At 34.1% G+C, this 72089-nt stretch overlaps 3 protein-coding genes and 1 pseudogene across 5 annotated transcripts; all 4 read right to left on the reverse strand.

The window, feature by feature from the left end:
* Positions 1-1324: 1324 nt before the first annotated feature.
* LOC109790287 (mitochondrial inner membrane protease ATP23) lies at positions 1325-5287 on the reverse strand. Of its 3 annotated transcripts, none has more exons than XM_020349404.3 (5): positions 5128-5287; positions 4771-4892; positions 3455-3592; positions 3287-3370; positions 1325-1577 (listed from the first exon to the last, which is right to left on the reverse strand). In XM_020349404.3, the coding sequence occupies exons 1-5, from the start codon at positions 5177-5179 to the stop codon at positions 1443-1445; spliced, it is 531 nt and encodes a 176-aa protein (XP_020204993.1). In that variant the 5' UTR covers positions 5180-5287; the 3' UTR covers positions 1325-1442. The 3 variants fall into 3 exon arrangements, with proteins under 3 accessions (XP_020204993.1, XP_020204995.1, XP_020204994.1); XM_020349406.3 differs by lacking the exon at positions 1325-1577 and adding an exon at positions 1606-1982; XM_020349405.3 differs by lacking the exon at positions 1325-1577 and adding an exon at positions 1606-1988.
* A 33989-nt stretch (positions 5288-39276) lies between these two features.
* Positions 39277-40644, reverse strand: LOC109790291 (uncharacterized). The gene has a single exon (XM_020349411.3). The coding sequence runs from the start codon at positions 40466-40468 to the stop codon at positions 39611-39613; it is 858 nt and encodes a 285-aa protein (XP_020205000.3). The 5' UTR covers positions 40469-40644; the 3' UTR covers positions 39277-39610.
* A 20376-nt stretch (positions 40645-61020) lies between these two features.
* LOC145953135 (uncharacterized) lies at positions 61021-65485 on the reverse strand (annotated as a pseudogene).
* Positions 65486-66015: 530 nt separating this feature from the next.
* Positions 66016-67578, reverse strand: LOC109790290 (putative clathrin assembly protein At1g25240). The gene has a single exon (XM_020349410.3). It carries the CDS (start codon positions 67229-67231, stop codon positions 66050-66052), a length of 1182 nt encoding a protein of 393 aa, XP_020204999.1. The 5' UTR covers positions 67232-67578; the 3' UTR covers positions 66016-66049.
* Between the last annotated feature and the right edge of the window lie 4511 nt (positions 67579-72089).

Genomic DNA, 72089 nt, shown 5'->3' on the forward strand with positions numbered 1-72089 from the left:
ACATTTTCTCTTCGATTTTCAAAGGGAAGGGACACAATTTCCGACAAAAGCTGCATGCATGGAGGAAAAAACGTGTGAAAATGCTGAAAGAAGCAAACGTTTCATGAAGGGCGTACCTTATTATGTTCGAGGCCTGGTTAGCTGCCAACAGTTTAAAATGAATGGTGACTATTTAACAATAGTACAAAATTAACTTAAATAAGGATTATTATTCACTTTTATATACTATTTTATTCAATTTGAAACTTTTAATACACCTTTATATATATGTTGAAAATAGAACATTTCAAACTTAAAGTTTATAAATATGAATATTTTTTAGGGATTTAATAACAACTTCAGGTGATACGATAGGTTTAATAGTAATTGTTAAAATATTCTTATAATTTATGATTTGTAGTATAATTTATAATAAGAACAATACGACTAGGATTTTAATCCTCTACAGTTTGAAAGAAACCACACTGTGCAGTTGTTAATCTAAATATAGTAAATTTAATTAATTGTATATTTTTTATTTTATGATGAAATAAAAAATATTTAACGGATGAAATTCATGCAATTAAACTTATAATGGTAGATGATAACAGTGCAGTACGACCAACACACTTTCTTATTAGAGCTAACAAGTTTTCACTAAATAGAATCCTGATCAAACTAAGCAGTCTGGTTTGGCTTTTAAAACTACCGTTAAACTCAATAAAGAACACAACCTACATAATTTTGTGATTCCGGACAAATTTCAATAATAGTAAAAAGAGTTTGCTTACATTTTCCTTCCAAAAAAAAAATCTCCATAACTAATGTTGCTGTTTGTGTTAAATGCAATTAGGGAAAGGCAAACATATATATTATCCTAATTTCTTTTTCGTGGATCGACCTTATGCTTTCATGTGATTTACGGAAACTGATGTAGGTTATTGGCCAACCTTTTTTCAACAATTGAATTCACCTTATGATTGAAGCCTCATCTCACTTGAAACTCCACCTAATTTGGCATCTATTAAATAGAGTTCTTCACAAGTATTCATAGAAAAAGAAAACAGGATGAAAAAATTAAATAACTTCTCCATGAGCTAAAATAATTTATTTTGAAAATTTTGTATGAGAAAACTTCTACAAATTATGTTATGATTAACTTATAGAAAACTTTATTTATTTTTCTTTCGTATTTTTTTCTTATAAGTATTTATGGAGAAGTTTATCCAAACAAATTTTTATTGACAAATTTCATAATATTCTTAGCACAGGAACTATATAAAGAATAAACCATCAACACACTTGGAAGAAGCCTGATAATGAAGGTTTCTAAAACAATAAATCATGAAAGAATAACTAATCCATTGAAATGTGGCTATGATTTGAGTGCATAATGTTACATGCAAAATAAGAAACCAACAATGGGTTATTATGATTCTAAGCAAGCACCAACCATGTAGATTTTAAGGAGCTCTATCAAAGGGTCGTGTATCGTTGTAACAGATATCCCATATGGCTTCCATAGAATCCTTGGCAGCATGACCAAAGCAAGTGGGATGTGAAGACAGAGATTGCAAAACTCTTCTTCTCACACATTCCTTCAAGTACCATTACATTTAATTCAGTATTGAACAAATTACAGAAAAAAAAAAAAAAGTCTAAAATCTCAAATATACTAAAGCAAAGAGAGAAATGCATGACAGAATAACAAAATACATAATTTTGAGGAAAGTGTGCTCCCTAAAAGAAAGAACAAGTTATATTGAGCACTAGGAAAAAGAAGTAGCAGTCATATGGTACTGCAAGTTATGCTTCCACATGTTTTTTAACCCCTTCAACTATATCATTTGTGTGAACCACCCTTGCTATAGACTGGGCTCAAGGTTCAATCCATCTAAAAAGGCATCTCATACAAAATGAAGGATTAGCCCATCTTTTAGTTGTTGACCAAAGTCAAGGTCATCACCTAGGAACAGGATTTCTATAATACACTTCACAGGATACTGTACCTTGGCCAAAGGTAAAGAGAGTGTCATGCTCCAAATAAGTTTATATTTCCATTTAGAGTACAATGCACATGAAGCAAATACTGAGGGGGGGGGGGGGGGGGGGCAAGTTATATCTCAAGCCTTTCTAATTTTTGTAGTCAATAATTTTACATCCCATAGGTCACTATGGTTTTGAACGACACAATCTTTAGAGATAGCAAGGTTGTTATAGTATAAAACAACGTAGAAAAAGTGATTTGATGTAATAATGATTATGAAAGAAAATATTAAAAAAAAAAAAAAGAAACGGAGAAGAGAAAAGATTAGGCCAATCTTCCATTCTACTTTATCACTGTGATCAAAGAAAAAACCATGCTTCAGTTTGTATTGACAAATGCAATAAAGAATGGTTGAAATATCATCTTCTAAGTGTATGCTATATACTATTAGATTTTAAATTCATCTGCTAGAGTGGCCATTTAGGAGGAGAGATTTAGAAACTCGTGCTTGCATCCAACAAAATTGGAAATACCACCATGTCATTATGTGGCAAGGAGAAAAACAAAAGGCATAAGTTTCCATGAACTCTACTCAATTATTCCTTCACCAATGTTTAATCAAAGGATAGGTGTTGTCTACTGTCTGTTCATATTTTATATTCCACCAACATGACAAGACATTTGCACTAATCTCCGGCAAGCAGATAAAATTCTACACCAAGTCTTCAAAAACTTGACATGGATGGCAACGACTTCCACTGGTCTGTGATTTTTCAATTTCTACCTTGATGCTATAACCTAACTCTAAGTATTGATCTAATCATATCTGATATACTTATCAGTCAAGCATGATAAAAGATCTAATTAGATTCTTAGCAGTGCTATAGAAAACCTTCCAACAAAATTGGTAGTCCTCGAGGTTCATATGATTAACAGGATTCAAATAATAAGAGGGGCGGTCATGTCCGGATTGTCTCTCAGTAATTTAGATATCAACAAAGATGAGGATTTAATTTTCCATGTCTTAATCCTTTAATAACTAATTGCTTACATGGGTGATATTAGTAATGTCAATAGACATAGCCTTCAATTAAAATTGTTATTTCAAATAAAATGATAATGATTGAATTCCTCAATTTTATAATTTTGTTATCCCTGTGGACCTTTTATTTGATGATCAATTTCAAAATATGCTAGTGCAAATGCAATAAGCAGTTGTTTAAATATTGTAGCCATGAAAAGATACCAAATTTAATCTATGAAATGATTCAACTAAAATAGTTGAGTTGTATTAATGAAGAAGGGGTCTAAAAAGTTTACCTGTTCATGCCCTCGTAGTTTCATGAAACCTCTCAGTAGTTCCCGCTTGTAATGGCAATCACCACTTAGATGACTAGCTCGTATCTTTTTTCACAATATCATAAATATTAATTAGGGGAGAGAAAGTCATCTTATTAAATGAATAGGAAGACAGTGTTAGATAGGAACCTCAGTACAAGCCAGGTGAGCACAATCAGACCAATCCAAATTGGCAGCATGACAATGGTCAAACGCATGAATTAGCTCATGAATTACCACCTGGTTGACTTCGTCTTGAATTCGCATATAATTGCTGCACACTTTTACCTGGGACAAACAGTATCGGAGGAAATGAACATTAGCCAATTAAAAACCTTATCATCCAACCAAAGTAAAAGCATTGATCAAAATACTAATTCCACCAGCAAAACAAGGAAGCATGATTAGAATTGAGAGCTTATTTTCTTCACCAAGCTAAACTTCAATCAACTTCTTAACTATGCGTGTAGAGGGATGACTCCAATAGTACAAGAGACTAACCACATAAAATCCCCATTAAAATCATAAGACTAAAATATGTTTTTAGTCTTCCAAATATAAGGTAAAATTGATTTTGATCTTTGTAATTTCAAAAAAATCTTATTACCCTCCCCTATTATTGAGTTAGTCGCACAAAATTCACTTACTAATATCGTTACTAATGGAAACATCTCATTCAACCTAATTGACTAAGTCTTGTCACTGTCTGTGATGTTACTAGTGATCTTGAGGGACTAATGGTGTGTTTGGAAAGAGGGAAGTGGAAAAGAAGGGAGAGGAAGTGAAGAAAAGTTGAAAAATGAAGTGTTTGATACGAGGGAAGAGGAGAGAAGTGTAGATATTTTAATGTGTATCCCATTGTGTAAAACTTTGCTCTAAAATGAGGCAAAGTGTGAAGAATTTCACCTTATATATATATATATATATAGGGAGCGTATCAAGTGAGAAGTTTTTATTGTGAGAAGGTGAGAAGGTGGAAATATAACCCTTAGATTAATCAAGTGAGAGAAAATTTGAGATTTAATCAAGTGAGAGAAAATTAATCTAAGGGTTATATTTCCACCTTCTCACCTTCTCACAATAAAAACTTCTCACTTGATACGCTCCCTATATATATATATATATAACAATTATAAAGATAACACTTCATCTTCAGTGTATACACATTTTCTTCAACATTTTATCCCTCAAGTATAATATATTTGTTAGTTAAAAGGGCAGAATTTGAAAACAAAATAATTGTTACATCAGTGACTACTACCTCTTTTCTTTCTTCTTTCTGTTTTATCTATTTTTACTTTTTGCAAACGAATTTTGCGGCAAACATAACACTCTTTTTTTACTCTTTCTTACTTTATTTTTCAACTACAGAAATGTCTCATTCTCTCTAAACAACATGAACTAAATTTTACTTGAAACAAAAGACCAAACAAGCTAAATAAAGTATAGAAAGAAAAAATAAGTACCCCTTGACCAGTAACATAATTACCGGCGACTTTCTCACTGCAAGTAACAGCTTTGAAAAAATTGGCTCCTACGGCACACCCAGCTTTCTCCAAGCGTTCCCTCAAAAACCTCACCATTGGAGCTGTCAAAGAACGTTAAAATTAACCCACCAAATAACCAAAAAAAAAAAAAAAATCCTTCAATCCAGATTCCTCAGAGAAAAATTGCATTTTTTTTAAGCAAATAGTAAAAAACCTAAAACCCCAATTCTAAAATTAACCTTTCAGAGCATAACCCACAAAAGCAAGACGAATCTGATGATAGCCCAATTTGAAGCGAGAAATAAAAAGCCTTATTGAGAATGAAAATTGACATACTTTGGAAACTCTTGTGAATCATGGCTTGGCATTCTTCCTCAGTTTTCACCATTTCTCGGCAACCTAGAATTAGCACAGAGCTTGCTGACTGAGGCGACAAATAACCTGAAGTTAAAATCTTTTCTTATGTAATTGCTCGTGTCCCTTCAATTACGCCCTTCTATGTTCAATGGCTTTATTAATTTTACAATAAATATTTTTAAAATATATAAACAATCTTTTGTCTTAATTAATAAATATAAATATTTATATTACACAATGAATTAAAATTAAATTATAATAAAAATTAGTATGTTATCTTGTACAATATATCTTATTTTATGTGGTTGTAATATATAATAAATAAATAATTTTAAATATATAAATTAGGTTATAATTAAAATTATTTGTGATTTCATATCGACTAGAGATAAGATTATAATAATATATATAAGTAGAGGACAATTATCATATTTTAAGTCAATTTTATAAAATTGACTTAAACTTATAAGTCATAATCCACATTCTTAAGATGATATCGTAGTGTATTCTGGTGATTGGACTTATTGGATCAACCGCTATTGAACCACTAGTGTATATCCTAGTCTTGCAAACTTTATGATCTAAATGTCTTGTCCTCAACGTAAGAGGTGTGTTAAAAATCTCATGTCGACTAAAAATAAAACAATAGTAACATTATACATTTATATAAGTGGGTAAAAATTTTCAGCTTATAAGTTAATTTTGTAAGTTGAGTTACATGGTGAACTTGATTGAGATTTCATAAGACTATTTTAGTACAAAAAATTCTTGTGATTTTTAAAAGAATTTATCATAATGTAATGGTTTTTTTGTTTTTTGTTTTTTTGTTTTTTTTGTTTTTTTAAATAACTTTGTAAAAATGTAATCACTTTTAAGATTTTTTTAAAAGACCTTTATAATCAAGATTTTGTAATATGAATTTTAACAGATTTATACCATAAAAGTTTATAAGATTTCAAAGGATAATATTGATTTAAAAAAATAATAAAATTAATAATAAAACCAATAAATGATAAGGTTTGAATAAAGAAAAAAATCAATACAATTTTTTTTCAAACTTTTATTAAAAGAAACTCCTTTTCTTTATGGCTCATCCCTCTGGGTGAGCTCTAGCTTATTGGGCAAGCGAGACTCATTGTAGTTTAGTCACTAAGCAACCATAACTCACTAGGAAAGCTTGTCCCTTTGCATAAAGCCACCAATAAAAGCTTATTCTCATTAAGCGATCATCTTGTCGCTATGCAAACACACATTATGGGTTAGGGTGAGCTCTAGCTTATTGGGCAAGCTAGACTTGTTGTGGTTTAGTCGCTAAGCAACCATAACTCACTGGGAAAGCTTGACCTCTTGCATAAAGCCACCAATAAGACCTTATTCTCGCTAAGAGACCATCTTGTCGCTAAGTGAGAACACAAATTATGGGCTAGTGTTCATCAACCATGAAAGTCTGTCGTGCATGATGCACCTCTCATTGGGCAAGAGGGTAGAGTTCTACCATGGAACTTGCCATCTCTTTTTAAATCCAGCCACCACATTTCACCAACAACACATGTTATTCAAACAAACAATTCCTCACCTCACAATCAACTCATAAATCACTAGAAGCCTCATATGCAACAAGATTACAACTCAATTCATCAAATTTTTCTTCAACTCCAAGAATACCTAAAAACCCCAACAACATAAAACTCAAATTCTTAATATTCATTTATCAATCCATTTTCAAGACAAGCACAACTATGCTTATAAGATCTATATAAGCTACAATTATACTTCTCTTACCTAAATCACTTCCAAAGCTTCTATGTCACATAATTAAATAGTTGAATTTACAAATGAGTAAGACACAATCTATCCTTCTGGCCGACCCATGATATTTTTTCTAGGTTCAAGTTTTAAATGTACTTTTAGAATAAGTTTGAGTTATGCTTAAGTCATTTTAACTTATAATATTTTATATTCTTTTAAAAAGTGAATTTTGAAAAACTAAAAAATTATAATAAAAAATTATTTAATAGATAACATTTTGTGTAATACTCTTTTTGGCCCTAATTATTTTTAATAGATAATAGGGAGAAAAAATTAAAATAAAACTAATGTTCTATTAAAATTGTAAATTACCTTAAAAAAGGATCACTATTTTTTCTTCTTCTAAATTGTGCATTATAATAAGAATCGAAGAGAGTATGATATTATATTTATAAGTATTTTGTTTATTTTGAAAAATATTATAAAATATACATTAATTTAACATTTATACTTACTTTGTCTTGTGATTTTACCACACACAACGATATGATTGATACTCTAATAGATCAAAAGAATAAATATATTTAAGTATTATGAAATGATAACTTTTCCAATTTCATTCCACACGAAATATTTTTTTCAATTTGTTATAACCACTCTTCGTAAGTGCTCTCACCCATAACACTAATAAACAAATTTAATAATTTTTCCTTTAATAATTTTACCAATACTTTTAAAATTGAAATGATCATTGAATCAGTCAGACATTGGTTTAAGATTTAATAGTTCAATTATAGTTGAATCGTGATCAACTGATGTTAATAAAATAATAATAATTATTAGTAGTATAAAAATATTAAATAGATATAATATTATAATTTTATAACACTAAATATTAAAATAAAAATTTATTTATAGATTCTTAACATTTAATAAACACGTAAAATTTTAAATTATATACAATATAATATTTAAATTTAAATTTTAATAATAATGTCCACCAATAACAAGATTACATCTAGAATAAAAATTATTAAATTAATATAATATAAATTATAAAATTAAAGATATTAAAAATTGTAAATTAACATAAATTATTAAATTATATTTATGAAAGAAATATTAAAAATAAGTTATTCTAATTTATAATTTTTATTAAATATTATTTTGATTAAAAATATTTTAAATTAAATTTTAAAAAATTTAAAAATTAATTTTTTTATTGGATTAATTTATCAATTTTTAACCGGTTCCACTACAAGAAATATTACACATAGTGACATATAAAAAGTGTTACTATAGGTACAATATATGTAGGTATATGTCTATTTGACATATAGTTACACACAATTTTAGTGTTGATTTTGAATGAGATTTAACAACATATTTTGTGTGTCATTATAGCCTATACCCCACACTTTTTAATAATATACTAACAAAGTTATGGAAAAGAACCATGTATCTCATTCTATTGATCAATAGGTAATTATATACAAGTATATGACAGCTACAGATCTTAAACTTCAGACTAAATTTTCTCCATCATATCCTTGATATGATTTGGCATTATTCTGCAATAAAGGAGAATTAAAACGAATAAAATGTACGCCAAATTAATTATTCCAATTGATGAAATAATCCCAAGAATTGTGCATGAGAGCATAACCCGTATAACATATCCCATATTACCATATTACTCGTCCTCAAGGTGGAGCATGAGGATTACGAATGCCCAGCTTGTTAAGCAGAGTGTGAAATTGATGTCGTCCTAAGGCTTTTGTAAGGATGTCGGCAAGTTGCTCATGTCGGAACATATGATGGTTGAATGGTGCCTTGGAGTATCTCATTACGAATGAAATGACAATCCACTTCAATATGCTTTGTCCGTTCATGGAAAACTGGATTTTTTGCTATATGTAAAGCAGCCTAACTATCACAGTGGAAGTGCATAGGTTCTTTATGAGAAATGCTTAAATCAGCCAGTAAGCTCCGAAGCCACTTAAGTTCACAACAAGTACTAGCCATAGAACGGTATTCTGCTTCAGCGGATGAACGAGAGACAGTATGTTGTTTATTGGTTTTCCAAGATATAGGAGAGTGACCCAAGAACACAAACCACCCAGTAGTTGAACGCCGAGTTAATGGACATCCGGCCCAGTCGGAATCACACCATCCATGTAGTTGGAAATCAGATGTGCTTTTGAGGAGAATTCCTTGCCCAGGACTTCCTTTGAGGTATCTCACAATTCGAAAGGCTGCATTCCAATGTTCTTAACGCGGTTGTTGCATGAATTGCGACAAGGTATGGACATAGTAGGACAATTCCGGTCTGGTAAAACACAAGTATATGAGGCGCCCAACAAGGCGTCGATACCTGTCAGGTTGATCAATGTAGCGTCCAGGGGCTAGTCCAAGTTGATGATTATGCTCAAGAGGTGTAGCCACGGGTTGTGCACCAAGTAGGCATGCTTCTTGAATGATGTCTAATGCATATTTACGCTGACACAAAAATATTCCACTTGAAATCCTTGCAACTTTTACTACCAAAAAATATTTTAAATGTCCCAAGTCTTTTATGTGAAAGCATAAGATATTCTTTAAAGGGTTGAATTGCAGCGGAATCATTCCCACATATGATCAAATCGTCTACATATACCAGAACCATCATTTGCACTCCATGGACAAGGAGAGTAAAGAGTGAGTGGTCACAACCCGATTGACGAAATCCAAAGTTTATCAAAGCAGATGATAATTTGGCAAACCAACAACGAGAGGCTTGCTTCAAACCGTATAAAGACTTTTTCAATTTACAAACATGGTTCGGTTGAGAAGTATGAAAGCCTGGAGGAAGCTTCATGTAGACATCTTCATGTAGATCACCATGAAGGAAAGCATTGTGGACGTCCATTTGATGTAATTCCCACTTCTTTGTCGTTGCAACAGTAAGAACAAGGCGAATCGTAACCATTTTGACAATAGGGGCAAATGTCTCAGTATAGTCAACCCCTTCTTTTTGATGATTCTCGAGAATAACCAGCCTTGCCTTGTATCGCTCTATCATGCCATCTGAATTATGCTTGATCTTATATACCCATTTACAACCAAGAGGTTTCTCCCCATCCGGTAGAGTTTCTAGAGACCATGTTCCATTGGTTTCTAGTGCATGAAGTTCTTGCTGCATTGCAAGCCTCCATTTGGCATCTTGCACTGCTTCAGCATAATGAGTGGGTTCTTGGGCTAGAGTAATAGCAGCAACAAACCTGCAATGCTTTTCAGAGAAATTTTCACAACTTATATAGTGAGATATAGGATAGGGAGTACCTGGAGAATACTGTGAAGTGGATTGACTTGGAGATGGACTTAACTTCTTTATGGTGTGAGTTACATACTCACGTAGCTTCACGGAAGGCAATTTGGTACGATGACCTCTTCCTAGTTCCTCCAAACTGCTTTGACGAACAAGCTCCAGTGAGTCAACATTTGGAGTAGGATTATTTCCTTTTTCTACGAGTTCATCACTTCTTTCACTGTCTAAGGTAACACCCCCCCTCACTTCAGAACCTGCAACTACCTCAATGAGTGTATTTTCTCCCATCCTCGTGTCATTATCCAAATCATTATCATCATCATTATCCAATGCATCGTTCATTAACGGTGAATCCAAAGATAAATCATATTTGACCTCAGTTGTATGTGTGAAAGGAAACTCTGTTTCAAAGAACTCAACATCACGAGACACAAAATAGCATTGAGTATCTAAATCAAATAATTTCCAACCCTTCTTCCCATAAGGATAACCCACAAAGATACACTTTCGACTTCGACTGGCAAACTTATCACCATGTCTATCCAAGTTGTGTGCGTAGCATAAACAACCAAAAACTTTTAAATGATCATACATGGGGGCTTGACCATACAACATCTCATATGGTGTTTTTCCAGACAACACTAGAGTGGGGGTATGATTAATCAAGTATCCAGCTGTTAAGATACACTCACCCCAAAAAGAAATAGGGAGATTACCTTGAAGTCGTAGAGCACGAGCAACATTAAGAATGTGTCTATGCTTTCTTTCTAATCTTCCGTTTTGTTGTGGGGTTCCTGGACAAGATGTTTGAAATACTATCCCGTGTTCATGAAAGTAGTTTCTCAAACATGTAAATTCAGTACCATTATCGCTACGTAGCACTTTAATCTGTTTACTAAATTGTCTTTCTATTAATGCAAATAAATTCAACAATGTACATGACACTTTCCTTTTATCAGAAATCAAATAAATCCAAATAGCACGAGAAAAATCATCCATTATTGTCAAAAAATATGAAGCACCACAAGAAGAGGGAGTTCTATAGGCCCCCACAAATCACAGTGTATTAATTCAAAACTACCACCAGCATTATTTGTACTTAATGGAAAGACACCTCTAGTTTGCTTAGCCCGTAAACATACATCACATGGTTTGTTCTTCAAAATATCGCTATCACATCTCATGTTGGAAGCTAATTTAGTGACCTTGAAAGAAGGGTGCCCCATGCGTTGATGCCACAGATTAAGTTCACAAGTTCCATTAGCTTTGTGTGCTTTCTCACTTCGGATTCCTTTAAAGAAGTAAAGTCCATCTCGTTGTTCACCCACTCCAATCAGCATCTTCGAAGTGCAATCCTGCATAACACATAAGTTGTTAGTGAAATAGACAACACAATTTGTTTCATTTGTCAATTGAGAAATAGACAACAGGTTGCAACTCAATGTTGGCACATAAAGCACATTTTCTACTTTCAATCCTCCATCAAGTGTCACTATCCCTTCTTTGTTTGCCATTAGTTGTTTTCCATCTGGAAGTCTCACTAGACACCCAACTACGTCTCTCAGCCCACATAATAAACTCAAGTTTCCTGTCATGTGGCTAGAGGCACCTGTGTCTATGATCCACTCACTATGTTTACTTGTCATTTTGTCACTTATGGTTCCTTTGTGATTGTTCAACAAATCCTTTAGAGTTTGCCATTGTTCAAAACTCAGTCCACTCAATGCATTTACATTAGTCCCGTTGGTTTCTCCATTCACTTGCATTGCATTTGCTCGAAAACCTCCATTTCTTCCTCTAATCAAATTTCCTGAATTATCGTTTGCATGCAAGTCATATGGTGAAGGTATCTTTTTCACCAATTCGGTCTTCTTCTCGATCTCAGCTTTATCCATGAGAAGAGTTTTGTCACACGTTCTCACCGAGACTTTGTAGGCTCTGATACCATAACAAAGTTATGAAAAAGAATTGTGTATCTCATTCTATTAATCAATAGGTAATTATATACAAGTATATGACAGCTACATATCTTAAACTTCAGGCTAAATTATCTCTATCATATCCTTGATATGATTTGGCATTATTCTGCAATAAAGGAGAATTAAAACGGATAAAATGTACGCCAAATTAATTATTCCAATTGATGAAATAATCCCAAGAATTGTGCATAAGAGCATAACCCTAAACATATCCCATATTACCATATTATATACCAACATATATTATAGTTATTGTATGGGTAAAAGTAATTTTTAATGACATGTATAGTATCACTATAGGGTATGTGTCACTATATGACAAATTTCTTTTAGTGTTCGTTATAGAACAGTTTTCTAATCGAACTGAACTAGATCCATTCCCGATTCGACTAGCCTGATTGATCGGTTTGGTTTTTCACAATTATAAATTTTAATTAATATTAAAAAAACTCATAAGTTTTAGATAACCTTTATAGTCAGGTTCACATGAGGATAAATATTTTAGTAGTTTTAAAAGTAAAATCCATATATTTATACTACAAAGAATTAATAAAAAAAGTACCATGAGTAGTTTTATGAGGATATTGTTGAAGGATACATACATTAAGATATTATCATAATAAATTATTAACTTATTATTATATTGAGGTGTCATTTTTAATACATATAGAAAGAAAAACGTAACGCTCACTAGTTCATTAATCAACATTCTTGTTATTTATTAGTTTTTTGAGGCGAGAGACTTAAATTTAAATAATTTGAAAATTGAGAGCATTAACATATAAAAAATGAAATAATCAAGAAAATGTTGGAATATAATTGTTTTGTGATAAGTTGATAACTATATTAAGTGTATAAAATTTAAAGTGTTTGGCAAAATCAAGAGCAACAACATATCTAAAAGTTGCGAAATGACACTCACACGTTTCTATCAAACATTACAAACACTCTTTACACGAAACATTTCTATCGGACGTTACAAACCATCTTTACAACTTCACTATCTAATGACACTCATACAAATTTCATCATGTGTCTTTCAACATCTTTAGTTTATGTTAGAAACACTCTCAAAGAAATTTTTAGACAACCTTCACATCTAGTTATAGACGGGCCAAAATATTTTGGTAATTTTGTTGAAAAAATAATTTTTCTATGTTTATAATACAAAATTCAAATAAAAAATAAATTAATACATTATTTGGTTCTTAAACTTTTTTACATATTTTTAATTGGATCCTTAAACTAAAAAAAATATAATTGGATCTTTTATCTTTTTATATTTTTCTTTAATTTAATCCTTGGAATTATAGGTCTATTTCCAATTTGTGAAATTTGACAGAATTTTTTTTATACTTATACCTTGATGACACTTATGACACCTTTTACTTGTTAATAAACATATATAATTAATTGTAAAACAATAAAAAAAACTTTTTGAATACAACTTTGATCGTAAGTATTATAAAGAGTTTGCAAGAACATCACCGAGAATAAAGAACGTACATTTTTTTCATAAACTTAAACAAGTTCTAGAAAAGTTAACTAATATAGAAACCAAAACAAGATAAAGTCAAGTTACCCAAAAGCCATAACAAAACTCCAAAAGATTAATCAGTACAAGGTATAAAAAAATTACAAAACATAACTCTTAATCCCCAATGTCACATCCTACTAAACCTTGACCCATATGCATATTACAAGACCTAAGTTTCACCACTAGCATCATCATCAAGATGATTCTCACGTGAAAAATATACATAGAACACAATAAATAATAAGGGAGTGAAAAATGACTCAATTTGGATATTAGTGTGAGATAGAGCTAGATAGCCACCCATGTAACATCCCACTTTTTTAAAAAAATATTAATAAAAGATTTTCTAATTAACTAATTGAGAGATAATATATTTTGAGGTATAGGATAAGGTAATAGTTGTTATTTATCTTTTTAAATTCAAAATTATGAGGTTAACTAAACTAAGATATGCTTTTGCTGATGGGTCATGTGTGTTGGTGAGCATCATAATGTTTGTTTAAATACATTAATTAGTAGTATTAGGTCTGTTTCACTTTTCAAAATTTGAGCATATTGTGATTAGTAGAGGAAGGAGAACCCAAGGCAACTGGAGAGAGGCTTAGAGATTAGAACCCCGATTTAAGTGTCCATCAAAGTAAAGGAGAGTGAGAACCTCACTCCTGGTGTGGGTTAATTGTTGAGTAGCGAGATTGACCCCTAATCCTTAGGTTGTATGTGTATGTATGTGTGTAAGGGATTAAAAATGAACCTAGTATGAATCTGCCATGTATAATTGTTGTGTTTTAAATGATATATGCATTTGACTATATGTTTGATCTATGAGTTGCTTTAGTTTATGAATTTATAAGTGCCTATCAGTTCTCGGGGAACCCTAAGGACAAACAAAAAGTAAATTATTGAAGAAACAATTAACTATAGTAACTATTTATGATAGAAAGAATTAATTAGACTTTAGATGCCATTTTACTTTATTAATTTGTGGGAAATTATATGCGAAAGAATCGCAAAGTATGCAAGTTTTTGAGTAAACTAGCTCAGAGTGAGAACTTATCGCTCTAAGCGAGCTTGTGAAACCAAGTCTAACATACCCTTTGAATTGGCTCACTCACAGCGAATTACGGTTGCTTTGAGTGAAATTTAATCGGTTAAGCTCAAAGCGAGAAGATGTGGAGATTTAGGGGTGTTCCTTGACTATGCTTACTTAAAGTGAATTTATAGGCACTTTGAGCGAATTTTCGTCGCTTAGAGAAAATCCTAGGGCACTTAAAGCACTAATTCTTATTTTAAACTTACTTGTTTGAAATTGGTTGTCTATATGTTGTGTAATGAAAAATCAGTGAAGTGTATTGTATGTTATTGATTGATGAATATGAATAGAGTAGATTGATCTATTATATTGTAAGACATGTGAAATATGAAAAGTGTTAATGATCTTGTGAAGCCTAACTACTTCTTAGTCATGTAGAAATTGTGATAAGTGTTGGAGGTATGAAATACTAACCTGAGTGAAGTTGCAAATTGAGATACAAATTGAACATGAAATTGTGAAAGTGACTTTGCACAATAGTCTATATGTCAGTCATCATTTGCATAACTATTTTTGTGATGGGTACAATACAAAATACACTACTAGGGAAGGCCCCATTGTATAAAAGTTTAGGGATCAGTCCTTGGGGACAATTTGGTTAAGGAATCCTTGGTCTCACCCATTGTATTCATGGGGCAGATCTTGCATGGCTTAGCTATCTTGACGAGACCCTATTTGTATGTATTTCTAGTGTAAAGTGTTGTGATGGACATGTACTCCTAGACTACTCAACCTTCGGGCAATGATAATGTGTTTTGTTGGCACCACATGCATATCAATAGAAGAGTCTTGTCCTTGCATGAACATGACATATTGTTTGCATTTGAATTATAAATTTGGTTTATGTTGTGATGTGATGAAGTATGAATTGAGAATTATTCCTTTAATTATTTTAAGCTCGTGTATGGATTAATTGATAGACTATGGCCAAGGCCAAGGAATCCAAGAGGTGATATCTTAAAAGAACCAAGAGGAATGGGATGACCTTAAAGACCTTTTTCATATGTTTGCATATATAGTAGTTCTTTGTACAGGCTTATTTTTGCCTTTGTATTTGTGAGACACTTTACTTGCTTTTATTAGTGTTTGTATATTGATTTTAAGGTAGGTTACTTGGAGAGTCTAACTCCATTTAACCTCCCTAGTTGATACATTCATTTTATATTTTTCAGTAGGGAAAAAGGGGTGGCATTTAGCAATGCTTGAGGGTGTGACTAGTAATTGGGCCAGAACTGGGCCTAGGCAAAATTTTACATATTAGATTCATTTTGCTCCTAATTTTTCATAGATTTGATTTAGCTAGGTCTCATCATCATATGATGATCCTAACTAAACCAAATCAAATAATTTCAAAATAAATCATGGAGCATTTTGGAGCCTTGGCCGCCTAGCCTTCACTTTTGTTCTTGGCCAAAATTTGCTAGCTTCTCCTTCAAGCTTTGAAGCTTGCCTTCCAAGTCTCTAAACCTTGGTAGGTTAGGCTGACCTTACCATGGTTCTTAAGTGAACCATGGTCAATTTTTGTGTGTGCGCCTAGGTTCTTCTCTACTTGTGCGTTTTTTGTATTTTGTTTGTGTCTCTCCATTCTATAACATGTGTCCGTGATTGGACAACATTCATTGAGCATAGATTTTATTTTTGAATCACTTGTTTTGTTATAGAAGTCATGTGTAGTCCTTTTGCATGTTGAAAATTCCTAGACTAGCTTGTTTGACCTAATTTTTTTTTTGTGTTGTTTGTGAAGCATTTTGTGGTGCATTTTTGCTTATTAAATCTGAACCTTACTACATGTGCTTTTGCTTTACATGTTTGAGTTCTTAATTTGCTATTAGTCCTAGCAAATTTTCTAGAGTTAGGTTTCCTTTATGTCTTGTTAAAAAGTTTGTCAAGAAAATGCTTCAAACACTCTCATGTTAGGTTCTCTTCAATTCTTTGATGTGGCTGAAAATTTTATAATTCTTGTACTCATTAAAACAGAGGCAAAACAGAGGTTTAACTGTGTGAAAAGCATTAGAAAATCAAAAGAAAAAGTGCTTAAAAATTTGACATAAAAATAGCACAAAATTGTGAAGCACTAGTTTAATGATGCATGTGAAAACCTCTTGTTTTGTGTGAAAATTTTTTGCAGCAGTTTTAATTCATCAAAACCGAGTTTCATATATGTTAAAAAGGCATTAAAACTCCTGGTTGTTAAAATAAAAAGAAGTGAAAAATATATTGCAAAAAGAAAAGAAAGAAAATAGCAAAAGAAAATGCCAAAAGGAGTGAAAAACTAGTTTACTAGCTCTCGGTTTTTGGTGTGTTTGTGCTCAAATTTTCATTCCAGCCACATGTTTTGTGTCTTATTTTTGTTTCTAATCTTAGCTTCTATTTTGTAATCCATTCTAGTGCCTTTGTTAGGAATTCCTTTGTGTACTAGCTTTCAAATAGTGATTTATTTGTTGCTTGTCTTTTCTTGGAATTCCTTCTAGTCTTGTCACATTGCTTTCCACCACTTGGTGTAGCTGTTCCTAATTGGGCATTTTCAGTTTTTAGACTTGTCATTCCATCACTTAAGGTGTTTTGAGTGCTCCTTGAAGGTGTTGAAGGCCAAGCTCAAAGGAAGTCAATATTGGAGACTTTTTGGTGGCAACCTAGAAGAATTTCTTCTCCATTGGATTTTTGGCTTTGAGTTCTAAACACCTAGAAGTATCCATCATCAAGGCTACTTATAAAATTGGAGTGATACACTTGTGAGGGCAGCAATCTTGGTGGCTGGAATTGGAAGAAAAGGAACAACCAAATTTTAGTAAAATTTTTTGTGAAAACAAGAAATTAGTAACAAATTTAGTGACGGAAATTTTGATTTCAAAAATTTCTATTTCTAAATCCATCACTAAATTTGTCACTAATTAGTGGCTGAATTTTGTTTCTAAAAACTTTTGTTGCAGCCATTAATTTCATTTCAAGTGAATTTGCATTTCATTTGAATGTGAATTTACATTTCATTTAGTGTAAATTTGCATTTCATTTGGTGTAAATTTACATTTCATCTCTTGTAAATTTTTCAACTTCTCATTTTTTGTACAAGGCCTTTATTAAGGAGTGTCTTGGAGTGCCTTTGGTGTATCTCCATCTCTCCTTAAGTGTTCTAATAGTAAAACCGTGTAGTACTTGTGAGAGGGTCCTTGAAGGTCTTTGGTGCCTTTCAAGCTCTCACATAGGTTTAATTGCTTTCAACACCTAGTTATGTTTTCTTGTCTTTAAGATTTCATGCAATTTATGTTTTAAGCAATTTATGTTTTCAACAATTTAAGTTTTCAAGCAATCTATGTTTTCTTGCCATTTATGTTTTCAAGTATTTGATTAATTGTACACTTTAGGCACTTGCTTGTTATTTTTCTTTGAAAAAATACCTTTGTGAAAATTGTTTTGTGCAAGGCAAACGTACAAGGGGGTTTAGAGATTTTTACTTGAAGAGGCTTGGTTATTAAGTGGCTCTTTAGTAGCTCACCTCCCTCCAAAGTTCAATTTGTACTCTTAAACCTCCAAGTGCCAAGTCTAAGCACTACTCAAAAATACTATTTTCTTAAAATCTATTTTTGTGTGAAGAGAAAAATCTTGTTGTTTAAAATGTCTCAACAATCCAACTATAGTGGAAGTGATAGCTCTCCTAAAAGCATTTCTTACTTAACAAAAGAGATAAAATCACTTAAACTATGGAAGAAGCAAGAGGCCTCTCAAAAAGAGAAGGAGAAAATTGAAAGAGAGGCCAAACTTGCTATCCTAGATGAGAAGTTGAGAATTCTTAAACAAGAAGAAGAAAAATTGAAAGAAGACATGAGAAAACACTAAAGAAGAAGAAAAATGAAAATCAAAAGAAAAGAAGAAATAGAAAAAAAGAAAGAGCTTTGTGCAGGGAAGAGTAAAGAGGAAGAAATATCCTCTAAAGGATTTGTGACTAAAGAGAATTGTTTTAGTATTAAAAATCCTATGGAAAAAATTCTCTTTATTCATAAAGATCTTAACTCTTGCCCTCATTCTGCCACTAGTCTTGAGGAGGAGATTCATAAATCCATTATTTTTAAAGAAAAAGAGTTTCAACTTCAAGATTTGGTGAAGGAGAAATGGACTTCACTTAGTTCCACTTCTCATACTACTTCCTTGGTGGTGCCCAAGGTAGATAGCCTTCTTTTGTGTAGGACTTTTCCTACCTTAGTTGTGTCAATAATGCACCCAATTTATGGAATATATTATTTGTCGGATATAAAATATGAACCTTCAAGGTTCCTTGTGAAAAATTCTTTTCATAACTATCCAACAAATAATATAATCCAAAATTGTTTAGGAAATTTCTTAGTAGTATTTTCCTTATTTTCTAGGAAATGCCTAGGTTACCACATAGGGTACTTTAGGCAAGATGTTTTAGTTTTTAGCATTAAGTCTTTAGTGTGCTATAGTTTTAGTTTTAGCACATTTTTAGGATTTAGTAATATACCTAGTCTATGTTTAGGAGAGGATCCTATTCATTATATTAGAAGGTCTAGTATCATAGATTTCTTTAGGTTCCATGAAAGGATTCCTTCTAGGATATACCTTTAACATTTATTCGTTGAGAATATTACCTCTAATGAATTTTATTATATATTTGTAGGTATGGCCAATAATCATGAAGACCCTCGAGATTTCAGGTCAAATCCTTTTTAAGAGGGAGGGGATGATAGACTATGGCCAAGGCCAAGGAATCCAAGAGGTGATATCTTAAAAGAATCAAGAGGAATAGGATGACCTTAAAGACCTTTTTCATATGTTTGTATATATAGTAGTTTCTTTGTATAGACTTATTTTTGCCTTTGTATTTGTGAGACACTTTACTTGTTTTTATTAGTGTTTGTATATTGATTTTAAGGTAGGTTACTTGGAGAGTCTAACTGCATTTAACCTCCCTAGTTGATACATTCATTTTATATTTTTTCAGTAGGAAAAAAGGGGTGGCATTTAGCAATGCTTGAGGGTGTGATTAGTAATTGAGCCAGAACTGGGCCTAGGCAAAATTTTACATATTAGATTCATTTTGCTCCTAATTTTTCTTAGATTTGATTTAGCTAGGTCTCATCATCATATGATGAACCTAACTAAACCAAATCAAATAATTTCAAAATAAATCATGGAGCATTTTGGAGCCTTGGCCGCCTAGCCTTCACTTTTGTTCTTAGCCAAAATTTGCTAGCTTCTCCTTCAAGCTTTGAAGCTTGCCTTCCAAGTCTCTAAACCTTGGTAGGTTAGGCTGACCTTACCATGGTTCTTAAGTGAACCATGGTCAAGGTTAGCTTCTCCTACAAGTTTTAGAAACCATGGATGGTTAGCTACACCTTACCATGGTTCCTAGTTAACCATGGTTAAGGTTAGCTTACACTACAAGCTACCTTTCCCTATATATTTGTATATTCTACTCTTGTATTCACTTTTGAACATTTTGAGAAATAGAAATCAGATTTCTTTCTCACTCAAGAGTCTTAAAAACCGTGAAGAACTCTCTCTCTAAGGTTTCTATCAAAGTTTCTTCAAACTTTGCCTTAGTTCCTCAAGCTTCTACAACAAGCTAGGAGTAACCGAACCTATTCCATTGCTTCTCCACCATTGGAGAAACCTCTAAGGTGATTCCACCACCTCAAAGGAGTTCTACCTTAAGAGTTCTTCGGTCCTTTGCATGGAGACTTGGATGAACAACTTTCTTCTCCAAGTGCTTCCATCATTAATTATTAATGAGCTTATGTATATTCCATATATGTGTATTGTTTGTGTGTGATTACCTAACTTTCTCCTATATGAGTAGTCGAAGTAATATATGTTCTCACTGTCCTATTTCCTTGTGTTCGTTTTTCTATATGTATGCAAATAATTTTCACTTTGGAGGAGTTTAGTTGATGGATGTGGAGGCTCTGATTAGATGTATCATTGAGATTTACCTAGGAATATTTTCATGTTTTTTACATTAGGGATTATAGTTTATTTATTTTGAAAACATTTCCACATTTTCTTGTAATAGTTTGGTTTATCTTTAATTATTGAATTTTGAATTTAGAATATAGTACTTTTTACCTCTATTTTGAATTATTTGATGAAGTATTTTTTTATTGAAAATTGTTTTTATATTATTATGCATGAGGAGCTGAGGGTGTTACAACACACATACAATAACATAGCATAAGTATGCATATAACATTTTAATGTAATATTCATCACAATTATAACTTAAAGAAGTAATACAATAAACATCAATATATCTATATTAATCATGATCACACAATTGCAATGAACACAAGTTTCACTAAACTATATGCATGCGACACCAAATGATCTTATAATACTTGGCCCGTCATGGCCCAGAGGAAAATTTTCATAGTCCAAAGGTTAATACTCATGGTCTAAAGGAAAATATCATGGGTCGAAAGTGAAATATCATGGCTTAAGAGTGAAATCTCATGTACAATTGTAAAATATTTCATGCACATGATGCATGCCTCACATACAAACGCTATTCACAATTCTCATCATATCATCGTCACAAGTACACATCACATAGCTTTATGACAAGATCAAGTTACTCACATTCCATGTCACCATCATTTCATTCTTATATCACACATTATCATCATCTCACATCTTATCATTCACCAACGTCTCAAACGTTGAACACAATAATCTAAAGAAAAATATCAACATATCATATCACATCACTCATAATCATTACATATCACATATAAATTCCTATGCCACACATAAACATTTCATATAATGCACATCATGTAGAAACATCTTTTGTCCTATACACGCATAAAAACTAAAGCATAAGTACTTACAAACATAATTTCATACCTTCATCATAAACCATTTATAATTCATTCACAAATATCTCCTCTCATATTTTCTTTTTCTTAACTATTGATATAAGTATGTCAAACCATTCCCAAGATTAAGTGTGACACCCTTCTACACCCAAAACATAACAAATAAAGATCATTAATAAAATATATTAAAATAAAAAGATATTATAACACACCTAAATATGAATCCATAATGTAAAAGGGTTGATAGATTGTTAAATAAAAATATTTAACAAAAAAGTAAATAAACTTTGATATAAGTCCAAAAACCAAGGTACAAATCATCCTTTTATACAAAACTTCAAAATAACAAAACATCATAAAACAACTAAGATCCATCTAGACTAAAAAGCATAATAATTTCCTTTAACCCTAATGTCATACTATTAGAGTAAGATCCCAAACACCAACTGAAGCACTAAGCTACATCTCCTTCATGCTCAATCTCATATACTTGCTCTCTTGTAGTGGTGATCAACCCAAACAAAACCAACAAACTACACAACAAAAATGAGTGATAATTTATCTCATCTATGTATAGCACATAAGTGGTATATAGGCAGTACTTAACACAACATACATTCACAATTAAAATCAACACAATATATCTAGCATTCAAGGTGCATCCATCTCATAGTCACCAAATATATTTAATCTAGTTAATTATCAACACGTGTCATTTTTACCTGTCACTAATAATGTTAGACACACTAATGCGTAATAGAAATGTCTCATGTCACATATACTCCTAACTATACATGTATGTGATACCAATTTCTATCATTGTCAAAAGGTGCTCCAATATAAGGCAACTTAGAAGCAATGGACCGAATCACCACATACTGGGTGACCCTCTCAATCCACTTTCAACTAGGAGATATCTATCAGGATCTAGCTGAAGCATTATATTCAATTGTAGTAACCTTCCATTCTTGTTAAAGGTTCCCTACCATAATAACTCGATGGTCTAGGTAGATGAACTTAGAGACCTTCTTACATAAATTCACACCACTTCACCAAAGAAAGTATGTATGTTGTGTATGAACTCCACACAAATAACTTCATACAATAACAACAACAAAAAATTGCAATGTTAGCAACAACAACAACTTGTCTGTGGAATAAAATATGCACAAATGTTTTGATGATGCCAAAGTGATTATAAAGCATTGAAGAAGAATCAAGGTTGAGCTAAAGCAAGTTGATGCAAGAACAAGATCTCAAGTCTTACATGGATAACTCTTATCAACTTAGCTAAGAATGTAAAAGAATTCTTTAGAATTGCAAGTATGCTTGGCCTTGAGAATAAGTTTTCAAAAATCTCAAATTAATCTCTTTAAATTTAAACAAGTTTTAAATCTTTTGAAAGTAAGTAAAAATGTTTTCAAAAGACTTAACAAAAGCTTTAAAGAATAGTTCAAATCATTTCTTAAAAGAGATTTGTGAAAGACATTATTGATATGAAGTTTTCTACATAAAAGTTTTTGAAACAATAAAAAAATATAAAAATATGTTCTGATAATCCATTACCAGGCCTTGTAATCCATTACCAGAACAGGAAATTTCAACGTTCAAATTCTGAATACAAAATGTGTTCTAGTAATCGATTACCAGACCTTATAATCGATTATCAGAAGATAAAACTTCAAAATTTGAATTTAAATGAAACAACGTTTCAAACATTTTGAACTTAAACTGTTGTAATTGATTACCAATTCTTGTAATCGATTACTAGAGCCTATTTTCTAAAAAATTATAGAGTTACAACTCTTCATGAAAAGACATAACCTAAGAAATAATTGTCTATAAATACCTATAATTTTTCAGAGGAAGGTTACAAACTCTATTATGAAAAAGTCATATACAAAAACATCTTGGCCAAATTCATTTGTATCATTCTAAAAGAGTTCATTAAGATCATAAAAGTGTATATCTACTCTTATTGTGATTGAGTAGTTTGCATCATCATTCATTCTTTACATATAAATTTATCTAAGGAATTGAATTTGTAAGAAAGTAATTCGGAAAAGTTTTATAAGAGGAAAATTTGGAAAACTTAATTCACCCCCCTTAAGTTATACGAGGCTATTTGACTAACATTGTCAAACCTCTTTGTTTGGTTTTCTCCACGAGGTACCAAGCCCTACTTGGATTTCATCACTACCAACCCTCTCTACCTAGACTTCCTTATCTTATCAACATCATAACATCATCAAATATTTTATCCATTCATTCATTAGTCATCATTATCATTCATATACTTATATCATCACACACTTCTAATCTCTTTTCATCATACTCCCTATCTTTCTATCTTTACTCAAATATACTTATATAGTTCTTCCCTTATCCACACTTTCATATCCTTTATTCATTACTTGACTAACCACGATTAGTTACTCTTATATTCTCTTATTCTAATCCTAATGACATCACTAATCACATGTTCCTTTTCTACTGGTTATACTTTAAATTTTAGTTAATTTCAACATTGACGTAGTTCCCGATGAGGATATCTTCATGTTGTGAGGTTAGGGGCCACTTTGTCCCGTTTGCACCTCGTGTGGTTATGTCCCTACTTGACATGGATAGGTCACAAACCTCCATCTCTCAATCATGCCTAGTGTGGTTACTTTTACACCTAACACAAAGAAGTCAAAGAATCCTTTAAAACAAATACGTTAGTGTGATCCTAGCCAAGCCCTACATCATCTCTATTGAAAAATGACATAAGACAGTGTCGAACATGGCACCTCTCACCCAACACTAAGAAGTTAGAGACCTCTCTACATTACCACTCATATGTACCCATAGAAGAGACATTCTCACTCCCATTTACCTCTAATGACAACTTCCAAGGCACTTGCACACCTTTCACTACTCTTACCGCTACTTCACACATTCTCTGGTGCCTCCTTCTAAGGTTTCCTCTGCATGTTCTCTTAGAGTTCAAAAGAGATGCAACTAACCCCCTCTTTTTCTTAGTTTTTTAATGTCTTAAAGTTGGGCTTAGAAGTACAACCCAAGAATCCTTTATTAACCCACTGCTACTTCTTTTATTTTGTTTAATAAAAGCATTTTATTTATATTATAAACCTAATTAATTGAAATAGCTAAGTCTATAATATAATTTTTATTTAAATAAAATAATTTTTTTAATTTATGAAAAATAAAATGTTATATGAAGCACTTAAAGAATAAAACAACTTATAATTTCAAATCACAAATTGTCTCTTCTTATCTTAAGCTTATAAGACATAGTGGGGTCTAAATGCCATATTAGAAGTAATACTTATGATATCAAGTTGATCTCATATTTATTGGAAAAACAAGACAAATATTTACAACTTCGATGTTAATCTCAAGAGTTGACTTTATTATTATTTTTTAAAAAATTAAAAAACCACAACATTTAAGTCTAAATTTGACAACTTGACTTTCGTTCACTAATTTGATCATAACTCGTGTTCTAGATTTGATTTGTGGGTGATTCCAATGCCATTGGAAAGATAACATCCAAGGCTAATATGCATACATAAAAAAGATAATTCAATCATTTAAGTCTCCTATAAAGTCTTATAAGATACGAAGGTTGCATTTTCATGTGCAAAACATGACACTCGCCTTCTAACTATCATTTCTCAACAAGTTTATGTAATTCTCGAGTCTAAATCATACCCACAAATATCTACTTTCTGTTAGAAAATATGGCCTAATTAAGAGGGAGGGTGAATTGGTTACTTAAAAATTTCTTGTGCAATTTTCTTGGTTTTGAAAAACTTTTCTAAATCTTTCCATAGAAGTATATTGATCTATAGTTTTATATAAGATACTATGTTCAAATTCAATACATGTCTAAGTTTACTCAATTTTATATGCAATGTTTAAGCCTCATAATACATAACAATAAGTATAGAAATAGAATTAGAAGAATGTAAAGTCAAGTGTAGAGAGAGAAAAATGCACAACCAATTTATATTGGTTCTGTCACATACACTTGTGACCTACATCTAATCCTCAATCAATCCGATTGAGATTTTTCATCAATCTTTAATATCAGAAGTTTTATAATCACAATACCACATGTAATACACTTATACATTATTAAAGAAACCACTTATTGCACTCCAATAAGCACTTACTTGTAGCACCCCACTACAAGATTTTCCTTTCTTAAGAAAAATAGAATATAGAAATTAAGGAACAAATTCACCTAATGTACAAAACAAAACTAGAGTAGGTGAATCAACCAAAGTAGCTTATCCTTTCACTCCATGAATATGATGATCAATTCCAATCTTGAAATCTTTATTGAGGTTACCATAAAGCTTACTGAACCTTTTCTTGTAAAAAAAAATGCTTTTAAGAGAGTGTTTTCAAAAAAAGTTATTATAAAGATTCAAGTCTCTCTATTGTAAGTGTGAAAGTGATATATATATATATATATATATATAATTTTTCTAACAGAAATAATCAATTATTTACATAGATAATTGATTATTTTGTTCTTAGCAGACTTGGAAATCAACCAAAAATAGTTTAATTGATTATTTTGAGCAATAATTAATTATTACAAAAACCAGTTTCTCAACTAATAGATTATTTTACTGAATAATTGATTATTACAACAATTACTTCTTAGGTTACTAGTTCATTATGCATGAGTTTTCCATTAATTATCAAGACTAGGTGTACATTTTATTCCTCGAAACATAAGGCATATAATTCAATTATAATCATTCAATTTTACCCACGTTTACTTCACACCCATGAATGGGATAGTCTCACTTCCCCTTACCTGAAAAATGGTCTTTTAAAGAAAAATTGAGGTGATGAAATCTTCTCTTCTAACTCTAAGCTCCTCCACATGAGGTTTTAATGAGAAAAACCTTACCTAAAATATGCTCTTGTGATGTAAAAAGTGTAGTGATCCAATCTTCTCCTCTAAATCTGAACTCCTACACACGAGGTTTTAATGAGATAAAGAGCATTCCAAGAAGGCAAAAGAAGAAGAAGAATAAGAATAAGCAAAAATAAAATCTTAAACACCTTTTATTTTCTAAGGCCTGCCTAATTTATTTAAAAACCCAACAACTATTTTCAAAATCATTTTCATCTTATAAATAAAACCCAATTAACTTATTTTCAATTTTTTAAAATATTTAATTAATTTTAATTTCTATTCTATTTTATTTTCTCAAATTTAGGGTGTTACAACATGTAAATGCTATGTTGACATAAAAAGTATGGTTGGTTGTTGTTAGCATCGACCATAGTAGTGGTCACGGACAAGCCCATCTTAATTGTATTTGTCACTACTTAACTAGTGTTAAGATCTATTTTGATACAAGTTTAGAATCCTTTCAGAAAGTTTCTTTATTGAAAAATACTCTTTGTTTTAATAAAGAAACTACAAAAAACACTTCTAACTTATATCCAAATAAACTCTTAATACTTGAGAGGTCAGTTGCGTAAATGTGGCTAATTATCCATCTAGCATTGATTTTTCATAGTGTTGGTTTTGTAAACAATGCTAATTATCCATCCTAGATTGATTTTTTTTAATGAAATTGAGGCTAATTGACAATTTTCAAGTAGTGAAATCCTTGAGGGGTTGGTTATTATAAATTAGGAGTATGTTTTTTTCTTGGATTAAAAACTCATTCCCGAGAATATTACGTTGTGAATGTCATATTTTCATGTTTGTTTAGAGTTTTGAAAAAATATTTTTGAGAAAGTAGCTACAACATGATTTACTTCATCATGGTGGAAGATGGGAAAGTTGTATTCCTATGAAAATGTGGAAATTTATATTTTAATCCACTTTTTGTAATGATCGGATAGATTACTACACTTAGTACAATTCAACAATTAAACAATGAAAATACACGAAGAATCTATTAAACTAGGATTATCATGCAACAGTACATGAATATTTATGCAACAAATATATGTATAAGATGTAGAAAACATAAAAAATAGTCCTTGACAATTTTTGACTTTAAAACATATATAAAGCCCATTATAGGATTACAACAAAGCCATGTATATATATATATATCCCTATATATATATATCCCTATATATATATATATATATATATATATATATATATATATATATATATATATATACATCAAATACAAAAGGTATTGATACAAAAAAAATCCCAACATTAGTCAAGAGTCTCAAACAACTATTGTATCAAAACAACACAACAAAAATAATGTTATCTTTAGCATGGCAATCCACCAAGTGTGCCCTTTAACCTAATCCTACCCTACTCACATGCCAAGTATAATTATTGTAGTTCAACAAAATGAAAAAACAAGGATAAACTTATGAAAGAAAATAACATATATCAAGTAAGGAAGTAACAACATCATCAACACAAACAACTTCAAGTAATGGATTAGCTTTTCAACTTAAAATCATAACTTAACTTCAACAACATCTATAACTTAACAATTGAGAACAATTAAGGGTAATCAATTGAACAACTCAAACTCAACAAGGCAATTGAATAAACAACTTATATTCAACTGATAAATAATTGAACAACTCACAACTTTCTCAATGCAAACAACTCTATGCACAACTTAACAACTTTAAACAACTAGTTAGCTTCCAACTTGAAACATAACCTTAACTTACAACATAAATAACATCTTCCAATCATCAAATATAACTTACAACATGAACAACATTATCAACATAAACAACTTTAAACAACTAATGCATCGTAACATATATCAACTTATGAAGATCTTCTACAACAAAAATGAGTAGTCTAATATCGAACCACAACGTCTGACCTATCATAACCAGGTCAAGTATAAATAATGTTAGGCTTTTCAAATTGCTAGGTATACAACTTAAAAATTGATTTATCATATTTTTCCACTTAAACTAGGAAGGTTTAGTACTAATATTAGGATAGAACAATTTGGGTGTAAGGCTACTACAATCTTAGTATGCACAAACTAATCTTTTATGGGATTAACCTGCCGACTACCTATCAAGTACTATGCACCCTTCTAGTAATTAGTTAAGGATTTTAACCATCGACTTCATACTTTACTTAATTGACCACTTTATACATGTATGGCTAATCTGACCTACATACAAATTCTACATAAAATCTAGAGGAGGCAACTTAAATCAACTACCCATTTAGAAGCCAACTTACTTACTGAAGGGTTCTCAACTTGGGCTCTCAGAGCACCATAACTTAGATCTAAATAATGAGATATTTTAATTTTTAAAAACAACTTTATTCTCCTTTAATTTTTATGTATCTTAACTAAGACATATATCTTCACCACATTTCTAAATAACTTAATCAACTTCAATCAATTATCAACTCAAAACATCACCACACATCATCTTAAATCAATGTGTAATGAACCATAATCATACAACATCATAAGCAACTTACATTCACAAGTTAAGCACCATGAAATAAATAAACACATAGTATACAATACTTGGAATATTATCCAATTGAACTTAAAGAACTTAACATGCTTCATTTCAACATCCTACAACGTGAATTATCAATCATAAACAACATAATATAATATTGTTTCACCATTATTCAACTTGCAACAACAATATAGTAGGTAAAATCATAAATATCTTGAATGTCTTAATAATTGTCTTGCCAAATTAATTTGGTCCAACCAATTTGACAAATGACCTCTACCTTATTTTTGCCCAACCATAAAAATTTGGTCTAACCAATTTGACTTCAAAATTCTCTCGACCCTATTTTCACCAAGCCATAAAAATTTGGCCCAATCAATTTGACTTAAAATACCTTTCAAGTGAATCTGTCCAAATTTTTCCTGTTTAAGAAAATTTGGCCCAACCAAATTAATTTTAGAATGGATTGAGCTGCAAATTCATCTAGACCAACGAAATTGTGCTGAACTTATATGCAAAATCACCATTTTAAGACCTCTTACCTCATCAATTCATCTACATGTTTTTGAAATCTAAACCACAGAAATGATTCTGAACAACTTAGATAACACAAATTTAACCTTATATTTAACATGCAACATAATTACATCAAGAAATAATCAACTTTAGGTTTTGGTTCATCAACCCCAAAACCTCAACTTCACCATCTTCAACAACTACCTCAAAAACAACAAATTAAGCCACCGATGGGCAAATTAACAACAAATACAACATGCAACAACTTAAAAGAATCAAACAACGAACACTAGAAGAAAAATACAAATTTCTAACAGACATAATCTATCGTTAAAAAGGAATATTCGTCGAAAATAGATAATTTTCAATGAATTTTTGACTGATGCAAATCCGTAAAAAAAAGGGACATTGAAAAAAAAATTCATTGGAAACAAGTTAATCCGTCAATAATTGTTTGAAAATCTTTATGTGATTCCGACAGATTTATATCCGTTGGAAAATTTTTTGTTTAATTTTAATAAATTTATTAATGTAACACCCCTCGTATTTGGCCTCTCAAGAGTTTTATTCCACGACACTTCACTTTTGCAGCGTGATTTGTCCTTACTTGCACAATTTCTGGGAAACTTCCGAGAAGCTCACTCATCCCTATATTACTTCAAGTCAAGCACGCTTAACTATGAAGTTTTGATGTGATAAGCTATCAAAAAATAGATGTATGTTGTTAGTATAGGTAGTACAAATTAATTTATTTAAGTCATCCTCAATTATACAATCTCATACTTGTACTATCTTTGATCCCTTTCATTCCGAAATTCAGATCCTCTCCTGCAATATTCTCTCTCCAGCCCCTCTCCAGCAACATTAATAATCATTGCATATATCTGATAGTTCAAATTTAATCTTATAAAAATCTTTTAAGAAGTTACATTAATTATAAGATTAAATTTGAGCCATTAGATATATTCAATGGTTATTAATGTTGCTGGATATGGCTGGAGAGAAAATATTGCAGGAGAGGATCCAAATTCCTCATTTCGGAGTGTCCGAACTGTTTTAAAAATATAATAATATATATAATAATTATATTACCAATAATAATAATTATTATATTATATTTAATTAATCTTTATTTATAAACTTACTTTATAATTAACAATCTACTTTTAAAATTAATATTATGATACAATTTAAATTATTTATTATAAATTTAAAAGCTTAAATAATAATTTATATATTTTAAAATATTATTTTTATAATTATAATGATAATATAATTTATAAAATTATAAATATTTATTTATTACATACTTATAAATTAAATTTTAACATTTTAAATAAATTATTAATTTACTTAATATATTTATTTATCTTAAATCTAAGATATAAAATTTAAAAATTGTATTTATCCTTATTTTATTTTCTAATTATCAACCATTAATAAAATATTAATTTAAAATATTATCGAATTATATCATAATATTTTTATATCAAATTTAAAATAAGATATTAGGTATACAAAAATATCAAGATTATATAGTAAATTGTCAATAAAATTCTAGTTAAATAATTAAAAATAATTAATTTTTCAACTATATTGTTAGCAAATAATTTATTCTAAAGCTAATCAATTTTTTCTATATTAATTATTAGTAAAATTTAATAACTTTTGATTTAACAATTGGATCGATGAAATTTAATATACATCATGAGTTATTTAGCGAGTAACTTTACCAAGAGTTACTTTGTGAGTCATTTGATTCCTCCTCTCTCTTTCTCTCTCTCTCTCTCTCTCTCTCTCTATATATATATATATATATATATTTAAGATTTTATTGATTTTTTTTAATATATGATTGTCAATTTTCGTCAAAATTTTTTACATTTTTGACAAATATAAATTTGTCGAAAATATTCCATCAGAAATATCACTTTTCTTACGAATTTTTTTCATCAGAAATATAAATTTTTCTGACAGATTTATACCCGTCATAATTATTGATGGATAAATTCGTCGAAAAATTATTGGATATATCCGTCGAAAATATAAATTTTTTAACAAATTTGTATCCATCGAAAATATAAAATTTTCGATAGATTTGTATCTTTTTGTAAAATCCGTCACAAATATAAATTTTTCGATAGATTTGTATCCGTCGAAAATTATCCGTCGGTAATATAACTTTTCCTACAAATTTTTTTTATCGGTAAAATCTGTCAAAAATATAAATTTTCTGATGGACTTATATCCGTCGAAAATTATTCGTTGTTAATTTGAATTTTTTTGTAGTGAAGCTTTCTTTACCTCAATTACTCCATAAAACAAGGAAGAAAGGAAGAAAACTCGAGAACCCTAAGCTTTCATACAATGACTTCTCACTAAGATTCCCAACTCTTTAGCTTGAATCTTAGCCTCTACCACACTAACTAACGATCATGGGAAGAAAAAAGATCTTCTGGTGGAATTGGATCGAAGATCAGACTCCATTGACTCTATAGCACCTCTCTCTAACTTCTTTATAAGATTCCAAAGTTATGAACTTATGAAGTTCATTTCTCAGAATTTGTCTTATATATCTTAGCCTTCCTCGACCAACTCTATCACATATAAGTTATATCTTATATAACTTAAGCTTAGAGTTATCTTTACTTTAACTTCCACCCCACAAATGATAAAAACAACTAAACAACATTAAATATAATCCTTAATTATATATATCACAAATATACATAATTAAAAAAGGACATGATATATATTTTCATCAACTGCCACTTAATTGAAACCATTTAATTAGTATTGAACGTTGTAATATTATTTTTAATAAACAACACTAATTATCCATCTAGTGTTGATTTTTATGAAATTGAGTAAAATTAACATTTTCTAGTAGCGAATTAATGGGTTAGTAGTTACAAATGATATAGTAAATTTGGGGGTAAAGTTAAGGTCTAGTTAATTAATTATTAAAGTCACAACTTTGAGAGATTTTTTTTATTGATTGAAATTACAATGACGAAAGTAAAATTTGAACTTAATACTTTTGGTGTACGTACCACCTAACCTCTAACACTAGGTTAATCATAGTGGTTTTTCAAGTTAAATATTAGTTTGTCTGTTAGATTTTTCTTGATGAAATGATAGTCAAAATGAGTTTTTGTAATTTAAGAGAGATCAAATAAAAACTTGCATCTTTTCAAGTTTTATTTCTATTCTTGTTAACCATAGTCTAGTTAGTGAGATTCGTTAATAAATGGGAAGTGAGTGCTTTAGAGGATTTTATTTTATTCATGAGAATTGAATTTAACATTAAAAGTGTTTTCAACCAACTGAATAGTTTAGAGAATTTGAAATTTAAAATGGTTTGCTAATATTTTAATGTATAGAGCTTGTAAGCTATTATTAAATCATTTCTAGAAAACTTTAACTAATCTATGGTTTGAGTAAACTTTCATAAAAGTTGATTGTGTGGTACAAATGTATATGGATTTTGACTATATTTTAGTTGTCTCAAATTTATAACTCTAGTTCTAAGAGGAAAGGTAGACATAATATAGATGGTAGACAAGTGTTACCTAGATGGTAGACAAGTTTTAACATGGACCAACTTTAATATATGGTCATCATTGAAATAGGTTAGACTCAACCAATATATGATCTACAAATACATGATGGATTTATGTGTTGATAGATTCATAAAGCCAAATTTAACTAATTTAACCATGAAGGAAGCATGTTTGATGAAGAGTCGAAAGTATTCTAGAAGATGGGTTCCCACTTATTATTCTTGTCGATGAGATCTCCAATACAACATCTCGAGTGTGGGGTAACAATTGTTCTTCACTAATATACACCATTATGACCTTATTTTAGTTGATGTAAATCTTCAACACACTCCTTCACATCGATAATTGGACAACTTGAGTGTAAAGTTTAAACGACAAAATATTTGTGGGTAATTTAATAACGACCTAATGGTGGATGACCTGATAAGTCCAATAACACTTGCTAGGTTAAGTTCTAATACCATCTAGAGAAAGTTGATTAAGAATCTAACTAAACCCTAAACCATAAACCTTACTAAAGTAACTTATAAGATAATTAAGAATTATTCTTCCACTTATATACACTACTATAGTCTTATTTCCAATGTTTGTGGAATCTCTAACAAAGACGACAGTGGCCACAACGCCCACATTACTTGTAGGATGATACATGCTAGAGTTGTTGCATAAAAGGTTTGCTGGAAATGGAGTTATAAGGCGGTGTGATGGTTTCGGAGAACGGGCTTAAGGGCTGAAGTGAAGTGATAAGATGAAATATGGGTTCAAATGCTCTCAAGACCAAAATAAAAATAGCGTAACATACTAATTGTTAACATTTACCACTAAAAGTAAAGGTTTGGTTGGTGCTACTAACTTATATTAAATTGTTTTTAACTCATTAAACTCGTTCTTAAGTCACCCATAGCTGTTGACAATTTTGGTGGAACTAATTTTTGGGTTCCATTTGAACCTTATATTACTTTGAATTAGTGGACCTCCCTCAAAAACTTTAGATCAAACGGAACGATTCCAATTCTTCGTCATTTTCTGAGTTGGATATCCATAACTTTCACATTCATTTGGCAGGGATTAATTAATTACAATTTGGAATCTTCAATCTTAACTACACCCTACCTAGTACGACGACAACTTCTTGCATAGGTGTTACTTTTGTCAAAAATTGAATAATCAACTCGCTAATGAATTTGTGACTGCGCCAATTGTTCTCTCGTCTGACCAGTTGCATCTGCTCCTTTCAAAAGACCCAATTCAATAAATTATGAAATTAATATTGTAAGCGTTTAGGTGAGTATCCATTAAAATGTTTCCACGTACAACTATATTTAATTTTTCATATAATTTAAAACCTGACCAAAAAGTATATTATAATCGTAGGTCATATCTCACTCTCTAATAATAAAATTGACTCATAACAAAAATTTTAACTTGAACCCTTTTGTTACTCATGTGAGAGATTTACTTGCTTCATTCAATAATTAATATTCTAAATTAAATTTCAACTATTCAATTATTAAATTAAAAAATTTTAATACATAGATTAAATTTACAAATTTTTTTTAAAAAATTAAAAATTATATGATACTTCATTAAATAAATTTAAATCAATTTATAAAATATTTTTATATATATTTAAAAATTTTCAAATGTGAAAAACAACGTATAAAATGTTTAAAGGAAGACATTAAGAGCAGAGTGGTCCATGGCTCTTCAATAGCAAATTAAACTTCAATGCATGGATGGTTGTGCGGCTTGCATTGCCTGTGTGCTTCTGTTTTAAGTGTAAGGGTTTCAATGAACTTTTTCATTCCACAAACTGGTCCCGTGTGAAGGAAATTTTGACAAGTTTGGTTTTAATAAATGAAGTCGAATATATTGATGAATTTGAATTATATTTTAACCAAGTTGTATATAATATATTTTTAAAATGATTATATATTAATAATACAAATTTTGACCTAACAAATATTTTTTATACAACATATTATTTGTATTTATATTATTTTAGTTAAATTAACAGTTAATCTATATTTTTTTTTCTAAGTTTTTAATTAGGTCTCTAAATAAGCACTCAAAAAATTCTTAAAGTTTAAAAGTCATATAATTAAATAATTCACTCACGTTAAAATTTTGTTAGTTCACACTGACTGTATATGTTAAATACTTTTGAATATGGTAATTATATTTTTTAATTTCATTTGTTTTTTTTTTATGTTTTTGATTTACAATCTTAATTTTAAAAAGCTAATTAAAAAAAAATTGGATTAATTTATTTCACATATTTAAACAATATTGCAGATTTTTTTTTAAAAAAATAATATTTTGAATTTAAACTCTCTGATATTTTATAATTTATATATAATAGTAGGGTGAAGACATTTCCTATCTATATGTATTTATTTTGAAAACAATATAAAATGAAAAATAAAAATAATAGAAGTTATAATGTGTTGGTCTAGAGTAATAAAGTATAATTAGAAAAGGAAAAATAATTTTAAACAAAAGTAGTTTCAAAATAAGATCTTAGTTATTATTGATAAAGTGAACGTTGTTTGTAGGACATTTACAGGTAATAAGTGACACAATAGGTCCAACCACAATCAATAAAAACTAGAATATATGTTTTAATACCATTTTATAAAGTGAATTTGAACTTAACTTAACCTTACAAAATTAGCTTATAAGGTAAAGGATGTCCCCACTTGTAAATTCTTTATTTGTCTTATCTCTAATCAATGTGAGACTTGAGTTTTTTCTTAATACATCCACTCACACATAATTCTAGAGTTTTGTTTGTATCAATGATAGATGGCTCTTTTTAATGATTTAAGATAGACAAGAGTTGATTTTTTTTCCTAATACACACTAGCCCTGAGCACGGGTCGGGTTCGGACGGGTTCGGGTAAAAAATATTTAACCCAATCCAAACCGACCAAAAAAAAATTTAACCCATTTTCGACCTAACAATGTTTCGGGTTTATCGGGTTCGGATTTGTCGGGTCTCGGATTTACCGGGTCGGTCTAGTCGGATTCGAGCGCAAGTTCGAGCGCTACCAGCACCTCCTCTAGAGCTTCACCGACGCCGAAACCCTAGACGACGCCTTCAAGTGGATGGCCAAAATCAAGGCTTCGTCTGTTATTTTTCCGGCCCCAGGGGAGTTTACTCAACCCATTCCCCAGTCTTCCGCACTGCTCAAGTAAGTGTGCGACTCCGTATGAGGACCTCCTTCCCTTCCGGCCCCAGGGGAGTTTACTCAACCCATTCCCCAGTCTTCCGGTGCACTCGCTTTATATCTCCGACACACAAGGAAGGACGCGGTGGGAATGTTGGCGAGCTTCTGAACCGCCTCAAGGTCGCCGCTGAAATCAAGGACAAGTTTGTTCTTCAGAACAAGCTTAATAGGGCGTTGAGGCTGAGCGGCGGTGGTTAGGTTTTCTGAGCACAAGAAGAGAAGGTTTCGTCACTTTCGTGAGCAGCGGCTAGGGTTCCTCTCGCGGTGCTAAAAGAATAAATATACACCTTTGAATTATTTTGGGTCGGTCGGGTATGGATATCTACGGATTCAAATTTTTTAATCCGAACCCGACCAACAAAACCCATAATAAACCGACTCTAACAAACCCGAAAAATCGAGAAACCGCAAAAAACCGGCCGCACAAAGGAACTTACCTGCGGGCACTTCGGATTCGGTCGGGGACGGAATTTCTGCTCACCCCTAATACACACTATCATGCCTAGAGCTATTCTTTGCACGTGTATCAATGGGTGGTCATTTTAGAGTGAATCTAGATAATTTTGATATCATCTCAAAAAGTAGGTTTGAGTTTAATTTAACATTATAATTGACTTGTAAGATGAGAATTGTTCCTTAATTATATTTGTTTACATGTTTTAATGATCTCTAGTCAATGAGAAACTTAATTTTTTTTTTCTAATACACCCTCTTACACTCAATCTTACCGAATTTGATATGGAGATAAATAGTGAACTACCAATTTTAATGATATAAGATATGTGAAACTTGACTTCATACACTCGGTGGTAAAATATTAAAATTATGAAATTCTCAAATAAAAGATATTGAAATATGTTATAGTTTTCTTTTTGGACGTGTGAAATATGTTATAATGCTTCTGTTAAAATGAATTTAGCTTAAATCACAACCCATCTTGTTGGGATAAAAATTACGTGAATATAAATTATTCCCATTTCTCTTTATTTCTTAATTTCCTTGAATTAATTTTTGGGGAGAGAGCATATTTCAGGACACAGCAAATTCGAAAGTTGCATAGACTTTTAATTTCTCTTGCTACATGAAAGTTTAGATTATTTAAATAATGACTCGCCTTCTCTGGCTTCACATATATAATATGTTTCGATTAAATAATGACTCACCAAACCTTCACGTAGGATAATGCTTCTTGTACATGAAAAAAAGTGCATTTCGTCGAGTTATAAATAGGCCACAAGTGAAACATACTACATTAACATGGTGAAACACGTACCCTACAAACACGAGGGGGTGTGCGTGTAGCATTTATTTTCTTCTTTCAAATAATGGTATTTTCCAAAGATCTCATCATCCACCACAATAGTTATGTATTATTTATAGAGTTAATCACCTATATATTATTAGTGTAGATTTTTTACATTAATAACTAATTATATTTTTTAATAGTATCATGTGAATTATTTATTTAATAAAATAAAAATAAAATAAAATAATTTAAAAAATATGATTAATTATTTGTATAAAAAATTTTACACCAACGATTAACTCTTATTTATATACCATTTTTTTTATAATATAATTTATTCTCTCCTTTATGTACATCATACAAAAATAAAGTACAATTAACATTTCTCTCGTCACAATATTTGTTGATGGTACAATAATCACGGATTTTTCACCCGTAGTCCTACGCTGTATTTTTAAGAAATAGCAGTGTTATATGTTACACTTTTTTTCTTTAACGAAATGTACGAAACATTTGTCGTTTTTTTATTGGTTCAGAATTTGAATAATAAAAGAAAAATTTGACCGTGGGCGCTGTCCAACTCAACGACAAACCTTGCTCTGTACAGCAATATTACAATCATCATTCAACATCCTAATGATATTGAAAAAAGCTTCTTTCCTTTCTAAGCATGCTTATTTTGTCATATATATTAATATCAATTTAAGATCTTAGTTATTTTCTTGCCATGCAATGTTGTGGGAATTCTCATATATATACTTTTTTTTTTTAACTTGGACAAACGGTAATTATAGAAGTACATAATGGAAACACATTATAGTGGGTAACAGTTGTTCATGTTAGAAAAGAAATTCCATGATAAAGCCTACTTATGAAAGAGTACTTAACGTTAATTTTAAAATCCTCAATTTGTTATATAGTTTGACAAGTAAGCTATTAATTTTCACCAAAGCAAAGTCATAAATACACGCAAAGAATATAAAATATACAGAGTTTATTTTCCAACGTGCAAACCCAATACATGTGGACAACTTGTCAATGTATAGGCAAACACAGGATTTGGCTGAGGTGACATCACAAAACATGCGATTTTCGCAAATCCTGCCAAAAAAATCTGAACGACCAATATGTGGACAAAATATAAATCACAAAAACAAATCATAATTCATAACAGAGTTTAACGAATATAAGATGTTATGCAAATTAGTCAGATCCCTCACCACTGTTACACTCATTTCATCCTGTTTTTGTCTCTATCTGTGACTTTTCTTTTTCCTCGGGCATGTATTCCCAGTACATTATATTAGAGAATAATCTTGTTTGTGAATTGTGATAACGTTTACATATCTGATATTGTTTGACTATTACTCACCTGAAGACTTTTTACACATGCAACCACAATTTTCTACCGAATAGATTGTTTTTATATCTTACAAATAGGTTAATTATTATATTGATCCATCAAGTTAAATGCAGAGCAAGAATGAGATTTTTTATTTTAATAAAAAAAATAGTAGATAAAAGATGAGACACTTAAAATTACTGCACAAAAAGTCAACAATATGATAAGATTATAAACAAGACTATTTAATTACAAACTATTATATATCCAAACTAAACTTATCTTTTAAAATATTTATTCAAAAATCCATATAATAATGTAATTTTTTTTAATTAATATAACCAAAAAACAATGAATAAGAAGGGCATATATAAGAACATATAGAAAGAAAATTGAAGAACATAATTTGAAAGAACCATTCACAGCAATTGTATTAAGATTCTGGAGATGGCAGAGAGCAAGATGATTGTGATGGGATTAGCCACATTTTTCATAAGATGATATCAAAGCGTTGGAGGTTTGTCTCTATCCCGAAAATCACAATCGAAAACGTAACTCACTAACTCTGAGTCTGAGAAGAGTGATCGATCTGAAATAACGAATAGAGAATATTCAACGATCGGAAGAGCCAATTCTTGCGGTGAAGTGATGCATGGGAGGGTTGAAGCCCAAGCACCCCAACAAGCCCTGCTTATAAGGAAGCAAAGTTTTCTTCTTCAACTCCACGGAAGCAGCGCGGTTCACCGTGTAATGCAACTCGTGAGCCGAAACCGGTCCTCTCCGTCGGGAAACCGAACCGGAACTCCCCGCGGACCGGAAACTCGAGTTCCGGACATCCTCGTGCGCCGTCGTTTTGGACAGAACCGCGTACTTCCGAAAAGGATCCTTGTCCGAGGCTCTCCCCTCGGAGGCGCTACGGAAGAGCAGAAAGTCCTTTATCCTCCACTTTCGGTACCCTCTCGTGAACCACAAGAACGAGGTTTCTCCGCTTTTGTTGTTGCTTTTGTTGTCATCACACTCGGACACGCTTTTCCTTGCCTCCTCACTTCTTTCGGTTCTCTCCTCGGGAACCGAAGACGATGAAGCCCTTTCTGGACGCAACTCATGTTGTGGCGGTGGTAACGACAATGATAATGATGGTGATGGTGACGACTTTTTGATGGGTTGTATTGAGGGGGGTTTAAGAGGGCGGATCTTTCCGGCGAGGAAGAGTTCCTCGGCGGAAAGAGAAGGTCTGGGGAGGTGGACACCGAAGTCGAAGTCGGCTTGGGTGGTGGTGTTGGGGATGGAGGAGGAGGAGTGTCGGGGGTTAAAGAGAGTGGGGCTGGCGGGGGCGCTGAAGAAGAAGTTGGGGAAGCGTTGGGGGCTGGAAGGTGCGGTGATGTAAGGGGAGGAGCAGGTGCTGTCGAAGTTGAAGTCCATGGAAGAAGAAGAAGAAGGAGGAGGAGGCACTGCCACCTCCACTTCCATGTCTTGTTATGTATGTATGTATGTGTGAGTTTGGAGAAATGGTGGCGGTTGCGGAATGAGGGTTAACTATATAGAGACATAGTGAGGACAGGGTAAGTAAGGAAGGAGAGAGGAAAGGGCTCCATATTTGACTATTTGCTCATTGTAAATTTGTAATTCAAGCCACCTTTTCATCTTTTTTTTATTTATTTATATATATTTGCTTGCTTGCACCCTATATGGACTTGAGTCCGCGGACCGGTCCGTAAGTCCGCGGACTTCACGGATAACGGACCCATTTTTTTTAATCCGTATAATCATACGGACTTTTTAGGCCCGGCCCGTTTAGTCCGCGGATTTTGCGGATTTAATCCGCGAGCCCGCGGATTACCCGTTTAAATGTGGACTCAAATTTTATTATTGGAGATGGTTGATTATATTTGATAGATGTAATTGGACTTACAAATATTTTATGTTTGTTTTTAAGATATTAATTAAGACTTTATGTTTTAAGGTATTTAGACTTTGATGTACTGGCTTTAATATTTGGTTAATAGTTGGTATGCTTGGACTTTAAATTTTAAAGGCATTGAGACTTAAATATTTCTATTAGAAATTTAGAATGTGTAAACTTTGTTATTTAAGACTTTGATTTATTATTTACAATGTTTGATGTTATGAATGAAAGGTAATAAATTGATCATAAATATGATTTTTATTTTAGTTAGAGAATAGATGGAGGTCATATTTGATTATGTTAAATATAACTCTTAAAATAATTACTTTTAAAAAATTACATATTTATCATTATATCATATATTATAAACATGTAATTATATGAGATTGAGATTTTAAAAACACTCTAAAAAAAATGAGAGTTTAATAGTTATTTACATTATGAATGCCTTTAAATTAAATTCAAATAAGAAATTAAGAATGGTAAATTTCCTTTATTTTCAAGGTAATATTAAAGATTAAAAGTAAAAAAAATAATAAAAAAAATAGTTCGTTAATAATGTTTGTAACCCGTGCTCGATCATGCCATTCTTGCCCAGTTATTTGATTTTGTCCAAATATATGCTAGTACTTTATTTTATTTTATTTTTATTTTTTTGTGAATACTAAAGGTATGCAAGATTTTACGATTCTTATCGTGTTTCTTTTAAGGACACAATTTCGTAAATCTAATTTTGATTAAGTAATATAAATTTTTATTTATTTTAGTAAATTTATGTTAATCTTAAATCACGTTTTATTAAAAAATCAACTGTAGTAATTATCATATGGAAAAAAAAAATAACTATGTATTAATACATTTCTATATGATAATACGCAAAATATATGACTGATTAAATATAAATTTTATTTATTTATTTATGAGAGAAGAGAATTCAAAACCATTTTCTTTTCTTATTCCGGCTAAAGAATAAATGTGGATGTGGCGTGAACAAATATGGCCATTACTTCCGCAAATAGATTTAAATTTTTCTGGGCTTTTGGTCAATAGAAAATTGTTGTATTCCAGAAGGAAGCTGGTGGAGCATTAATTATTTTATTAAAAGGGTATAATCAATTTGGTCTGCGAAAATTATGTTATATGACTTTGCTTCGTTTAGTTCAAGAAAAAGAGTGACATTGAATCTAGAAGATGAGAAAATTAAAATTGAAGAGAAGGAAACGTAAACAGAAAACCCTTCTTATTTTTCCTTGTTTGATTAAGAAAAAAGGGAAATAAATTTTAAAAAAAATAGTCAAGTTATTATTTATGTATCTTTTTGTTAGAAACCAAACTATATAATGAAAATTAACAGTAAATGTGAGTTTGCAACTCCATCAAAATCTGTTCATCGATGTAAAGCCTTCGATCCAATCAAATTAAGCATATTTTTAAGATAATAACGTGGTCGTTCAAATTTTAAGAAAATTACCGTTGAAATTATTGGGAAAAACCCAAGTCCCACATCGACTAGAGATTAGGCAATTAAATAGTATATAAGTGGAAAGCAACCCTTACCTTACAAGCCGGTTTTGTAGGGTTGAGTTAGGCTTAATCCACTATTCTAACATGGTATCAGAGCCAATTAGATCTACTTTAAAAATGGGCCACCCACCATTGATGCATGCCTCACAAGCATGAGGGGGTGTATTGGGAAAAACCCAAGTCCCGCCAATCCTAGATCATTAAGAAGGGCCACCCACCATTTATTCACGTACCAAGCTTAATAGTGTTGGACGTGAAGGGGTGTATTGGGAAAAACCCAAGTCCCACATCGACTAGAGATTAGGCAATTAAATAGTATATAAGTGGAAAGCAACCCTTACCTTACAAGCCGGTTTTGTAGGGTTGAGTTAGGCTTAATCCACTATTCTAACAGAAATTAAAGAGAAGCATCTTCTCCTTCCAAAAGAAGAACAAAACGTAAAGATGTAAGAGAAAGGGAAAGTGATTGAGAATAGTTTTAATATATGTAATGTGTTGATTAAAGTTTTTGGAAATTAAATTGCCATTGAAAATAAAGAACACCGTGGTGACGAAGCGAGAAAATAAAGGTGCAAGAGAAAGACAAAGGAAATGCTTTTTGCTTGTTTCTTTGATGATGTTATAGCAGTTAGGTTACCTTTTTGTCTATCACAGTTTTCTTTCTGCTTTTGTTGGTTATATTTTACTAGGAATAGTGCTGTCTTGTTTTTTAGGTCTTAATGGTCGCGTGTTCAAACTAAACATGAGTTTGGTTTGGTCTTAATTAATTAAGAAAAAAATTTATTCATCCCACTTGCTTGAAAGCAATGAACATGAAGTTAACTGAAATATATGATGTATTATAGCAATTGATATTTTACCGGCTTGTTTTTTTATTTATTATATTACCACATCGTCACTTTTCATATAATTTTTATTGAGATTAATATGGTAAAACTATTTATCTTTGTTCTTTTGTCGTTTAGTTTAAACGTGTCATTTAAAAATAAATTCACTATTTTATATAATGATATAATTTTCTTTAAAATTATATAAAACATTAAGATGATATTGCATAATTGCAATCATTTAATAACAATATATATTTTATACATAATTTTAGGTTATCTTTTGTATTGTCGCAACCCGAAAATTTTCGATCTTGCGACCTATGATTTAGACATCCTTTTAAAGATCTCATCAATTAAGGAATGTCCGGACACCAGACTAATCCTTAATTAATAGTTTTGAAAAATGAGTTCATGGAGTTACCACCAATGTTTTACTCAAAACATTGGAAAAAGAAAAGGTTTTTAAAAAATCCAATAGTGGCCTTAATAACCAAAATTGGGTTCGGGAGTCGGTTACGTGTAGGGAAGGTATTAAGCACCCCTATAACGCCCTTAATCGGTACCCTATGACGAAGTTAACAATATAAACAATAATAATATAAATATTAAATTCCCTTTTATTAATGACTATTTACATGCTTGAAATTTAAATTAAACAATTGACTCTAAAATATCTACATGATTGTTTTTATTATAACAATACTTATAAAAAATAAGAAATAAAAGAGAGAGAAGAAGATTAATTGAAATACCTCGTAGCAAGCTTTGTTAAATCTTCCGATATGGAAATTCTAGGTGCTTTATGGCAACCTTTTACACTACACAAATGCCTCACAAATCTCCAGAAATACAATAAGAGGGGGAGAGAGAGAAATTTCGAGCTCTAAGAAATTCTGGACGAAATTTTTGGGGTCTTGAAAACTGTGCCCAAGCTGTCTATTTATAGACTTCAAAAAGTGTCCAGAACGGCCCGTTCCAAAATTGGAACGGCCCGTTCAGGATATGACCGTTTTGTGTAAATTTTATAACTGGAATGACCCGTTCTGAAACTAGAACGGCCCGTTCCAGCGATGAGAATAACACAATGTTGGTTAGGTTGGAACGACCGTTCCAAAGAAGGGTTTTTAGGCCTTTTTCTTAACTTGGAACGGCCCGTTCCAGTAAAGGTTTTAACCCACTTTTTATAAGCTTGGAACGGCCCGTTCCAATTTAGGAACGGCCCTTCCAATTTAGGATTTTTGGCCCTTTTAGAAACTTGGAACGGCCCGTTCCGGTTTTGGAACAGCCCGTTCCAGTCTTCTAAAATCAGCTTGTTTGGGCTTTTGGGCCTTCTAAAGTCCTGTCTTGTTGTTTGCATGCTTCGGGAGCTCCTTCCCTCCATAATAGAGGTCCATTTCCTTGTTTGTATGCCTCCGAATGAAATTTGGTGTCTACAACTATCCCTCTTTACTTGTCCTTTGGAATAGTAATGTGTTACTTTTCCAAAGGCAAGGAAAGACGTATACATTTCGTCCGGGTCTTCTCTTCGTCTCTTTGGTGCTTCTGCGTTGTTTCCCTTGTGATAATGTGTTCCTTTATTTGTAGCTTCTTTCACTCTGAGGTTAGGTAACCCTCTTAAATCTTGTACTAGTTTTGGGGATCTAGCAACCCTTTCACTAAGGTTAGGTAACCCACTTTGTCATTGAGGTAGTTTCGTAGCTCAGCCTCTCCAAGTTGGACTGATATTTTAAGGCTTTAGCCGACCTCCTCTAAGGTCAGGTAACCCACTTTGTCATTGAAGTAGATTCATAGCTCAGCCTCTCCGTTAGACTGATATTTTAAGGCTTCAGCCGACCTCCTCTAAGGTCAGGTAACCCACTTTGTTGTTGAAGTAGTTTCGTAGCTCAGCCTCTCCAAGCTGGACTGATATTTTAAGGCTTCAGCCGGCCTCCTCTAAGGTCAGGTAACCCACTTTGTTGTTGAAGTAGTTTCGTAACTTAGCCTCTCCAAGCTGGACTGATATTTTAAGGCTTCAGCCGACCTCCTCTAAGGTCAGGTAACCCACTTTGTTGTTGAAGTAGTTTTGTAGCTCAGCCTCTCCAAGCTGGACTGATATTTTAAGGCTTCAGCCGGCCTCCTCTAAGGTCAGGTAACCCACTTTGTTCTTGTACTAGTTTTAGGGATCTAGCAACCCTTTCACTAAGGTCAGGTAACCCACTTTGTTCTTGTACTAGTTTTAGGGATCTAGCAACCCTTTCCGTGTTTGTACTTGATGTCTTCTTGTTGGTGTTGTGAGATGAAAGACTGCCCCCAGGTGGATGGACAGGAGATGTTTGATGTGCCCCTGCGTTGGTGGGCAAAGAAGTGGATGACTGGCAGGGATTCCAAGGTTGTCCCTGCCGCTTGAGTATTGTGATGCCTCTCCAGGCGCATGCTTTTGGTAGATTTTTTCTGAATTTCATTTTTGTTTAGCTTTGGCTCTTTCATGTTTAAAGCTTGCCTTTTTTGGTTTTTTTTTAAATGCTTAGGCTTTTTCAACATTTACGAAGCTTGCCTTTTTCTCATGTTGTTTTTGCTTTTTTATTGTCATCATTGGTGGAGGGATCTATTCCATGATGATGTTATTTGTTGAATCTTTATTGATGAGTATTATTTTGGAAGCCACTCCTGGTTTTGATTAGGAAGTCATTCCTGGTCTTGGCATTCTCTTGGATCATCCTTCATTCAATTGAGGAGTAGGGCGCGATGGCCTTTTCATGCTTACAGACTTGCTTGTTTGGTCGATTCTATTCTATTCCACTATTGATATGTCTTTGCTTAGTGGGCACATAGAATCACTTGGGGTTGCTATTTGCCACTGCTTGGCTCATGGTTGGCTATTTAGCTTGTGCTTCGTCCTGATGACTCCTTCTGACCCATAGCAAGTAGAATGCATGGATGCAATGAATATGCAAGACATAAATGATTCTTTTATTCATTCCATTTTTTGTGTAACGCCTTTTCATATGCCCCTACCTCATATGGATGCGATGCAGTTTATACTCATGTGTTTAGTCCTAAACATGCAATTCAATTTTTTTTAATGTCGAGAAATTAACCTGTGCGCGTTAAGGTTAATGTTAACGATTCCTTTTTATCCATGCCGTTTGTGATTATAGCTGGGATATGTTCTTTTGAACTCAAGGTTTCAGTGGCTCCTTGATTATCTAGTCGATGTGTAGTCAAGCATCTCCCAACTCCGTTTGGGGACGTCTCGATCTTTCCTCTGTGAGTATTCACTGTGCATTCTCCGTGTATATTTTCGGTACCATTTTAATGCCATAAGGGTCAAGAGAAAAGAAAGAAGGGATGTTTGTATTTTTTCAGAAGGGTTGTTAGAATGGATTTTTTTTTCCAAAAGGGTTTTTTAGAAGAATGGCTGGCCAATGTGGGCTTTGGTGTTTAGGGTTATTAAACAAAGCATATTTGCTACAAAGAAGCTATCATTGTGTTTTAGCCTTTTTGGAAAGTGGAGTGTTGACTTGGGGTCGTGCTCTGATTAAATGATCCCTCCTGAGCTGCCTTTCAATTTTCAACCCAGGTCGCTGCTTTAACGTCTTAACTTTTGCCTAGGTCACTTTGGATGTGTTTCTTACAGACATTTTTTATCCTTACTTTTGCCTAGGTTGCCCTTTTCGAATGTGAGCCCGTAGCGGATCTTGCCCTAATTTTGCGTAGCCCCCCTTAGTGGGTTTCTACCTGGCTTTCATTTTTGCAATGTTTGTATGGGACGCCCAGTCATGTTTGGACTCCTGATTGTTCCTTTGTTATCCTTTCCATGTTATTGTTGAGTAACATCTTTGTCGTAAATACGTCTTATTTATTAAGGGTTAATGGATGAGGCCTAGAGTGAATATTTAAAGGGAGAAGAGAAATGAAAGAATGTTATGGCATTTAAAACAGTATTTCCAATTTACACGTGCCCCTTTAGCAAAGCTCGGAGGCCTGGGCATGCCCCGAGTTCGTGATTCGTACACAGAGAGATTAACCGAGGTTGCCCCCTAGAGAGGCATGGTTGAAAATTGGTTGAACTACGTTAGGAACGCATTCCCACTTGCTTGAATGTGGGTGTTTCGACTTCGGAATGAAACCTTTATGAATTCTTGCTTTCTAAAGGGAGTACTCAAGCCGCCTTTCAGTTTTCAACTTGAGCAGACATTGCTTTTTTTTTTTTTATATATATATCCCTGACTTTTGTATAGGATGTATCCTATCGGGATTTTGATTCCTTTACCCTAATTTTTTCCTAGGACGCCTTCTACGGATTTTCGTCCTAGCGGGTTTTATTTTCATGCAATGCCTTTATTCTTCAATTGAGTTTTATTGTAATTCCCTAGAAACAAGGATTCATTCATTCTTGATCATTCCTCCTATCCCAACGGTTGTCATTTCTGCATGGGGAACTCTCGGTGTTTGAATCATCAATTTGGGCGTGTTATGCCCCCAGTCTTCTTGCACAATTACTGGTTTTTAAGTGCTTCCAATTTGATGTATCGAGTTTGCACTTGATTTCCAGTGATCTCATTATTTGATTAACACACACAGGTTAGATTTTTCTTTTTATTCTTATTATTTACAAGGAAGACATATTATCTATATGAAGTGCAAAATAGGATGCAAAGGTGATTGAGAAATTCAACAAATATCATTCTCATTGATTTGTTTGTTTAGAGAACATTCTTTGTACAAATATTTCGGTGCACTTTGACGATGTTGTAACAGGCTACAGAAGCTAATGCTTGAGTGATGTCCCTATAGACATGCTTGCTCGTTCGTTGATTTGCAATTAGTTCTTGTTTCTTCTCAGATTCTCTTCTTGCTATTCCCATCAGAAGTAACCGTCAATAGGATCTTTGGGTTCACCACTATTTTGGTGATTGCCAAAATTTTCATCTTTATTGGCGAGGTTGATGAGTTAGAGAAGAAAGATGCAGTTTGGAGCGATTTGATAACGAATTAGAGGTGTAAGGGAGCTTATCATCAATTTTTTATAAAACTCCCTAGGTTCACGATTTCTCATTCATCAGCGTAGTTTTCTTTAGCTTCCCAAACTATGTTCTTTTGAAGCAAATTCTTTTTCTCTCTTTTTTATTTTTTATTTTTTGCTTCAATTTCCTTTTTTGCGTGCCTCCTTTTCAAAATTTCAAATAATCTCCTATTTGGGTTGAGGAAAGAAATCTTTCTAAATTGGAAGAAGTCTGAGAAGATGTAGACTTTGCCTTCTGTTGAAAGGATGACGAGAGTTCAAAGTTTAGTAGGCCTCCTTAGTATAAGGGCACACGATTCTTGTTCTTTAGAATGTTCTCCTTTCTCAAAAATCTTTACATACTATGTGCCTTCCATTTTCTAATGAATGTATATGCTAAACTAAAAGATGCATGATATTTGTTTTTTGCCTAAATTTTATCATTTTTTTTGTTACTAAAGGGGAATGATGCATGATTTTTTGCTATATATTAATTTTTTTGTTGTTGTTTTTTTTATAAAAATAATCTATCCTATATGATGCTTTGAGGTTTGGGTATATAGAAGGGAGTTAAAATTCTTATCATATTTTTTTTTATTAATATCTATTTGTTTTTAATTCTTATCCATTTAAGATAAATAAACACAAACAAATGCAACACACATATGCTCAAACAAATGTACACCGGAGAACAGTCACGTTCAAATTCTTGGTCTGTGGTCCTTGTAAGAAAAGTGCATTGTATAGGACGGTTCTAATCTCACTGGTTTTAAGGCCCCCAAGGTGCCCCCATTATAGGGACCCAGTATCTCTGTCACCGTCACCTGGCAAACTCTAAGGTCTGTCGCAGTATTTCGGGCTAGAGTAACCGGTTATCACCTTGAGTGTGATTTTCGACAAGGCTCGCAGGGTCCAAGGCGAAACTTGGGCCGGTCGTACGTTAACCACTCCCTATGTTTAATACCCTCATGCCCCCGGGTGTAGGGGAAACTGTTGTGTGCAAAGGTTTGTGTACAATTTTTATTTAAAAAGATGCAGAATTTAAACAGGCAAACAGATATTAAAGCCAAACAAATAAAACAAACATGGTAAAGGGGAAAAATATTTAAATTATTTATTCTCATTTTATTAACTTCATCATTTATTTGGGTCTGACTCTCTTTAAACGTCCCCAGTGGAGTCGCCTTCTGTCGCAACCCGAAAATTTTCGATCTTGCGACCTATGATTTAGACATCCTTTTAAAGATCTCATCAATTAAGGAATGTCAGGACACCAGACTAATCCTTAATTAATGGTTTTGAAAAATGAGTTCATGGAGTCGCCACCAATGTTTTACTCAAAACATTGGAAAAAGAAAAGGTTTTTAAAAAATCCAATAGTGGCCTTAATAACCAGAATTAGGTTCGGGGGTCGGTTACGTGTAGGGAAGGTATTAAGCACCCCTACAATGCCCTTAATCGGTACCCTATGACGAAGTTAACATTATAAACAATAATAATATAAATATTAAATCCCCTTTTATTAATGAGTATTTACATGCTTGAAATTTAAATTAAACAATTGACTCTAAAATATCTACATGATTGTTTTTATTATAACAATACTTATAAAAAATAAGAAATAAAAGAGAGAGAAGAAGATTAATTGAAATACCTCGTAGCAAGCTTTGTTAAATCTTCCGATATGGAAATTCTAGGTGCTTTATGGCAACCTTTTACACTACACAAATGCCTCACAAATCTCCAGAAATACAATAAGAAGGAGAGAGAGAGAAATTTCGAGCTCTAAGGAGTTCTGGACAAAATTTTTGGGGTCCTGAAAACTGTGCCCAAGCTGTCTATTTATAGACTTCAAAAAGTGTCCAAAACGGCCCGTTCCAAAATCGGAACGGCCCGTTCAGGATATGACCATTCTGTGTAAATTTTATAACTTGAACGGCCCGTTCTGAAACTAGAACGACCCGTTCCAGCGATGAGAATAACACAATGTTGGTTAGGTTGGAACGGCCGTTCCAAAGAAGGGTTTTTAGGCCTTTTTCTTAACTTGGAACGGCCCGTTCCAGTTTGGTAACGACCCGTTCCAGTAAAGGTTTTAACCCACTTTTTATAAGCTTGGAACAGCCTGTTCCAATTTAGGGTTTTTGGCCCTTTTAGAAACTTGGAACGGCCCGTTCCAAATAGGTAACGGCCCGTTCTGGTTTTGGAACAGCCCGTTCCAGTCTTCTAAAATCAGCTTGTTTGGGTTTTTGGGCCTTCTATAGTCTTGTCTTGTTGTTTGCATGCTTCGGGAGCTCCTTCCCTCCATAACAGAAGTCCATTTCCTTGTTTGTATGCCCCCGGACAAAATTGGGTGTCTACATGTATGTATAAAAGATATTCCCAATTCTATTTTTCAATGTCGATTCTACTTTTCACTCTTTAAATTGGTTGCCTTGCTACATTGAAAGGGGTGCGCTGGTAAAAGACACTCCAACACACTCAAGTAAGTATTTCACTTAGAGTAATAAATGTGAGTATATTGTGAACACTGAATTTTCCTCAAAATATGATACTATTTATACCAATTGTGATGGACCTATATTCCAATGGATTTTAACTTATTATTACCAATTAGGTAATACGTTGGTAATTTGTTTCATACCATGATTAGATTGTAATCACCTTAATTGCCTTTCCATAAAATGAAGGATCTTCTACCTTATTTTACGCTACAAGTAATCGACAACTAAGGGTGTCAAATGGAGGTATTCCAAGGGTTGTCAAATGAATGTTCCTATCTTCATGAGGGTACTTTGGTGCTCAAGGCTGCCGATTGAACATTCAAGGGCCTATGAAGGTGCTCTAGTGCTCGAAGGTGCTGGGCAAGCATATTCAGACTCTTGAAAGTACTTTGTTTTCAAGGAAATCGAACGAGCATACCTCGACTAATGAAGGTGTTTTGATGCCCTAGGTTGTCGGATGGGCACTATCGGTTTTTAGTAATTGAATGGTTTATCTAGTATAAATGTCTCTCAACCTTGGAGGATTTCAAAAGGAAGAAGAACAAGGATATATAAAAGCAATTACATTCAAAGGCATATTCAAAATGATGTTTTGGAGTTGTTGTGCGTTTATGCCTTTTGGGGACAATTACAATGGTTAGGAAATGAAAAGTCGCATGTAAGAAACCATTAGATCATTTATGATTTAACAGTTGCTAAAGGATGTGTCACTCTTGTTAAGTTAAAAGACAATCTAGATTCCTTAAACTCAAAGTTTTAATGCTAACTGTTTGCTGGGTTGCATCAATTGTCCCATGGTGGAGACCTGAGTGGGTCAAGTCACAATCAAGACACGTGGTGCTTGGGTTGCTACGGTTAAGTAGGAAGATTTGTGCCTTGACTTTCAACTATAGTTTTTGGCCTAGTGGTAAACGTTCGATCCAACAATTGGTATTAGAGCCAAGGTCGTCCGTTCAATTCTCAGTATGAGCAATTGCTGAAAGGAAGATTTTTTGTTGGGTTGCATCAATTGTCCCATAGTGGAGGTCTGAGTGGGTCAAGTTATAGTCGAAACACGTGACGCTTGGGCTCCTACGATTAAATAGAAAGAGTTGCACTTTGACTATCGACTATAACTTTTGGCCTAGTGGTAAAGTGCTCAATCCAACACTAACAAACAAAATGTTTTTATAAAGAAGAAATGTCTGGAAAAAAGTCTTTGAAAATATGTTTGAAAAGCTTATCAGATGAAGCATAAGACCTAAATCATCTATGAGACATTGTAAGTCAGATGAAGGATATAGTTTGTCTCAAGTACATTAAATGTTTATTATTCATTGAGATTAACAACAAAGTTTATATTGAATGCTTCTTTCCCTAATAGATTAAACCAAAAAGTCATCTTGGAACTTACAAATCTGTTAAAGAGAAAAAAAATATGCTTTCCGTTAGAACCAAGGTTCCTGAAATCATGGAGAGGAGTATATAAAGTCACTACTACAACTGCTTTACATTGACATTGATTCTACAAGCTCCATTTGGTATGGAAAGTTGATAAGTATAGCCTCCTTGATTAGATAAGAGATATCATTTGGTGAAATGCATTTAATGCTCACATTAAATAAGTCGAACAATCATCTATCATCACAAGAAAAGACGATGAAGATAGATGAAACAAACTTGTGACATGAACTCAAAGTGTTGCAAAGGTCTTCTTCTCTGAGCTATTATATAATAAAATTCAAAGCATAAGAAATAAAAGAACAAATAAATATAGATACACTTGTACAAAAACATACTCTTTGTAAATTTATTCTTTCTTGTAAAAGCTTACTACTCTATACTGGTTGTATAACATCCAAATGAGACGAACACAACATTTGTGTAACCTTCATAACCATTGTTATAAGGTTGAGCCTGGAGAGGCTTGTCTAAAACAAAATACTTATTTTGAGCCTAGATTGGCTTAACTGTAAAAGAATACTTGATTGTTAAGCTTGGAGAGGCTTGTTGTTAAAAGAATATTTGGATAGTTGCTTGAAAAGGAAAATCAAAAGAATACTTAGGATTGAGCCAAAAGTGGCTTGTTGAAAGAATACTTGTATATTTGTTTAAAAATAGTGAAACTCAATTTGGTTGGAATGAGAACTAGACGTAGTCTCGGTGGTTGAAACAAACTAGTATAAAAATATCCAGTGTTCCATTTGACTACTCTTTGTACTTCATCTAACTAGAGCTAGTAGGTCCCTCGTTGAAGCTAGGCAGTATGCGCTTCTAGAGGAATTCTCTGTGTGGACTCCCTTACAGCGAGCTATTGGTCGCTTTAAGAGAATTGTTTAAAAAAGGCTCGCTTAAAATGTGTGTCATGGATCTTGAGGAGATGCTATGTAGATCCTTTTGAGACTTTGCAACTTTTAAGTCTCCTTCTCCCCATGTTACATCTTAACAAAAAAATTATTAAAAATACATAATAATAAACAATTTTATCCTAAAAATTAAATTAAATTTAACTACATTTGTGGCCAAAAACAAGATTCAAAATCATAAGATATATTTAATATCTAATTACATAAATTTGATAAAAAAAAATTGTAGACATTTTTGACAATTGTCATTAGTGTACACAGATTCTATCTCAGATCCCATGTCTCAAGCCATTTCTCATACTGAGGCCCAATAATAGACTTTTGGTAAGTCACATGTTCATCTTGATCCATGAGCAACGCATCATCTTCCTAAGTCAAGAGGAGTCCATATCTCTCAAGTTGTGACGTCGCTTGTTTGATCTATGCAATTCTTATGTTACTTGAATTACAAGTTGACTCACAACACTTTGTGATAAAGGTTATGGTCCCAATAGAGGTGGGCAATATTTTGTTCTGCTTGAATTCCTTGAAGTTCTACGTTCCTTTCATTGGTTTCTTTACAGATGTATTCCTTCTTAAGGAATATGCAACTCTTGGAACAAACACTTTGTCCTTATAAGTTTTGTAGAAATAACACCCTTTGTTTTCTTAGGGTATTCCATAAATATACATTTATCTGATTTGGGTCCAAGTTTACCATAAACTTTTTTGGAAACAAATGTGCATTGATGTCTTAACTTAGAAAGCTATGATTCTATCAATTTTGATTTTGGAATTATAACTAGAAGATATCACTCTCTGTTGTAAACAAAATATGAAAAAGAGGGATGTATGAAAAAACAAAATATAGAGGTTTAGATTAGAAAATCTACAACATCACAAAAAATGGGAAAAAAACTGATATAATATATTTAAGTTATGAACTCAGTTTTTCACGCTATGAAAGTATTTATAGCAAGTGTTTAAATACTAAAATTGAATAATCCCTCATTGGGTAAAGCAAATAGCAAAATATGACTAAATTAGCATGCAACATCACTTGTCTACACAATTTACTTTTTCTGAATATAAGCAACCTTTAACCAAACTTACAAGTAAAATAGAAAACTACAAAAACTTTAAAATATTTAATTATGACAGTGGAAAAATACCAATTGCCAACACTCCTTGTTAAGTCTCAATTATACATCTTTTTGGACAAGACTTAATAAACAATTTCACTCATTCTTTGAACCATTGCAATTCAATTGTTCTCTTTTTGGTTCATTTTGTGTGCAGATATAACTAACCCAAATTTAGCTAACAATACCTTAATACACCTCATTTTTGTGCAGGTATTGAGCTAGAGACTTGAGGATTGAAGACCCTTAGGATTGGAAATCTAAGGAGTAGGGAGCAGAGCAGAGTGGCTGCGCCGGGCACAACATTACCCGCGCCGGGCTTGAGAAGAACAGAGTGCCTCATCTTTGCAAGCAATATATGCGCGCCGGGCGCAAAAGGAATTGCGTCGGGCGTGTTCTGAGGCAGAGAATACTTGACCTCACTGGAAGGCCCCGCGCCAGGCGTGAAGACTTACGCGCCGGGCGCGAAACCCTAATCTGATCTCCCCAAGCTCGTATTTGAAGCCATTTTCGAGGGTTTCTCCCTCATTCACGCAGGGGCGCCTCCTTGGAGCTGTAGAAGGAATTCTCAGAGCTTGGGAACGTTCGTGTGCGGATCTTTACTTTGGTTCTTCACTTCTCCTTTCATCTCTATTTTGTATTTACCCTCACTGTTGAGTGGTTCCACCCATTTTTGTGGGGTTAGATGTAACCAACGTACTCTATTGTAATCCTTACGTTTTTAATGATATATATATGTATTGTTTCATTCTTTGTTGTGTACGTTTCTACGCTTAATGCTTGCTTTGGATTGATCACCCTTTGCATGATTTAAGGTTCCATTGAGTATTGGGAAATACCATTGAAACTAGTTCTGGAACATATGCCTAGTAGAGATTGTATCTAGGAATAGAGCTTGACCCATTAGTAGTCTTAAACCCTAATCGGTAATGCGGGTGTAAGTATTGGGTACTCAAGGGATTGATATTCAATATCCGCACCTAGGCTATTTCTCTAAGGGATTAGGTTTGAGTAAACTTATGGGTTGACTAAGCAATGTATGTAACAAAAGATTAAGGATTCATTAGTGTAACATTTGGTGAAATCTGACCCCCACAACCTCACAAAACCATTATACCATTTCTATCCTTTTCCACTCACAAACCAATATTTATTTATAGCTTTCATTCCAATAGTCACAACTTTGAATTCACATGAAAAACTATGAAATTGGAATTATTCTTTAGTCACGAATAGTCAATAAATGCTTATTTTACCTTCTAATCCCTGTGGATACGATATTTTTACTACTTGAACGGCCGGTATACTTGCCGTGTTTGAGACCGTTGATAGAATTAAACTGATTTACAATTATAACAAAAGTACTTCAACGTAAATCTCAACAAGTTTTTGGCACCGTTGCCGGGGATTAGCAAGGCAATTTAGTATTTATAGCTATTTGTGACTTGTTCCTTTACTTTTATTGCTAATTTTGATTTTCGCAAATGAATTCTTTAGGCTGACTTGTGCACTCTAGTCTTTTGTTTTCTCTTGTATGCAAGGTACTATTCGAACCAGAGGTACAAATTCTTCTGAGCCACTGTTAAACGATCCTGAGATTGAACGCACGACAAAGAGGAATAATAGCAACAGGAGAAGAAGGAGGACTAGAGCAAATCCAATTTGCCAACCAACCACTCAGATTCCTGAAGTTCTTGTCTCTAACATTCCTGAGTTCACTATGGAAGGTGAAGGTGGTGCTCACAATGACAATCACAACCGGAGGCGCACTATAGGTGATTCTTTCACCTACACTAGCCCGAGGGAATTCTCGAGCATTGTGAGGCCTACCATGAATGACAGACTAGCAGAAATGAAGCCTGCACTCCTACAACTTATCAGCTCTCATCAATTTTCTAGCTTGGATCATGAAGACCCACATACTCATCTCTACACTTTCTATGAGTTGTGTGGTTCAGTTGGAGTTTCTGGGGCTGATGAAGAGGCGCTATTCATGAGGTTGTTTCCATTTTCTCTGAATGGGAAGGCTAAGGCTTGGCTTCATTCTCAACCAAACCAAAGCCTGACCACTTGGAGGGATGTGGAGACTAAATTCTTAGCCAGGTTCTTTCCCCCGTCCAAGAACACTGAGGCCAGAACTGCTATTGCTACCTTTGCTCAAGGTGCGGATGAGCCATTATGTGAAGCGTGGGAGAGGTACAAATCATTGTTGAGGAGGTGCCCCAATCATGGTTTTGAGGTGGAACATCAAGTTCAAACTTTCTGTAATGGGTTACAACCTCAAACCAAGATGATATTGGATGCTTCTTTTGGAGGGTCAGTCATGTTCAGAACTGCTGAAGAGGCTATCACAATCATTGAGTCCATGGCTTCCACTGATTTTAGGAGCCAGCATGGTAGAAGCTCTTCACACAAGAGAGGAGTTTTGGAGCTGAGTACTCAAGATGCAGTGTTAGCTCAAAACAAGATACTTTCCCAACAGATTGAAGCCTTGAATCAACAGATGGCCAAGCTTCCTCAACAACTTCAAGCTATGCACTCTAATGCTCCTCCTATGCAACAAGTTATGGCATGTGATTTTTGTGGAGGCGACCACCCTAATGGTTATTGTGCCGGATCATCTAGTTCCCAAGGTGAAGCAGTGAATTATATGGGGAATCAAGGGCGGAAAAATTTCTCTCAACACCCCTATCCGCAAAATTCAAATCAGGGGTGGAGAAAAAACTATGGTGGAAACAAGCCGGACATGAATGCTTCATCAAGTAGCAGGCCTCCACATCAACACCAACACCCACCTTTGTATGAGAGAACCACCAAGTTGGAAGACACATTGCAACAATTCATGCAATTGTCTATGTCCAACCAAAAGAACACTGATGCTTCAATTAAAAATCTGGAGATACAGGTGGGGCAAATAGCAAAGTAGCTAGCAGAGCAACAAAAGGGTTCTTTCTCAGCCAACACCGAGCAAAACCCTAAGGGGCACTAAAATGCAGTATGCACAAGAAGTGGTAGGGAATTTGTGGTGAAGGAGAGTGAGAAGAATAATAAGAGAGCCAATACTATGAAAAAGGAGCAAAGGAATTGAGTCGGTTGAAGGAAATAAAATGAAAATTGAAAATGACAAAAAGAGTGACAAAAAGGGAGAAACTGATAAAGAAAAAGAAGGAGAAAGTAGAGATAAAAAGAAAGCACTCATGGAGGATGGAAGACTCTACTGTATCCTTTCTTTCAGAGACCCTTGAGGTCTATTCTTGTCAGGCTCGAGACATTAAACAAGCGCTTCCTGGGAGGCAACCCAGAGATCTGAACTTTATTGCTTATGTTTTTCAGTGCTTTATGTCTTCCTCTTTTATTATGATTGTTGTGTTATAATTGTATGCTATACTTGTTTATGGGACTTGTTTTGTGGTTGTTTATGTTCTGTGATATGTATGTTGTATTATGTTGTGCTATTTGTGTTTTATGTTAGGTATTAATGGTGTGAGTCCTTCTTGAGTGGGTTAATATAGGTTAGATCCTGTTAGGAGTGTGAGGAGTGGAAAAACTAGGTGAAATCTTCATAGAATTGATCACGCCGGGCGCGACACTGCCACGCCTAGCGCACCTAGTGTTAATTGGTCTCTGCCAAGACCCACGCCGGGCGCAATTTCTTTTGCGCCTGGCTCAGCCTTCATTATGGCCCCTGGAACGACCAAGCCCGGCGCATTTGCTGTCGCGCCGGGCGCATTAAATACTAGAAGCTCCAGGGGTTGGCAAGCCCGGCACGCTCATAAATGTGCTTAGCGCATCAACCACTGGAGGCCTCTGCCTTAAATACGCCGGGTGCGTATCTGCCAAGCCCGGCGCATTGAATACTGGCACGTTTGTAACCCTAACTGCGCCGGGCGCGAAACGGCATCGCCCGGTGCCACATCAGATGAGGGCAACTTTTGGAATTCTTCTGATATGGCGCCCGACGTGGAGATCTGCACGCCCAGCGTGACCCTTTAGATGCCCCTTAACCTCCCACTCTCCCACTTCACACGTTTTCACTCTTCACTTTCAAACCTCTCAACTTCCCTCTCACAACTCTCTTTCACTCCCTACAACCCTCTCATCTCCCTCCTTCTCCCTCGCTCAATCACTCTCTCACGTTCACTCCCAACTCAACAACTCATCTCCCACTCTCACGCACTCTCCCATTCTCCTTCTGAAGGCCAAGCGTCCGCGTCAGTTCTCCTCCTTTCCTCCAAGCACTCCAAAAACAAGTAGGATTCCTCACTACTTTCTCTTCTCCGTTTCTTTATCCCTGTTTTCATTTGTTTTTGGGTTTTTGGTTTCCATGGGTTTCTGTTAACCCCCATTGGGGTGTAATTGCGCCAGGCGCGGTGCCTTCGGCTGGAGCTTCGAAACGGACCATTCAAATTACAGAACGGCCCGTTTTGGACTTTGGAACGGTCTGTTCCATGTCCAGAACGGCCCGTTTCAGAATTTGGAACGGACTGTTCCAATTCTAGAACGGCCCGTTTCAACCTTAAGAACGGCCCGTTCTGATCTTGGAACAGTCCGTTCTGGGCCATTTTAAAAAAAAAAAACGCTTACCTGCGCCCAGCGCAATTCATTTTTATGCCTGGCGCAGATGGTTCCAGAGTATCCTCTACTCTCTGCGCCCGGCGCAATTCTGTTTTGCACCCGGCGCGAGTTACTCCAGAGAGTTCTCTATACTCTCTACGCCAGGCGCATGATTCATAAGCCCGGCGCGAATCACCTCTGAACCCTTTCTTTTTGTTGTGTTTATTTTTTTTTAGGTCTAAGGCTAGTTTTCATTTTGGGTTACCTGAATTGGTCATCCTGGTCTATCTTGTTATGCTCATTTTGCTGCCTGGATTTTCCTGTGTTATTTTCTGCAGATGGCCTCCTCAAGCAAGCGCCCCCGTGCTGGCAAATCGGGTCAACCTCCTCGCAAGCCAAGTCGACCCTATTCCGACCTCTTCCTCACCGAGCGGAATGAGACTCATTTTGAGTCTATCAGTAGCAGGAAGTTCATTTTGGAGCGAAGGGTTGAATTAGAAGACAATGAGGCCCCAGAGTTCCAGGCGGAGTTACACAGGCGCCGGTGGGACAAGCTTGGATCCTACCCACTCCCGGCCAACATAGCAGTAGTTAAGGAGTTCTATACCAATGCTCTGAGACAGGAGGGCATTGCGCCATTTACCAGCTATGTTAGGGGTGTGCATGTCCCCTATGATGCCAGGACGATTAATCACTTTCTGGGGACTGAGTTGAGGGCTGATGAGGTGTCTGAGTATGGCAACTACACAATTGACACGATGGATCCGGCAGTAGTAGAGGCTGCTATCTGCATGCCTGGACGTGGGTTCCACAGAAACCGATCTCAGCAGCCTCTCCACGCGAAGCGCCGGGATCTCCTTCTAGTGGTCAGGATTTGGTATGCCTTGGTGCATTCCAACATCCTTCCGTGCTCACATGTCTTAGACCTGTACTGGACTCGGTCCATGCTCATGTACTGCATTATGACACAGAGGACCGTGGACCTGGGCGGCATCATTTGTATAGAGATCTCTGGCTGCGCCAACTCTGCACCTGGCTCCACCCTTGGACATCCTTCACTCATCACGCAGTTATGCCAGCTTGCAGGTGTGGATGTCCATTCGCCTCCGTTTGAGGGTCCTGGCAGGGCCATTAACAGCAGATACATCTCTGCCTATTTCCAGGACCGCGCCCCACCGGCCGTTGCTGCTCCGGAGCCTATCCATGCTGCTGGACCTCAGGAGGACGTGCCCATGGATGATGCTGCTGCTCCAGGCCATCCACTCACTATCCATCAACGTTTTGACGCACTGGAGGGCCGCCTGGAGACCTTTATGCAGAGGCACGAGGGCCAGATGGAGTCTCTCCACCGCGGGCAGATGTTCATATTGGATGCCTTCAGGAGTTTCTCCCTACACTCCGCTCCTGGCTACTAGTTCCCCACCACAGCTGACTATCATGCCTATACTAGCTGGCCTGGGCACCAAACTCCTTTCTTTGGGGGGGGTGGAGCAGCTGCAGATGCTGCTGAGGAGGATGGAGCACCAGTTGTTGATGATGATGATCAGGCCCCGTGATGGATGCATATGGAGCCTGCCTTAGGCCATTTTTATGTTTTTGTTGCAGTTTATTTTTAGTTTGTTTAATTGTTCTTATGTTTGAACTCTATTATTATTATATTTAGTTCTTCTTTGATGATTACTTTGTTGGTTCTTTTTGTGAATAGTCTGCTTTAGCACGGTTTTTAATCTCGTTGATACACGCTTTGCTTGTGGTCGATCCTGGATTGTGGTTTGCTTGATGTTTGTGGTGCGTGTACCTTAGACATTTTCAAGTCACGTTAGATCTTTAGTTCAGGACTAGTTGCATACGGGTTTCAATGTTGATCATAGAACTGAGCTGAGTTTGATAGTTTGTGGATGCATAGCCGGGTGAGGTTTGAGCCTAAATACTGATGAGCGAACTACGCTTAAGTTGCATGATAAAATTTGCTTGAGTTTCCCTGGTGGTTTGCTTATGTTGTGTACTTATGTGATCAAGGCATTCATATTTTCCTTATTTTGTTAACCTTCTAAGCCAAAAAGCCATTTCCACTTTTCACTTGACTCATACCTTCCTAAGCCTAAACACCACACCTTCCACTTGTCCCAAACCATGAAAAATTAACCATAACCTTTGCTTTGGTTAAGAGAGCAAATTGATGACATCAAATAAGTTTGGGGGAGTTGAAGAATGAGGAATTTTGGGAAGAAGAAAGTATGTGGTCAGCCATAAAAAAAAAAAAAAACAAAGCAAAACAAAAACAAAAATATTAAGATGCAAAAGTGTAAATATGCATCTCATAAAGGCTAATGGCTTAGATCCAGTTAAGGGCATGTGCTAAACTGTTGTATTGGGGTATGGAGAGGGATATCATTGTAGAAATTTCAATTGCTCTCTTAAGCCATAACAACTTGAATCCTTGAAAAACCATGAGATACCATGAGATTGCTACTGCTTAACCCAGATTTGCCCTAATAAAGACCTTGTGATAAGTGCTTGCATTTGTTTTACCACTGGTTTCATTTGGAAACGAAGAACAAAGTTGAATCATGTGGCGTGAGTAGTAGACTAGAGAGAAACACTCACCCTGATACACTAGTGTGCATAGAGAGAAACACTTTCCTAGTGAGGAGGCATACACAGATAGTCATTACTCTTCTCAGCTCTTTGATCTCTTTTGAAACCTTTGTTTGCACCTTGTCATGTTCCATTGCAATAATTGTGACTGAAGATCCATCTTAGGTTCATGCTTGCGAAAGGAAAATACAAGTGAACTGGGATGTAGAATTTGACACACTTGCATTGCTTGCTATCTGCTAGATTGATTACCTGTTGCTTGAGGGCAAGCAAGGTTCTATGTTTGGGGGAGTTGTTAAGTCTCAATTATACCTCTTTTTGGACAAGACTTAATAAACAATTTCACTCATTCTTTGAACCATTGCAATTCAATTGTTCTCTTTTTGGTTCATTTTGTGTGCAGATATAACTAACCCAAATTTAGCTAACAATACCTTAATACACCTCATTTTTGTGCAGGTATTGAGCTAGAGACTTGAGGACTGAAGACCCTTAGGATTGGAAATCTAAGGAGTAGGGAGCAGAGCAGAGTGGCTGCGCCGGACGCAACATTACCCGCGCCAGGCTTGAGAAGAACAGAGTGCCTCGTCTTTGCAAGCAATATATGCACGCCGGGCGCAAAAGGAATTGCACCGGGCGTGTTCTGAGGCAGAGAATACTTGACCTCACAGGAAGGCCTCACGCTGGGCGTGAAGACTTACATGCCAGGCGCGAAACCCTAATCTGATCTCCCCAAGCTCGTATTTGAAGCCATTTTCGAGGGTTTCTCCCTCATTCACGCAGGGGTGCCTCCTTGGAGCTGTAGAAGGAATTCTCAGAGCTTGGGAACGTTCGTGTGTGGATCTTTCCTTCGGTTCTTCACTTCTCCTTTCATCTCTATTTTGTATTTACCCTCATTGTTGAGTGGTTCCACCCATTTTTGTGGGGTTAGATGTAACCAACGTACTCTATTGTAATCCTTACATTTTTAATGATATATATATTTATTGTTTCATTCTTTGTTGTGTACGTTTCTACGCTTAATGCTTGCTTTGGATTGATCACCCTTTGCATGATTTAAGGTTCCATTGAGTATTGGGAAATACCATTGAAACTAGTTCTGGAACATATGCCTAGTGGAGATTGTATCTAGGGATAGAGCTTGACCCATTAGTAGTCTTAAACCCTAATCGGTAATGCGGGTGTAAGTATTGGGTACTCAAGGGATTGATATTCAATATCCGCACCTAGGCTCTTTCTCTAAGGGATTAGGTTTGAGTAAACTTATGGGTTGACTAAGCAATGTATGTAACAAGAGATTAAGGATTCATTAGTGTAACGTTTGGTGAAATCTGACCCCCACAACCTCACAAAACCATTATACCATTTCTATCCTTTTCCACTCACAAACCAATATTTATTTATAGCTTTCATTCCAATAGTCACAACTTTGAATTCACATGACAAACTATGAAATTGGAATTATTCTTTAGTCACGAATAGTCAATAAATGCTTATTTTACCTTCTAATCCCTGTGGATACGATATTTTTACTACTTGAACGGCCGGTATACTTGCCGTGTTTGAGACCGTTGATAGAATTAAACTGATTTACAATTATAACAAAAGTACTTAAACGGAAATCTCAACACTCCTCCTTGAGATTTTTCTTCATCACTTCAAGCTTTAATCTTTATCATCCTTTACACTTCTTTGTTGGATCTCTTTCAAGTAGATAAGTAGCAACAAATTTAACATCTTAGAGCTTAATATTAATTTTCTCACTTGAAATAAGAATCCTTGCAATTTCCTTAATCCACTTTCCATATTGAAAAACCTTTTCCATGAGAATTGCAACAACATTATCAACATTATTCTTTTTCATAAAATTTATTGTTGAGTTGATAAGAAGAAGTACAAAATTCCAACCAAATTCTTCCAATTAAAAACTTTATTTCTTCCATTGGCCAAAGTCATAACCATGATTATTACAACTTCCATGACCCATAAATTAAAAAGGATTCTCTATAAATCCCAAGAGCTTTGAAACCTCATTTTCTTTCTTCTCTTCAAGTTTGTTATTTCAAAAGGTCACTTTATCATGAGTAACTTCTACTGTGAGCCCATTTGAATCACATTTTAGAGTCTGAAATGCCTCTTCAAGTTACCCATTTTTCAAATCTTCATCTTTAATGGACATAAGCTATTGGAAAATTTTTATACCAATAACATGCGTGACTTTTTTTTTTTCCACAGTATTGGAAAAATTTTATCTCTCATTTTAATGGAGATAAGCTCAAAGCCATAAGGATAAAAAATTGTGCATCCCATATTTTTAAAATACAAAGAATAATTCTTTTAAAGCATTTGTCCCACACTTAAAAGATTTTGATTTATTTCAGGCACAAATAAAACATTTGAAATATATTTTATACTTGAAGGAGTTTCAACAACAACAACTCCTTTACCTTTGACATCAACACTTTCTCCATTGTCTATGGTGACTTTGGAGATTTGGGTCTGATTTAATTCCTTGAAATTTGTAGCATCATGAGTCATGTGCTTTGTGCATTCACTTTCTATGAGCCATGTTTCTTTTCTTTTGCTCGTTGAATAAGACATAGAAACAAATAGATGTTCCTCATGTTGCTCTTCATGCTCCACAATTTGGGCTTGATGTTCCTGTGGGTTTGTTTTATTTTTATAAACCTTTTCCACATGACCAAACGAATTGCAGGCCCTACATTTAATGCTTGGCCTAAACCAACAAAATTTTTTGATATGGTTTTTCTTCTTATAGTGACAACATGGTGGAAACTTTTTTTTCCAACCTTTTTCGTTGTTGTTTTTTCTTGTTTTTTTTTGCCTCTTGTGTATGCAATAAAAACACCTTCAATATTTTCTTCCATCCTTAAAGATCTTCTTTGTTCAGTAGCTTGCAGAGCATTGACAAACTCTGCAATTGATATTTGAGAAAAATCTTTATTTTCTTCAAGAAAAGAGATTTTGGATTCAAACCTCTCTAGAAGACATACCAAGATTTTCTCCTCAACACGTTGATCACTAAGCTTTTCACCAAGTAATCTGATTTGGGTAACAATCTTCAAAAGTTTGTCAGTAAAATCTTTGACAAATTCATTTTCTTTCATTTTTATAGTTTCAAACTCTCTCGTAAGGTTCAACACCTGCATTTTCTCTCTCGTTCTTTTCACTCCCTTGGAACTCCTCCTGTAGCTTATCCCATGCCTCTTTTGTTGTCTCAAGAGTCAGAATCTTGATAAATACATCATCATATAGGGCTGCCTGTATAATGGCAAGAACTCTTCCTTCTTTTGTTACTTCATCATTGTGACTCCTCATTTGAGTAGTTGGATTTTTTAGTAATGAAGGAGGATTACTTCCATTTTCCACTATAACTCACAAACTTTGAGCTCTGAAATAAGTCCTCATTTTTGTAGCTCACAAATGATAGTTTTCACCTACAAATATAGGGGGTGGAGGTAAAGAATTACTACCAGAAACCATTTTTGAGTTTAAAGGTTTTTTTTGGGGGATTTTTTTTGCTGGTTCTCTCTTTTTTTCATTTTTGTCTGTCACATGCTATTAAAGATCAATGAAGCTCTTGATAACATGTTGTAAACATAATATGAAAAACAGAGATGTATGACAAAACAAAATATAGATGTTCAGATTAGAAAATCTATAGCATCAAAAAAAAGGGACAAAAAATTGATATGATATATTTGAATTATGAACTCAGTTTTTTACACTATGAAAGTGTTTACCGTAAGTACTTAAATACTAAAACTGACTAACTCTTGATTGGGTAAAGCAAACAACAAAATATGACTAAACTAACAAGAAAACATCATTTGTCTACACAATTTACTTTTTCTAAATATAAACAACCTTTAACCAAACTTACAAGTAAAACATGATGAAATCGCAGAAACTTTAAAATATTTAATTATGACAGTGGAAAAATATCAATTGCCAACACTCTCACCAACATGATCAACTCATTATAGTGTAAAGTGGTACATCTTGTTGTAATCTCATTTCTAAGTCGAATTAAACATAAGTCTTGAATTAAGGAATACAAGTGTCAAACTACTTGTTTTAATATTCAAAATTTTAAAATCAGACTATTTTCAAACTGGGAAGAAAATTAAGTAACGATATAGAAAGTCCTAAAGTATAATTTTAATATCTATTTAATTATATTATAATAAAATTCATGAATAATAAGAATAAAAAAGTTATTTTTATTGATTTTTTTTTCTATTATGTACTTAAGAAGGGAAAAGGTAAACAACGACATGCTTTTTAGTAAACCTTTCAAATTACTCCTCAAAATTGCATTACCTGAATAATACTTCTCTGAAATTTTCAAAACCCTTTGCTATTTTTTTTATTTTATTTTATAAAACATCGTCATTAATAAAATGGAAAAAGACTATGATTAATGACTGTATTCATAAAAGTTAATTAGAAACTAACGATTTTTATAAGTTAGAAAATAAAATGTGCAACTAATTATATACATAATCTCAAAAATTAATTTAGAAATTTGCTTAATATTTTTGTTAACATGAGAACGACAAAGAAAGCCTTTATGTGTTTTTTTTTCTAAAATCTATATTACATGCATATTGCAATAAACCTTATGAACATATGAAAATGGAACCTTATTTATTTATCTCAAAATGCTACAAAATAATTAAATCTGGAAGAACATAATTACTGCAAATGGGAATATGAGGTACGATGCTCAAAGAATCCACAAAAGGGTTATTGGTTGTGATGATAGGCACACTTGTCCCATTGGAGGGACTATCCGTTACATCAACAATTAAATCATCATCAAATACCTCCCATTGGTCAGTGATCACAGTCCTCAAATTTGATTGCTTCTGCTCCGAAATGGTGGCAGTGGCACCACGATCTCTCACCACAATGGCGTTGTTATTCTCATATGTCGCAACCCCATTATCATCACCATTATTACCCTCCAAGTTTTTCCTCTCGGAGACACCACCATCCCTTATTGTTTGTAGTTCATGAATGTCTTTCTCATCGATCCTCAAAATTTCGGGGCAATCGGAAATGTTAAGGACCCCAATGTCTCTACAAAAATCAAAGTACATAGTCATCTTACCACCTTGCATTTGAACCTTTTTCACAACTTCAAGACCAATCGATGCTTCCTCTTTTCCACCCGTGTCAATTATTCTCCACAACACTAGATGAACCCTCTTGGAAAATTTACTATACAATTCCAAAACCTCGTCCATAACACAATCCATGGCCTCAAGAATAAGCACGATGTTCATGTGGGGGATCCTAGGCTTGATTTCTAGAAGCAAATCAATCAAACCAAGCATCGTCTCCAAGCTTTGCAACTCCTCCATCACACTCTTGTCCTCTTTCGTTGCCTCGAATCTCACAAACGATGACTTATGGTCCAAGTATGCAAAGTAGGAACGAACAAAGGCATTGAAAACCCATGCCTTGTGAGGGTTTATGTGTCCATCACTGAAGTGTGTCAAATCAAATGGCAACCTTCCCATTTTTTGCACCGCGGGTAGGTCAAAACAAAACACCCCATGAATGAGCATTAACCCCTTGAGTGCCACGACCCATGAACGAGTCTTTTCCATTCTTGTGGAGAGAATGCAGAGAAGCGGTTTAAGGTACAAGGGTGAGGTGCGTAGCCATTTGAAAACCCTTTGAACGCTCTTGTAATCCATGCATTGTTCATCGTGGCTAGTGGCCTTGATGATCACTGTTTCAAGACCAGGGTTCTTACACGGGCCACTCGGTGAGAGCTTTGCGATCAAAATGCTGTACCTATCCTTCAATGCTCCCGCGGCCTTTTTCCATAGCCTCATTTTCTTTTTGTTTGTAATCGTTTTTCTCTACACCACACGTATCTTGTACTGAATGCAGTGCTCTTTGAGTCGGATAAGACCACAATGGACGTATCCTGTATTGGAGGTGATTTGTTCGAGATGGATAAGATCACTAGAGAAGACCAAACTCTTCTTCTGAGTATTTGTTTATTTTGTTTGTGATCGATGATGCAATGCATGAACACAAAGGTGGTGAAGAAATTTCGTTCAAGGGTTTTCTTCCCTTCTTAATTTCTTCACCTCCTTTGGAATGTGTGAGAATTGGTGATAGTTTTTGGAATTATGTTGAATCATGACACAACCGATTTGTCCAACCATGATGTGCGCTGTACTCATTTATATTGTTTGTGTCGCCAAGTATTTTTGGTATTGATGTGGTGGAATTCGTCAAGGTTGTTATGCCGCGTGCTACAAAGATGGGTCATCCCTAAACACATTAATATCCAAGCTTCTTTTAACGACATATAGAAATTTTCATTGATTAAACTATTAAGAATAAGTAGTATCTGTTTACAGCCATGGTGTCAAAAATAGAATCGTGAATCATTGTGAACTGTGTCAAACTGTCACATTCTAATTAACGCCAATAATGTTGGGGTTTTCACTTCACTCGTTTTCACTTAACATGATGAAGTGTTGATTTGAGAAAAAAATTATAATTTTATTATCTACTAGTTAGAAATTAAAATATTTTATTTTATTTTTAAAAATAAAATTACTTTTGCTTTTTGTATAAGTATTTAAAAATAGAAAATAAAATAAAATAATAATTTATAATTAAGATAAATATTAAAAAAATATTTAACCAAAATAAACATTGCATAGAGTTAGAACCTTCACATTTCCTTGAGTATTGACTAGTGAGTAAATCACATGAGTTTGACATTACATCCTAACTTAAAATCTTAAAACATTGAGTTAATAAGTCATTATCACTTATATACTACTTAACATGTCAAATTTTATTCAATATGAGACTCTCATTAACACTCTCTTCAAGTGTGAGTCTCTAACACATGGTATACTCTCCTTCAAGTGAGTTTTTTTTTTCTTTTTGAATCCATGAGTATTCAATGATTGCCTACTTGTATCGTTGTTAGCTCACATCAATGAGACATGTTTTGCACACCACAAACAAGGGACACTAGTGTGCCAAAGACACTTTATGATGGGTATTTTGGACATTTTATGTCGATTAGGAACACTTCATAAATCATGATAACATAATGTCCATGTGACACCCTCTACCCCAACATACATATAGAATAATTATAAAACATATTCTTGGGTTAAATAATATCTTTAGAATTAAAACAATAGTTTCATTAACATAAGAGTAGAGAATTCACATTTGTAAACTTAAATCATGGCCAAATGCGAAATTCATAGAAAAATGAAACATGAGTCTTTCCAAAACAATTACAATAATGAAATCCTAAACTAAGCCTAGCTATGCCTCGATATCACATATCCTATTAGAGCATACCCAACTGAAGCCTGAGCCTCATCACCAACATCCTCATGCTGATGATCACCTGTAACACAATTTAAACACATATAAAGAACAATAAGGGAGTGAGAAACATCTCACTCGGTTCCAGATGTAGAAATAATAGTTAGGTAACACACACACAAATCATACAAGCACAGCCATAGCTACTCATTAGTCAGATGCAAATTCAATTTTTACACATAATACATACACAGTCATTCATCATGCAAGGATATCATGGACTCGACTCATAGATGCATGCATGTGGCGCCAGTCACGTGTCTCATAATCATACATCATAGCTTGTTACATCACTGGTGACCTTAAGGTACACCTTGTTAGCTTGTTACATCACTGGTGACCCTAAGGTACACCTTGTTAGCTTGTTACATCACTGGTGATCCTAAGGTACATCTTGTTAGCTTGTTACATCACTGGTGACGTTAAGGTACACCTTGTTAGCTTGTTACATCATTGGTGACCCTAAGGTACACCTTATTACATCATGAGTGACCCTAAGGTACACTTTGTTAGCTTGTTACATCATTGGTGACCCTAAGGTACATCTTATTACATCATTGGTGACCCTAAGGTACTTTTTAGATCTTCCTTTTGGGTAAAGAACGTGTAGCTATTCATATCGTGATCACTCCAACATATGACATCAAAGTTAGGATTTGGTGCTATCCATTTCAATGTTTTAGAAGTTGTGTTATCATTGTTAATTTGGTGTTTGAACCACTTTGAGAATGTTGTATTATGCTCATTGATCAACCATTTCTCAAGCATTCACGAATGATTTTTTTTCACCATGTCCTTGTGAACAGTTAGGTATGGTACAACTTCACTAATGTTATTTAATACATACAAATGTGTCTGCAACACTTCTTGTGTGTAACTCATAATCTTTGCATTTCATAAACCCTTACCAATAATTCTTCCACATTAATGATGGGACTTACATATCCCTAAAACTTCAACTTCTAACAAATATTCGGTAGAAAACTTAATAGCTTCCTCTACAATATATCTTTCAACACTTGATGCTTTTGGACAGTGTTGGTTCTTCACATATCCTTTTAATACCTTCATGTATTGCTCAATTGGGTACATCCACCGTAAGGAAACTAACCATAAAATCTAATTTCTTTGAGTAAATGCACAATTAAGTGAACCATGATGTCAAAAAATGATGGAGGAAAATATATCTCCAATTGACACAATATAAGAACTATTTATTTTCTAACTCATCCAACATTTTAGGATCAATCATTTTACTAAAAATTGCATTAAAGAATAAGCACAATCTAATTATGGCATATCTAACATTATTAGGTAATATATCCCAAATGGCCACTAGGAGCAACTGTTGCATCAAGATATGACAATCTTGAGACTTTAAACCTAGTAATTTAAGATCTTTCATTGAGACAAGCCTTTTGACATTGAAAGAATAACCACTTAATGCACTATACCAATACCCCATTAGGAGATTATTGCGACAGAAAAAGAATCGACGTGGTTGTCGCCACCCGCCGAAATGGACCTTGGCATTCGCGACGATGGTCGGACTCTTTTTAAAGTTTTGAAAAATGATGGATTGTTAGAACGACTTATTCTCAAACTGAGACCTCATCGAACTAACAATTTTATTAAATGATTCACCAATCCATGTTAATCCCAAGCGGGACCCTCCATGGATTAGTGGTTTTCGCAAAAAGAAGGGTTCTTGGAGTCGCCACCAATGTTTTACTCAAAACATTGGAAAAAGGGATAAGGCAATTGATTTTCGCAAATCAACCTTGGCCATTACAACCAGAGTTGGGTAAGGGAGTCGGTTACGTGCGGGGAAGGTGTTAGCACCCCACAACGCCCCTTTCGGGTTCCCTATGACGGATTATTTCATAAATAACAGTGTAAAATTACTAAATTACCCCTATTTATTAGAAACGATTATAAACGAGATATCTACATGATGAAAAATGTAATGCAACAATCAGAAAGCAATAAAAGGAAGGATTTGAAAAAGAAACCTTTGAAGCGTGCTTTTATATATTCAAACAGACGTTAGGAGGCTTTTTGGAGCTCCTTCACACTACACGCTTGCTCGCTCCTTCCTAAAGATTAATTTTTACTATGGAAATCAGAAAGATTTCCCTTCGACTAGTTCGAATCCTCAAGCTAAATGCTCAGAACTCAAGAACTTCGTCGGATCGGCTCTCGAAGAAACTTCTAGGGCAGAACACTGCTCAAAAACCCCAGAATGCTCAACAAGAGAGTCCAAAAGTATGGAAAAGTGTCCAAAATGTGTGGAATGACGTCCAAATGACGTCCTATATATAGGAGTGAGGCGCAGTACGGCCTCTGACATCAATACGGCCCGTACTGAAGTTTTGAACTACAGTACGGCCGTATTGAATTCAGTACGGCCGTACTGAAGTTTAAAAACTTCAGTACGGCCGTATTGGTTTCAGTACGGCCGTATTGTAGTTCAAATTGTTCAGTACGGCCGTACTGAACTTCTAGGAGGCCGTATTGAGCTCCAATCCTCCCACATCCTTATTTTAAGCTACTCTAAGACTTCTAAACCTATGAAGAATCATCCTAGGGTCTTCCAGGGTCTTCCAGGAGTCCTTTCGGCTGACTTTCCTTCGGTCTTCGAGAGTCTTCGAGTCTTATTTCCGACCCGGACAATTTTAGGGGTCTACAGCTGCCCCCCCTTTACTTAGTCAAACGACTTTTTGGTGTACCGGTTGACAAGTAAAGGAGTTGACCCAATTGTCCGGGGAATAAGCCATCCTTCCGACTTGTAGTGTCTTCCGGTGGAAAATTGTTGAGTAGCCTCTCCAGGTTGAGTATTAGTCGTCGTCTCTCCAGGCTCGTGCATACCTCGGTGTTTCTGACAACCTCGGTAGCTGAGTACCGCCTCTCCAGGCTCTGCCTCCGTGTTTCTGACGACGTTAGCAGTTGCACACCTCCGTGTTTCTGACGACGTTGGTGGCTGAGTACCGCCTCTCCAGGCTCTGCCTTTGTGTTTCTGACGACATTGGCAGTTGCATACCTCCGTTGTTTCTGACGACGGGGTAGCTGAGTACCGCCTCTCCAGGCTCTGTCTCGGTGTTTCTGACAACCTTGACAGTTGCATACCTCCGTTGTTTCTGACGACGGGGTAGCTGAGTACCGCCTCTCCAGGCTCTGCCTCGGTGTTTCTGACAACCTTGGCAGCTGAGTTTGCCCTCTCCAGGGTCTGCGGTTTGCCCTCCCCAGGGTTGCATACCTCCGTGTTTCTGACGACGGGGTAGCTGAGTACCGCCTCTCCAGGCTCTGTCTCGGTGTTTCTGACAA

This window comes from Cajanus cajan, chromosome 11 (genome assembly GCF_000230855.2).
Source record: "Cajanus cajan strain Asha chromosome 11, NIPB_CcT2T_4, whole genome shotgun sequence".
Lineage (NCBI taxonomy): Eukaryota > Viridiplantae > Streptophyta > Magnoliopsida > Fabales > Fabaceae > Cajanus > Cajanus cajan.

Excerpts from the sequence above, each read along its gene's own strand:
- LOC109790287 (XM_020349404.3), bottom strand. The coding sequence starts at position 5,179 with ATGGTGAAAACTGAGGAAGAATGCCAAGCCATGATTCACAAGAGTTTC. Across the intron at positions 4,893-5,127 it reads GATTCACAAGAGTTTCCAAA|CTCCAATGGTGAGGTTTTTG; the intron begins GTATGTCAATTT and ends GTTCTTTGACAG. Across the intron at positions 3,593-4,770 it reads ATTATGTTACTGGTCAAGGG|GTAAAAGTGTGCAGCAATTA; the intron begins GTACTTATTTTT and ends TGTTTGTCCCAG.
- LOC109790291 (XM_020349411.3), bottom strand. The coding sequence starts at position 40,468 with ATGGAAGTGGAGGTGGCAGTGCCTCCTCCTCCTTCTTCTTCTTCTTCC.
- LOC109790290 (XM_020349410.3), bottom strand. The coding sequence starts at position 67,231 with ATGAGGCTATGGAAAAAGGCCGCGGGAGCATTGAAGGATAGGTACAGC.